Raw genomic sequence first — 72,089 nt, 5'->3', positions numbered from 1 at the left:
GCAATGGGAAACCAGGTCTCCAGAACTGTTTGCACCGGGAGCCTGGTGGGCTGCTGTCTGTGGGGTCGCAGAGAGTCTGACATGACTGAAGCGACTTAGCAGCAGCAGCAGCCACACTGTGGAAGAAGACCCTTAATCTTTGTCCCTTGGGAGAAGACACCGTCCTCTCCACCTCAGCTAAAGCTATGCCAGGAGCCACCCATGTGTTGTACTGCTCCTCTCTTATCCTCCCGAGGGACAGGAAGAAGCAGCCTGAGTCAGCAGAGGTCGTGGAGCAGGGAACTCCACACCTGCTGTCCATCTTCCTAAAATGGAAAGGAAGAGAGAGGGTAACTAACCTGAACAGGGTAAGGGAGCTCAGAGGTTTCTCAGTGTCAGCACTGGGAGAAAGTAAAGGCTAAAATGGGACTGACTGTACAGAGGGCACAGAACTCTCTTTGGAGGTAAACAGTGTGATGGCAATTGATGTTACTGAAAGTTTTGAATATTGCCTTCCTAAACTGTTTGGATAGCTTCCAAAACTATTCACGTTTATTTTATCTTCCCAACAAGCCCCGTGAGGTCACAGGGCGAGTGTTTTATTCCAATAAGAGAATCTTGTGTAGTTATACAGGTAGGAAGTGGTGAGAGGCCAGGAATCACTCAAACCTTGACTGCAAATCTTGTGCAGTTTTTACCCTGCTGCACAGTTCCACATATATGTATATTAACAAAGAAATATGAGTCATGGGGAGAAAAGCTTCTATCACTTTGTATGTCACACTTATTCCTATACTAATATTTATTAATCTCTATTCCTTAGCAGACACTGCAGCTATTCATTCAGTATTGAGCCTCCAGTATCCCCGACATTGCTTTAGATGCACAAGGTTTTAATTAATAAGAACAGGTTTGTTCTTGTGGAGCTTATATTCTAACAGAAGGCGGACAGACCAAAAATGATGATGATCATAAATAAATATGTTAGATGGTGACAAGAGTGCAAATAGAAAAAAATGGCACTGTAAATGGGTTTGAAGAGTGGCAAGTTAAATAGAATGGTCCAAGTAAGCCTCATTTTAAGAAGGTAACATTTGAACAGACTTGAGGGAAGTAAGAGGTGTAGTTACATAACTATCTGGGAAGCCTGTGGGACCTTAAAGTTCATTGTAGACTTTGGCTTTTATTCTGAGGAGAAATAGGGAGCTATTATGGGGCTTTGAACAGAGAAATGACATGGTCTGGTTTATGTGTGTGTTTTTTAAACTTATTTAACTTAAAAAATTAATATTTACTTGGTTGCACCAGGTCTTAGTTGTGGCACATGGGATATTTACTTGCAGCATGCAGGATCTAGTTCCCTGATCAGGGATTGAACCTGGGCCCTTGCACTGGGAGCACAGAATCTTAGCCACTGGACCACCAGGGAAGTTTCTAGTTTATGTTTTAAAGGGTTCTTAGCTCCTCAGTTGTGAGTAGACGATCATGGACAAGAGAAGCAGCAAGGAGAACAAGAGGTCTATTGCAGTAGTGATAGTGGTTCATGCTGGGGTGGGAGTGGTCGGGAATGTGAAAAGAGCTGATATAATTTAGAGGCAGAGCCAATAGAATCTCCTGGTAAAGTTATTGTGAGGTGTGAGAGTGAAAGAGAAATCAAAGACACTTCTAAAATTTTTGGCTTGATGAAAGAATAGAGTTACCATCAATTGAAGTCAAGAAGAATAACACTCAACTTCAGAGCACACTATCCATATGGAGAGTCCAATGTCAGGAGCACAGCTGGTAATAAGGCAGGCCATCAATTGGAATTCCATCATCTGGAATAGCTCAACTGGAATTCCATCACCTCCACTAGTTTTGTTCGTAGTGATGCTTCCTAAGGCCCACTTGACTTCACATTCCAGGATGTCTGGCTCTAGGTGAGTGATCACACCATCGTGATTATCTTGGTCATGAAGATTTTTTTAAAAATTTTATTTATTTATGAAGTTTTTTTGTACAGTTCTTCTGTGTATTCTTGCCACCTTGGACACTCTGTGGCCATGGCCATTGTTCCTTGAATTCTGCAACATGGCAACTCTGCCAGTGCAGTGGTATTTTGGGGGAGAAGAAGCATTTTAGTTTGGGATGTGTTAAGACTGAGACATGCAGAAGGCAGTTGAATGTAATAGTTGAATATTCATTGTACCGGTCATTGTACCAGCACAGTGTGGAGGGGCAGGAGATATGGTGATGAACAAAGACAGACCCTGAACTCATGGAGCTTCCATTTTAATAGTGGAGACACAGAATAACTACAACGACAACAACAAAAAAATATAAAATTACAACTGTGACAGTTTTTAAGAAGATGCAGAAGAAAGAGCTTTCTTGGTAGGTGGAACTGGATGTGCAGAGGTTATAGGAACTGAGGAAATGTGGTGAGCATAGGGGTTGAAAGAAGGCTAACTCGACCAGGGAGCATGAGGAAGGTCACAGAAGAGACAAGGCTGAAAGGCCAGTGGAAGTGAGACAAAGTCTCTTAAGCTATGTTAAGAACTTTGCCTTCTGATTCATTCAGTTCAGTTCATTTGCTCAGTCATGTCCGACTCTTTGCAATCCCATGGACGCCAGGCCTCCCTGTCCATCACTAACTCCTGGAGTTTACTCAAACTCATGTCCATGGTGTCGGTGATGCCATCCAACCATCTCATCCTCTGTCCTCCCCTTCTCCTCCCGCCTTCAATCTTTCCCAGCATCAGGGTCTTTTCAAATGAGTCAGTTCTTCCCATCAGGTGGCCAAAGTACTGGAGTTTCAGCTTCTGCATTAGTCCTTCCAATGAATATTCAGGAATGATTTCCCTTAGGATGGACTGGTTGGATCTCCTTGCAGTCCAAGGGACTCTCAAGAGTTTCTCCAACACCACAGTCAAAAGCATCAGTTCTTCAGTGCTCAGCTTTCTTTATAGTCCAACTCTCACATCCATACATGACTACTGGAAAAACCATAGCTTTGACTAGATAGACCTTTGTTGGCAAAGTAATGTCTCTGCTTTTTAATATGCTGTTGAGGTTGGTCATAACTTTCCTTCCAAAGAGCAAGCGTCTTTTAATTTCATGGCTGCAGTCACCATCTGCAGTGATTTAGGAGCCCCCCAAAATAAAGTCTGACACTGTTTTCACTGTTTCCCTATCTACTTGCCATGAAGTGATGGAACCGGATGCCATGATCTTAGTTTTCTGAATGTTGAGTTTTAAGTCATCTTTTCACTCTCTTTCACTTTCATCAAGAGGCTCTTCAGTTCTTCTTCACTTTCTGCGATAAGGGTGGTGTCATCTGCATATCTAAGGTTATTGACATTTCTCCTGGCAATCTTGATTCCAGCCTGTGCTTCATCCAGCCTGGCATTTCACATGATGTACTGTGCATATAAGTTAAATAAGCAGCATGACAACATACAACCTTGATGTACTCCTTTGCCTATTTAGAACCAGTCTGTTGTTCCATATCTAGTTCTAACTGTTGCTTCTTGACCTGCATACAGATTTTACAGGAGGCAGGTCAGGTGATCTGGTATTCCCATCTCTTGAAGAGTTTTCCGCAGTTTACTGTGATCCACAGAGTCAAAGGCCTTGGGTAGTCAATAAAGCAAAAGTAGATGTTTTTCTGATTCACTACTATTTATTTATTATTTTTAGGATTTATTGAGGTATAATGTACAAACAGAACAATTCATTTTTTAGGCATACCATTCTATGAATTTTCACTACAATCAAGTTACGGGCAATTTCCATCACTTTCATCAGAAAGTCATCTTATGGCCCTTTACAGTCAGTTCTCTGCCTCCAGTCCCAGGCACCACGGGTCAGATTTTCATTTCTACAGAATGTCATATTAATGGACCTGTGCAGCTTGTAGCCTTTTAAATATAGCTTCTTTCACTTGGCATTGTGCTTTTGAGAGTCATCTATGTTGTGTGTATCAGTAGTATTTTTTAAATTGATGATTAGTGTTCTATTGTATGGATGTTTGTTTATACACTCACTAGTTAATGGACATTTGCATTTTTTCTAGTTTTTGACTAGTATCAAAATAGCTATTACAAACATTAGTGTACAGGTTTTTGTGTGAACATGCATATTCATTTCTCTTGGGTCAATACCTAGATGGAACTGCTGAGTCTTAGGGTTTTACCTTCACAAGAAGCTGCCAAACTGTTTTCCTAAGTGGCTGTAACATTTTGCATTTCTATCAACAATATATTAGAGTTCTTATTGTCTCATATCTTTGCCAGCACTTGCTATTGTATTTTTTATTTGAGCCTTTCTAATAGACGTGTTCCTGGAGAAGGAAATGGCAACCTACTCCAGTATTCTTCCCTGGAGAATCCCATGGACAGAGGAACCTGCCAGGCTACAGCCCATGGGGTCACAAAGAGTCAGACACAACTGAGTGACTAACAACAACAGCAATAGATGTGTAGTGGGATCTCATTGTAGTTAATTTTTTTGTGATGCTGATGTTAATTTTTTTTTAATTGAAGTATAGTTGATTTGCAATGTTGTATTAGTTTCTGGTATCCAGCAAAGTAATTCAGTTATACATATATATACACATATATCTATTTTCTTTTTCACATTCTTCTCCATTATGTTAATACAGGATATTGAATATTGTTCTTTGTGCTATACAATAGGACCCTGTTGTTTATCCATTCTATATATAATAGTTTGCATTTGCTAGACTCAAGTTCCTAATGCAACCCTCCCCGACCCTCTGTTCACTATAGTTTTAATGTGCCTCTCCCTCATACTTAATGGTGCTGAGCATATTTTCATGGATTTATTTGTGTATCCAAGTCTTTGGCCATCTGAGAATTGGGTTGTTATAGAATTGTTGAAAGTTTTCTGTACATTCTGATTACTAGTCTTTTTATCAGATATATCGTATCTGATATATGTCTTGAGAAATAGTAACATATATGTGTGATATATATGGGTGTCAGTGTCTTGTATTTTTATTCTCTTTAATAACTTTTTTTTTTCCATAGCATGCATGACCTGGTTTCTCATGTCTCTTCCCTTTTTTCTCTATTATGCTCACTTTCTCAACCCAACTTTTGGGCATAATGTAAATAAGAACTTGGGCTAACTCACTGCTCAACCTTTCTTCTTCCCTACCCTCCTTACCACAATTAAAGAAGAGTCTAAATTGCTTCTGAGTAGCTTCTGGATTCGATAATCGTTCATTCACAGGAACATTATTTTTATATATTAGATCACTGAGCTTCCTATGCAAATATGAGAATTAACTCTCCCTAAACATTAAAATTCAAAGTTAATGTTTATGGTTTGGGTCTGGAAGACAGACCTAGATGGGTACATGTTTAGATTATTAAGGGGAAAAAAAAGCATACTTCACTTTTTCCTGGCCTGATTTATTTAACAAATAATCCAAAGTTAAAACTGAAAGACAAAAGTGTGCCCCCTGTAGTTCAATCAGCCATTTCCTTCTCATTAAAAACACACCCATGGGGATGTCCCTGATGGTTCAGTGACTAAGGGTCAATCCCAGGGTTTGATCCCTGGTTGGGGAACTAAGATCCCATAGGTCTCAACATGAATTTGCATGCTGCAACTAAGATGCAGCACAGTGAAATAAATAAAAATATATATTAAAAGGCACAACCGACCCTTATTGCTTTATTCTTTGTGCCAGGCATGGAGCTAGGCATTGGGGACAACGATATGGATAAGACTCACATCCTACCTTGAGGAACTCAGATCATGCGGGAGGTAGACCCTTTGACTGATACAGTTATAATACAGTTTGTTAAGTGCTCTGGTGGAGGCATAGGCCAGGCTCATTGAGAACCTGGTAAGTGTTCAGTTAATCACTCAGTCGCTCAGTTGTGTCCAACTCTGTGACCCCATGGACTGCAGCATGCCAGGCCTCCCTGTCCATCACCAACTCCCAGAGTTTACTCAAACTCATGTCCATTGAGTCACTGATGCCATCTAACCATCTCATCCTCTGTCCTCCCCTTCTCCTCTTGCCGTCAATCTTTCCCAGCATCAGGGTCTTTTCAAATGAGTCAGCTCTTCGCATCAGGTGGGCAGAGTACTGGAGTTTCAGCTTCAGCATCAGTCCTTCCAATGAACATTCAGGGCTGATCTCCTTTAGAATGGACTGGTTGGGTCTCCTTGCAGTCCAAGGGACTCTCAAGAGTTTCTCCAACACCACAGTTCAAAAGATCAATTCTTTGGCGCTCAGCTTTCTTTATAGCCCAACTCTCACATCCATACATGACCACTGGAAAAATGATAGCCTTGACTAGATGACCTTTGTTGGCAAAGTAATGTCTCTGCTTTTAATATGCTGTCTAGATTGGTCATAACTTTCCTTCCAAGGAGTAAGCATCTTTTTATTTCATGGCTGCAGTCACCATCTGCAGTGATTTAGGAGCCCCAAAAATAAAGTCTGACACTGTTTCCACTGTTTCCCCATCTACTTGCCATGAAGTGATGGGACCCGATGCCATGATCTTAGTTTTCTGAATGTTGAGTTTTAAGTCAACTTTTCACTCTCCTCTTTCACTTTCATCAAGAGCCTCTTTAGTTCTTCACTTTCTGCCATAAGTATGGTGTCATCTGCATATCTAAGTTTATTGACATTTCTCCTGGCAATCTTGATTCCAGCCTGTGCTTCATCCAGCCTGGCATTTCACATGATGTACTGTGCATATAATTTAAATAAGCAGCATGACAACATACAAACTTGATGTACTCCTTTGCCTATTTAGAACCAGTCTGTTGTTCCATGTCTAGTTCTAACTGTTGTTTCTTGACCTGCATACGGATTTCTCAAGAGGCAGGTCAGGTGGTCTGGTATTCCCATCTCTTTCAGAATTTTCCACAGTTTATTGTGATCCACACAATCAAAGGCTTTGGCATAGTCAATAAAGCAGAATTAGATGTTTTTCTGGAACTCTCTGGGAGAAGGCAATGGCACCCCACTCCAGTACTCTTGCCTGGAAAATCCCATGGACGGAGGAGCCTGGTGGGCTGCAGTCCATGGGGTCGCTAAGAGTCGGACACGACTGAGCGACTTCACTTTCACTTTTCATTTTCATAGATTGGAGAAGGAAATGGCAACCCACTCCAGTGTTATTGCCTGGAGAATCCCAGGGACGGGGGAGCCCGGTGGGCTGCCGTCTATGGGGTCGCACAGAGTCGGACACGACTGAAGCGACTTAGCAGCAGTAGCAGCAGCTGGAACTCTCTTGCTTTTTTCTGATGATCCAACGGTTGTTGGCAATTTAATCTCTGGTTCCTCTGCCTTTTCTAAAACCAGCTTGAACATCTGGAAGTTCTCGGTTCACGTACTATTGAAGCCTGGCTTGGAGGATTTTGAGCATTACTTTACTAGCGTGTGAGATGAGTGCAGTTGTGTGGTAGTTTGAGCATTCTTTGGCATTGCCTTTCTTTCAGATTGGAATGAAAACTGACCTTTTCCAGTCCTGTGGCCACTGCTGAGTTTTCCAAATTTGCTGGCATAATCAGTGAAGCACTTTCACAGCATCATCTTTTAGGACTTGAAATAGCTCAATTGGAATTCCATCACTTCCACTAACTTTGTTTGTAGGGATGCTTCTTAAGGCCTGATAAGTGTAGGCTCTGCTTTAAGTGCTTTACATCTGTTAACCATTTAATCCTATTATAATTCTTTGAGTTTGGTACAATAATTCTTCCCTTTTACAGATGAGGAACCAGATAGGAAGGCTATGGTTACACAGGTAGAAAGTGATGGAAGTATGTGTAAAATAGTACGGAATCACAGCGAAGGAAGGAGTACCTCTGCCTCAGGTATGTGGAAAAAACCTAGCTGGGTGTGCAAACGATGATGAACTTTGAAAGAAAAGGAGGAATGTTTTCCGGCACTTCTTCAAGGCAGAAACACTAAGTGCTAAAGTACAGAACTTGTGAAGGAGTTTGGGGATTTATACGTATATACATATACATGCATGCTCAGTTGTGTCCGACTCTTTTGCAACCCCATGGACTGTAGTCCTCCAGCCTCCTCTGTCCTTGGAATTTTTCAGGCAAGAACACTGGAGGGGGTTGCCATTTCCTTCTCCAGGGGATCTTCTTGAACAAGGGATTGAACCTGTGTGTCTTGTATCTCCTGCATTCGCAGGCAGATTCTTTACCACTTGTGGCACCTGGAAAGAGAGGGGCTGCTACTTTTGGGTTGCAGGAGGCAGGGACCATCTTCATCTCTCATTTTTGTGCACAGTTGGGGATGGTAAGAAATCATAGACTCGGAGGGACTGGCAGGAACCTTAGATCTTTTGTTCCCTTTCACTTCTACAGACATGGAGACAGAGGTTCAGAGAACTCCAGGACTGAGAACACCACTCTTCCCCCCTGCTCCTACCCTCCTTTTTTCCCCTTGCTGTACTAATGCTAGGAAATCTGAGGACTGAATGATTAGGTGTAAAAGTAGGGGTGGGGGGTGGTTGTTCCAGGGCATTGGATCTTCATCACCTCCCTGGTGGTTATCTGCCCAGACTGGTCCCTGCTTCCTTTCCCATCTCTGAGGAAGACATCTGCTAGCCCTGGCCCCAAGACCCAAGGCCACTGAGCTTGCTGTTTCCCACTTTTTCCTGGGCCGACTGGTCACCTGCTGACCTGCTGGTTAGTAGCTGTGCAGACAGATCTGTCTGACCTTAAGGGATGTACTGGCTCCACCCGCAGGACCATGGGTCTTGGTGACCCACTCTCTCCCCTGGCCCTTTGAACTCATCCTCAGACCACTGGGAAGGACAAGTTCATTATTTGGGGTGGGATGAAATAGTTTCTGTGTCTTTGCTTTAGTCTTTACCTGTTTCCTCTTCTAAATGCAAAGCAACAGAAAAATTCTTGCCTCATATGCACAACTTGGGTTTGACATTGAAGGTGCTATCTTGGGGAAAAAGCTGTAGCTCTTCTTACATTCCTTATTCTTCTGTGATTCACTCATGAGATTAGTAAGGTTATGTTATCAGAATTTATTGATAGAAATGAAGTTGATGATATAATAAAAGAGAAGAAAGCCAGCACAAAATTACAGGGAGTACTATTTTTCTATGCATTTCAAATATTGAAAAAAGTTTGGAAAGAATAGGTGAAAACGTTCAAAGTAATTGTATCAACTTAGAGTATGTTGTTGATCTCTTTTTTTCTTTTCTGTATTTTCTAAATTTTCTACTATGTGCGTGTATTATTCATAAACGCAGAAAAACAAGAAATATTTTGGGCGGGGAGCGGGCCGGTAGTCGCTAATAAAAGGCAAAGCAGAAGGCTCAAACACACACCTGGTGATAGTCTTTCTTAGAACTCGGGTGAGTAATCCATTCTCTGATTGTCCTTGTCAGTCCAAGATTTCGTTATTTTGCAGCGTTAGTTGTTTATATGTAGTTCCTTGAGGGAGGTGGGTGGATGAGGAAGCAGATTTCCATGCCAGTAAAACAGGCATGCGGCTTTTTTTCTTCGTCCCTTTGTCTCCCGGCGGCCGTGTTCCCAGCCTTTTGTTGTTTTCTGCGAGGACTTTGACTCAGAATTTAAAGAAAAACAAGTGCCGGCCCTCCGCGCGCCCTCTGGTGTCCCAGTGAAGTATAGCCAGACAGTAACCTGGGAAGATCACGGCCATTTCACGCGGCGCTCTCCCTAAAGACGGTGCGGCACACGAGATGTGTGGGATCTCAGAGGAAGGACTCGTACGCCAACAAGCTTGGCAGGCTTAGTCTTTGAAACCATAGGTGTGGAAAGTGATTTTTGAAAAACAAAGTCGGCATGTAAGTCGGTATTTAAAAAAAAAACCGATAACGTAAATTCTCAAAGCATTCCGTACAGGTGTTTGGGGTCTAAAACGAAGAAAGTCCCATTTTGTTCTGTTGTGTTAGATGCTCAGTCGTGTCCGACTTTTTGCGACCCCATGGACTGTAGCCCACCAGGCTTCTCTGTCCATGGGATTCTCCAGGCAAGAATGCTGCAGTGGATAGCCATTTCCTTCTCCAGGTGGTCTTCCCAACCCAGGGATCGAATACTGGTCTCCCGCGTTAAGAAAGTCACATTTTGTCTACAATTAAAACATAAAAATAAAACATAAATTCAGTACTTTGAATTGAGTGCAAATAAATTCAGTGAAAGGGGTCTGAATACCTGGGTCTGAATACTGCTGATAATGATTTCTGCCACTTTAATCTTTGTCAGTGTAATGTGAAAGTTGATATTGAAGGTTCTTTTTGTCTATAATTTAGTTCTTTGTGTGGCATTTTCATCAAATTACATGTTTTTTTTCAAAGTGTATTTCCACTAAAATTCGACCAACCAAAAAAAAAGCCACCAAAAATCAACCAACCGATCAAGATAGACAATATTTTTAAGTGTGTAAGTATCCAGTGGTCATGTGTGGATGTGAGAGTTGGACTGTGAAGAAGGCTGAGCGCTGAAGAATTGATGCTTTTGAACTGTGGTGTTGGAGAAGACTCTTGAGAGTCCCTTGGACTGCAAGGAGATCCAAGCAGTCCATTCTGAAGGAGATCAGCCCTGGGATTTCTTTGGAAGGACTGATGCTAAAGCTGAAACTCCAGTACTTTGGCCACCTCATGCGAAGAGTTGACTCATTGGAAAAGACTCTGATGCTGGGAGGGATTGGGGGCAGGAGGAGAAGGGGACGACAGAGGATGAGATGGCTGGATGGCATCACTGACTCGATGGATGCGAGTCTGAGTGAACTTCAGGAGTTGGTGATGTACAGGGAGGCCTGGCATGCTGTGATTCATGGGGTCGCAAAGAGTTGGACACGACTGAGCAACTGAACTGAACTGAAGGATTGATAAGTTTGTATGTGTGTGTGCTGAGTCGCTCAGTCATATCTGACTCTCTGTGACACCATATACTGTAGCTCACCAGGCTCCTCTGTCCATGGGAATTTTCCAGGCAAGAATACAGAGAGTAGTTCGCCACTTCCTACTTGAGAGGATCTTCCTGACCCAGAGGTTGAACCTGAGTCCTCCCTCATTTTGGCCCTTCCTGAATTCTTCCAGATTAGTTTTGCTTCAAGACATATTATGAGCTGGCGTCTCCTCCCTGCTTTTGGCCCTGAATTCTCCCCCTTAGTTTTCAGCAGCAGCACCCTATTTCTTATTGGGACCTACCATTGTGAGACAACTCAAGCAAGAGGTTATTACCAAGCCTGGCCAAGACAGGTGGCTTTGGTCAACATTTAATGTAACATTTTCATGATCGTCACCGCATGGTTGCAGCTCTGGGCATTATGGCCACTTTCAGGGTTGGAGCCTGAGAAGAGGCAACTCCAGCAAACTCCCCTTTTGAAATTTTCCCTTAAGAAAGCCTCTCCAGAAGCACTCTGGCCATTGTTTCCCAGTGTTTCTCATCCCTGTTGGGTTACATTCTGGAAAACTATCTGGCAAAAATGGTTAGTGATTACAGTATTAATTTTTTTTTAAACTTTAAATTTTGTATTTGAGTGTAGCTGATTAAAAATGTGATATGAAATAAGGTGGACCGCAAAGGGACTCAGCCATACATATGCGATATTGGTTTTTAGTATTCTAGTGTTCTGAGCTGTTTTTACTAACTGAAATCTGTTAGTTTATTACTGCTTTTCCTTAATTTAGCAGTATGTTTTATTTAATCTGTTTTATGTCTGGAGATTTATGCTTGGAAAATTACATACTGCATTGAAACTTCAAATCACACAAAGGTGCATATGTTTTGAAAGCCTTGTGACTAAATCCTTTATTTCAAGCTCTTTCAAGGCATCTCTTTACTGACTTAATTCCAGTTTTCCTCATAATTGAAGAGGTTAAGTGTCTTTTCATTCGTACTTTCTCCAGAACTAGTTTGGATCCTACTTTTCTTACAGAGTTTCCTGGTGGAGTTAGTTTAGAACAGCAACTGAGATGATGGTGAACCCTCATTATCTCACAATTACTAATAGTGACCATATTTCCCAGTTTGCTTGGAACTATCCTTGTTTGTTCCCATTTGTCCCAGTACATTTTATTAATAGTGTGTCATTTGCTTCCAAAAATGTCTTGATTTGGGTGAAAAATTATATGGTTCTCTATTACTTGAAATATACATCAAAATGCCTCAGCTGCCATTCTTCTCCAGAATTTCAGTCAGTAGGTGCAGGGTTATCATGAAGGCTGAAGTTTGGTCGACTTCATTCAATATTGTATCCCCAGAACAGTGCCTAATACAGAGTAAGCGCTTAGTAATTATGAATGAATCAACATATAAACTTAGTGCTTGGAGCTTGGCCCATTGCCACCTGAGCACCTAGACTCTGTTAGCAAGGAACATGGAGGAATGATTTTGGGGTGTAAACTCATGGTGCCTGCCAAAACATGCATTTTAGATTTTGATAGATATTGTCAAATTGTTCTCTACAGGGATTGAGCCAGTTTACACTCCCACCAGCAATATGTGAGAGCATCTGTTTCTCTAACCTCCATCCTCATGGTGGTATCAAAATCTGTATCTGCCAATCTGGTAGTTTTAATTTATATTTCCCTTATTATGGAGAAGGTTGGGTTTATTTTCATATATTTAAAACCCATTTGGAATTTCTTTCCTGGGAAGTGTCTGTTCATATCCTTTGCCCATTTTCAACTGCATTAGTGATCTTTTTTCTTATCGATTTGTAGGAAGGCAAATGGTTGTCCCCAGTTCTTCATGTCTTTTGAGTTTGTTTTTGGCATTTCTGTTTTCTTGGGCAGAATTTAAAAAAATGTATTTTAGACTTAGCTTGTCTTTTATAGCTTCTGTGTTTTATGTCACCGTCACCAAGGCTTTCCCTACTTCCAGATTGGAAAATAATGCTCCTGTATGTTCATCTTGTACTTTAGGGTTTTCATTTTTTTTTTTCTGATGTGTAAATCTCGATCCACCTGAAATTTATTTTGATGTGAAATTTGAGGTATTCCAAAAGAGTTCCCAGATCCAGTTTCAGTGTGTGTGTGTATGTAGAGACTTCCCACATCAACAAGCAATTCTTGGATGCCAGCTGGGTGTCTGAGAATTCAACTCAATTCTGACACTATCTACCTGCAGATGGAACCAGATTCCAGGGGTAAAGGGCTCAGGCCCACAAGGTGCAAGCCCAAGTTGTTACCTGTGCTTCTGACCAACCTGTTATAAATTGGAGGGTCCTGTGACTCCCTCCTCAGGTTTAATTAATTTGCTAGAGTGGCTTACAGAACTCAGGAAAATCTATTTACTTACTAGATTACCAGTTTAGTATGAGGAATATTGGAGAAGGCAATGGCACCCCCACTCCAGTACTCTTGCCTGGAAAATCCCATGGACAGAGGAGCTGGGTGGGTTGCAGTCCATGGGGTCACGAAGATCGGACACGGCTGAAGCGACTTAGCAGCAGCAGCATGAGGAATATTAAATGATACAAATCAACAGCCAGATGAAGAGATCAGTAGGGCTAGGTATGGGGAAAGGGCCTGTAGCTTCTATGCCCTCTCCAGGGGTGCCTCTCTCCATAATCTCCACCTGTTCATCAACTCTGAAGCTCTTTGGACCCTGGCTTTCTGTATTTTTCTGGAGCTGATTAAATCATTGACTATTGTTGATTGATTCAGTCTCCAGCCAGTAGCTCTTCCCTGGAGGTTGAGAGGTGGGACTGAAAGCTCCAACCCTTTAATCACATGGTTGGATTTCCTGACAACCAGCCCCCATTCTTGGGTGGAATCCAGAAACCACCTTCCCTGACCCCTTTTCCAGAACTGAGGACAAGAGATCAAATATCCCACTGCTCTTACTGCTCAGGAAATTCCAAGGGTTTGGGAAGCTGAGAGCCAGGAATTGTGGATGAAGACCAAATGTATTTGGGAAGTATATTTGAGAAAAGTATAAATCATATATGAGAAATGTATAAATATATATGAGTGTATAAATATGAGAAATGTACAAATCATAACATCACAGGTATGAATCCAATCTAATCCTGTTTATTGAATATTCTACCTTTTTCTCAAAAATGGAAACTCTGAAGTGTTCCTGGATTTTAGGGTTTCCATTTCCTAAAGGAATTGGTGCTTTTAAACTGTGGTGCTGGAGTCCCTTGAAAGTCCCTTCGACAGAAAGAGATCAAACCATTCAATCCTAAAGGAAATCAACCCTGAATGTTCACTGGAAAGACTCATGCTGAACCTGCCAGTACTTTGGCCACCTGATGCAAAGAGCCGACTCATTGGAAAAGACCCTGATGCTGGGAAAGATTGAGGGCAGGAGCAGAAGGGGATGACAGAGGATGAGATGATTGGATGGCATCACTGACTCAATGGACATGAGTTTGAGTAAACTCCGGGAGATAGTGGAGGACAGGGAAGCCTGGTGTGCTGCAGGCCATGGGGTTGCAATGAGTCAGACATGAGTGAGTGACTGAACAACAACAACAATTTCCTACAGCCAATACTTTTAACATTTTAGTAAATTTTAGGAAAAGGCATTTAAGGGCAAAGCAGTCAGGATGAAAATTTAATCTTTAACTTCATGTCTTTACACCTGTTCATTTTATAATAATGCTACTTTTGTTAAGCACTTATGTAGCAAGTATAATATACACAGAAGGTTGTATAAAACATGCATGGAGAGTTTAAAGAATAATGACAAAATGATAACTTGCATTACCTGGGTTAAGAAATGAAACATTGCAGTGACTTGAAATTCCCTGTGTGTGTTCTTTGATCGTATTTTCCATCCTTCTCCTCAGCGGATAATCATTAGTCTGATTTTTGGGGGTTAATTTCCCATTGATTTGCTTTATATGTTTACCGCCTGTATGTATCATTAGGTAATATATTGTTCAGATTTTTGACAGCTGAGTGGCAAGTGCAGTCATTGTGGCAGGGTCTCAGAAGATAAACTGAACAGATCTCCAGGTCAAGTTTGGTTTCAGCAACTGAGAGAACCCAAGCGCGCCTTCTGGAAAGCCAGGGGTCAGATCAAGAGTGAGTTCTGGGAACCATAGGATATGCCACAGTTGGATCATCTGATGGAGTTTTAAGTAGTTTAGGTCAGGTAACAGACATCTGCAGGAACATAATCAGGCGATGGACATCTTCTCTCTCTCATACTTTCCTACCTGTATGGCTCCTCTTCTGCTCTCTAGAGCAATGGTCCCCAACCTTTTTTGGTACTCATGACCAGTTTTGTAGGGGGGCGGGTATGGTTTCGTGACGATTTAAACACATTACATTTATTGTGCACTTTATTTCTGTTGTTGATACAGTGTGGTACATAATGAAATAATTACACAACTCATCATAATAAAGGATCAGTGGGAGCCGCTGATCTGACAGGAGGTGGAGCTCAGGTGGTAATGCTAGTGATAGGGAGCGGCCGTAAATACAGATGATGCTTAGCCCACCCTGCAGCCTGGTTCCTAACAGGCCACAGGCTGGTAGCAGTCCATGGCTGGGGGGTTGGGGACCCCTGCTCTAGAGGATATCAAAACTGACCCCTTCTGTAAGGTGAAGGGAATCTCCTCAGCTCATCCAAACATCAGACCATGGTTGGTATGTTCATCTTCTACTGCCATGTAACAAATCCCCATAAATATAACAGCCTGAAACAGCACACATTTATCAACTCATGGTTTCCACAGGCCAGGAACTCAGCATGTTTTAGCTGGCTCCTCTGCGCAGGATATGGTAAGGCTGAAATCGAGGTGTGGATTGACTGTATCCTTATCTGGAGGCTTGGTTGGGGAAAGCTCTGTCTCCACACACCCTCAGATTGTTCAGTTCAGTTCAGTTCAGTCACTCAGTCGTGTCCGACTCTTTGCGACCCCATGAATCGCAGCACACCAGGCCTCCCTGTCCATCACCAACTCCCAGAGTTCACTCAAACTCATGTCCATCGAGTCGGTGATGCCATCCATCCATCTCATCCTCTGTCGTCCCCTTCTCCTCCTGCTCCCAATCCCTCCCAGCATCAGATTGTTAGCAGAATTCATTTCCTTGCAGCCGTAGAACTAAAATCCCCATTGGCTTGCTGGCTGTCACTGGGGACTGCTCTCAGCTCTTAGAAGTGGCCCTCAGGTTCTTCACCAGTTGGGATTAAAGCCATGGCTTGCAGATGGAGTCCTGTGAAGCACTGCTTCCAGTGGCTTCTCCCCTGATCTTCATACCCTAAACTCTGGTTGTATAAACCTCTGATTCCCTCTATTAAAATGTTTCTATTTGTGTACCTTAGAGTAGCTTCTGTTTTCTTGCCCAAACTCTGATACAGTTGTTTTGCAAGTAATAAGGAAAGAGGGCTGTCAAGTAGACAATCAACATTGTCGGCCATGTTTCTGATATAAGCACACCACATATACCATTGAAGACTTGATTAGTTGACAGGGAGAAGGCAAATCAGATTAAAAGTGTTTTGAATGTCTCAAAATTATGTAACATCATTTAAGGTGCAGTAATCAATCCATCAGTAAAACAGGGGTAGAAGATAAGGATTATATTTTATAAGAATGAAATATCTGACCAGAATCAGCAAAAGTTTCAGAGTTTGGCTTTAGGAATAAAGTTAAGACAATGGAGTAAGAGTTTGATTAAGTTCACAGCTGGAATCAGGTACATCACATTAATATTAATAGCAAAAAAGTCAAGAAAGAAAATACTTCCAAAGGGGAAAATAGGACATTTGAAGTTTTGGGGGGAATTTCTACTTTTGAAAGAAATGGTTCTCAGTTGGTGAAAAAGTCAGTAGACCTCTCTACATAGCTGAGGAGGGTAGCTAGTCCTGCTGCCTTTGATGAATTATTTGAAGACTCATCCACTTAGAAAAAAGCTGTGTGCATTTAAAATAAATCATTAATGATAAAATTGATTGGAGCTTGTGAAAAACCAAACAAACAGGTATGGTAGTTCCTTTTGAAATATTTGTTCTGAAGTTCTGAAGGAATTGTGTCAAGTTGGGTTTTTAGTCCCATGTAACTGAACTTACTCTAGCCAGTTTCAGTAGGAACATAACTTATTAAAGTCTGATTCATAGCTCAGAGAAACTCTGAGGGGGTCAGAGTCAGACTTGGTAGCCTCACAAAGGTCAAAGTCAAAGTGAAGTCACTCAGTTGTGTTCGAGTCTTTGCGGCACCATGGACAGCAGCCTCCCAGGCTCCTCCATCCATGGGATTCTCCAGGCAAGAGTACTGGAGTGGGTTGCCATTTTCTTCTCCAGGGGATCTTCCTGACTCAGGGATTGAACCCGGGTCTCCCTAATTGCAGGCAGACGCTTTACCCTCTAAGCCACCAGTGGTAGCCTCACAGCTGGAAAGAAAAGATTACACCGAAGACTGCTTCACAGCATCAGCCACTGAAAACCCTGCTGGAGCACCCGCACTGGGACATCTGCAGCCTTCACGCTGGGCACCTCCCCCTCTCCCAGAATAATCCTGTACACTACCTGTTGTCTCCTATTGTTCTGCAAGTTGAATTTACATATGGGTGTATCTGATTAGCAAAGCCTATGTCACACGTCGGCAAGCCTAGCTGCAAGAGAGGGCCAAGAAAGTGAGTTTCTGATTTCTACCTTTGAGAGTGGTGCTTATAAGGTGGATAAAAAGCCAAACCTGCAAAGAATGTAAAATAGATGCTGGGCTGCCCTGAAGAGGGCATATGCCAAGTGGAAAGAGGACAGACAGGGCTAAGAGCCGTGGACTTTGGAATCAGATGGACCTTAGTCCATTGCCTTCTCCATAAGTTAGCATATGCCCTCTTAAAAATCAAAGTAGAAGAACAGCTCAGAGAAGGCAATGGCACCCCACTCCAGTCCTCTTGCCTGGAAAATCCCATGGATGGAGAGCCTGGTGGGCTGCAGTACATGGGGTCGCTAAGAGTCGGACACGACTGAGCGACTGCACTTTCACTTTTCACTTTCATGCATTGGAGAAGGAGATGGCAACCCACTCCAGTGTTCTTGCCTGGAGAATCCCAGGGACGGGGGAGCCTGGTGTGCTGCCGTCTGTGGGGTCACACAGAGTCGGACACGACTGAAGCAACTTAGCAGCAGCAGCAGCAGAACAGCTAAATGCATATTGGTGTTGACAGTGTTAACGTTTGGTGTTTCTTGGTGGAGGGAGTCTTTTATCTGTGTATATGCTAACAAACAGGTTTGACAAAAAACTGTCTGAGAAAAGGATATTAATTTATCTAAACATCTCAGTGAAATAAAAGAGGAGTGGATGCATTGTGAGAGTACACCATCACAAAAAGGAACTAGGGGTGAGGCAGTGGAATCCTCTCCATAACCAAATTTCACTGAAATCCTCCCTCTATTATTTGGAGAGTGGTAAAAACATGGTTTTACTATGCTCTGTAAGATTTTCTGCATCTGCTACACAGCCAACTCTCTCAGGGGACTTCCCTGGTGGCTCAGACAGTAAAAGCATCTGCCTACAATTCGGGAGACCTGGGTTCGATCCCTTGGTTGGGAAGATCACCTGGAGAAGGAAATTACCCACTCCAGATCCCATGGATAGAGGAGCCCAGCAGGCTACAGCCCATGGGATTGCAAAGAGTCAGACACAACTGAGTGACTTCACTTTCACTAAGTCTCTTAGAGGATAGTGGGCAGAGTGCATTGTTTTGGGGCCAAAAGTTTGGCATGTAAATCTCTGCCATGTATTAACTGAGTAACTGTTTTGAGCCTCAGATTTGTCATTTGTAAATGGAAATGAAGTAGGCTTCTTGTGGATTAAATGAAAGGTTTAAGTGTGTTTGGTGCTTTACTAGTGTCTGACATGTAATGTGCATTAGCCGCACATGATGAAGCTATACACTGACAAAGGGGAAAGGCAGCAGAAAGAATTTTAAAGCATTAAATTGGGACTCGGCTTTCACTGTACTGCTTTAGCTGTTTATAAAGAATTTGTTTTGTTAATTAGTTTTAGGCTGGTAACATTAGGTTTTCCCTGTGTCTTAGTTAGTTTGGGCTGCTATAACAGAGTACCATAGACTGGGTGGCTTATAAACAATATAAATTTAATTCTCAGAGTTCTGGAGGCTAGGAAGTCCAAGATCAAGATTGTGGCAGATCCGGTGTCTGGTGAGAACGCTCTTCCTGGTGCATAGATGGCTGTGGTCTACATGGTGGAAGGGGCAAGGGAGCTCTCTGTGGTCTTATCTTTTTTTTTTTTTTTTTGCTGCATTACAAGACATGCAGGGTCTTGGTTAGGGTTAAGACATCTTAATTCTCCACCTGGGGGTTGAACCCATGCCCTCTGCAGTGGAAGCACAGAGTCATAACCACTGGACCACCAGGGAAAACCCTGGGGTTTCTTTTATAAAAGCACTACCCTCATCATCTAATCACCTCCCAAAGTGCCCACCTCCTCATTCTATTACATTGGGGGTTAGGATTTAACATATGAATTCTGGGGGGAACATAATCATTTTGTCCGTAGCCCCCCGGATACTGTTGGATCTGCGGCCTGGTTTTCTATTGCTGCAGAACAAACCCTTGTAAACTTAGTGGTAGAAAATAAAAATCTTATGCTCCCAGATTCTGTGGATCAGGAATCCAGTGGGACTGTAGAGATCGCTTGCCTCGGCTCTACAGTGTCTGGGGCTTCGGGTGGGAAGACTTGAATAGCTAAGGATGACTCAATCGGTGAGCGGCTGGAGAGTTTTTACTTACACGTCTGGTGCCTGACCTGGACTTAATTGAGGCTGTCACCTGGAGCACCTACACTTGGCCTCCGCATGAGATGTAGGCTTGTTGCGGCAGAGTGAATGGGTGCCAAGACAGAGCATCCAGATGGTGAACACACATGCCAGGGGGAAGCTGTGTGGCTTTTCTTTTCTTCAAGTTTTATTATTTGTTTATTTATTTTTTGTCTGTAGTGGGTCTTCCTTGCTGCATGTGGGCTTTCTCTAGTTGCAGCAAGTGGGGGCTATTTTTCACTGCAATGAGAAACCTGCACACGTCAGTGCCTTCTCCCATTGCAGAGCACAGGCTCGAGGGCGCTCGGACTTCAGCTTGCTGCACACAGCCTCAGTAGCTGTGGCTCCAGGGCTCCAGAGTGCAGGCTCAGCAGTTGTGGTGTGCGGGCTTAGTTGCTCTGTGGCTTGCGGAATCTTCCCAGAACAGGGTTCAAACTATGTCTCTTGCATTGCTAGGTAGATTCTTAACCACTGGACCACCAGGGAAGCCCTGCATGGTTTTTCTGATGTAGTCTCAGAAGTCACAAAACAGTCATTTTTGCCGTATCCTATTGGTATAAATGAGTCACTAAGGCAGTCAGTTCAGTCACTCAGTCGTGTCTGACTCTTTGTGACCCCATGGACTGCAGCACGCCAGGCTTCCCTGTCCATCACCAACTCCCGGAGCTTCCTCAAACTCGTGTCCGTTGAGTCGGTGATGCCATCCAACAATCTCATCCTCTCGTCCCCTTATCCTCCTGCCTTCAATCTTTCCCAGCATCAGTCTTTTCCAATGAGTCAATTCTTCCCATCAGGTGGCCAAAGTATTGAAGTTTCTGCTTCAGCATCAGTCCTTCCAGTGAATATTCAGGACTGATTTCCTTTAGGACTGACTGGTTTGATCTAATTGCAGTCCAAGGGACTCTCAAGAGTCTTCTCCAACACCACAGTTCAAAAGCATCAGTTCTTAACGCTCAGCTTTTTTTATAGTCCAACTCTCACATCCATACATGACTACTGGAAAAACCATAGCTTTGACTAGATGGACCTTTTTCAGCAAGCCTAAGGGCTTTTTGTCAGTAAGGCTATCCCAGGATCAAGAGGAGGGGGAATTAGCCTCGAATTCTTGATTGTAGAGTGGCTGGCTCACATTGCAGAAGAGCTTATGGGATGGGAGATGTTATTGAGGCCCCTTTGGAAAATGTTATCTCCCAGAGATTGAGTACATTTCGACCTGGCATGAAAATCTGGTCCCTGTAAATATGTTCCAGGAGTTATTAAACAAGAAAAGCAGATTATAAAACAGCATGTACAATACAGTTCTATTTTTGTTTAGAATATGCAAAACTCAATATATGTGTGTGTGAATACATGCATGTGTCTGTAGTGGGTATCATATACCAAGGCCACAGAAATTGAGTGTGCTAGAAATATGACTTAATTATTTTCTAAAACTCAATTTTTGACTATTAACTCCATATGCCCACCCCCAGAGTCCATCTCTGCCCATTCTGCCTGATACAGAAAATGGTTCTTAGTTGCTTCCAGATGAACCCAATTGACTTTAGTGGTTTCTCAGTCACTTCAGCATTAAAGTTCTTTCAGACTGAGAATTGTTTCCTCTTTGTATTCCTCTTGCCACCCCTGGAGTTGATGGTAACCCTTGGGGAGTGTTAAAAGAAGAACTGAGACATGTTAAACATTTTTAAGAGTTTATTTGAGCAAAAACTGATTCGAATGGGCAGTGCCAAACAGAAAGTGGTTAGGAGTTCTCTGTGGACAGGAGCCAGGGGATAGATGTACAGAGAAGGTGCAGAAGCAAAGGAAGGAAGTTATTTGATTACAGCTTAAAGCCCAGATGGCTGTTTGTGATTGCTTGTCCATAGCATTCCGATTTTGTAACCACGAGGCATTTACAGGCTAAGATTTTAGTTTGCTTACATTGGCCACCAGGACTTCAGAGCCACATCAGTCTAATGGCCTCTTTAATTGATTTAACAGGAGTTTGTGTAAATGCCACTTTACCAGCAACAGGAAGGGGGTGCCTACTTTTTCATCTTGCCCACAACATCCTGCATCAGATGTTTCTCTGCCCACCTATCAGCCTGAAGACTCTGGCTTGGTTCCACTTGGTTTCCTAATGCTGGATCTCTCTGGAGATGGGGCCTTATCTTCAACACGCACCCAAAGCAGCGAGTCTCTTCCTTCCACATATCCTTCCACTGTGGTGGTCTCTGGTCTGGGCTGAAAGATGGTCTTTTCTTCTGGGCTGTTCTTTTCCTCTCTCAGCTTATTTCCAGGCACCATTCAGGCCCTGGTGAGATTTTGGATGCTCTTGCTTGACAGCCTGTGAGCCATGGAGATACAGGGTGCCGACTGAGCTCCTTTAATACATGGACATGTCCCTCTTTCCCTTCTCCTCTCTGATTGCTGCTCCTCTGTACCTCACCAGCTTGTAGTTAACTTACGTATCTTCTCTGTTCTGGGTTCCCCAAATTTTAAATGTTTTTTAAAAATTGCCACCCATTCTAAATTCTACCCTAAGGATTCTTATATCTTTCAGGAATGCTTTTGGTTGCAAGAAACAGAGAACCTGACTTACCGCAACTTAAATCAATAAGGCTTTATTTTTCTTACAAGCAAGAGTTGTGTGATGACTCCATGAAGTCTGTGTTCCAGGGCAGCATTGTCCAACAGAAATAGAGTGAGAGCTGCATATGTAATTTTAAAATTTCTAGTATTTCTAGTAGTAACATTAAAAAGAGCAAAAGAAACAGGTTGAAATTGACTTTAATAATATAATTTAATCCACATATCCTCAAGCTTTCATTTCACTATGCAATCAGTATAAAAATCACTAAGGAGTCAGTTTTAGGTTTTGGGGGTGTTAATTCTTCAAATTTCACTGTGTATTTTACAATTATAGCACATGTTTATGTGAACTCCTGCATTTCAATTCTTTAATAGCCTCATGTAACAAGTGGCTATTTATTGGATGGTGTACATCTTGGGCTTTTATCTTTTTGTTTGATAACCTAGCTTAGCCTGTTAGCTTGTTGCTTCATGGTTACAAAGTGGCTGCTGCATGCTAGGTATGAAGTCTGCACTTAAGGAAGGAAGAAGGAGAAGATGAAGTCTATATCACAGAAGTAAAACATTTCCTAGAAATCGCTAGCAGACTTTTGCTTATATCTGATTGGCTAGTACTATGTCACCTGGGCATGCTTTACTGCAAAGAAGTTTGGGAAAATGGCACCCAGACAGAATTGGGCTTCTGAGAGTAAGAAAGAGGGTGGATATCAGGGCACAGTCAGCAGAGTCTGTTGCAGGGCCCAGTTGCTCCCAGCCACCCCACACACTCTGCGCTTGAGCATCTCGCTTCCTCTCCTGTTGTTGTTCAGTCACTCAGTTATGTCCAACTCTTTGCAAACCCATGGACTACAGCACGCCAGGCTTCCCTGTCCTTCACCATCTCCCGGAGCTTGTTCAAACTCGTGTCCATTGAGTCGCTGATGCCATCCAACCATCTCATCCTCTGTCGTCCCCTTCTCTTCCTGCCTTCAATCTTTCCCAGTGTCAGGATCTTTACTAATGAGTCAGCTCTTCACATCAGATGGCCAAAATATTGGAGCTTCAGCTTCAGTATCAGTCCTTCCAATGAATATTCAGGGTTGATTTCCTTTAGGATTGACTGGTTTGATCTCTTTGTAGTCCAAGGGACTCAAGAGTCTTCTCCAACACCACAATTTGAAAGCATCAGTTCTTTGGCACTCCACCTTCTTTATGGTCCATCTCTCATATGCATACATGACTACTGGAAAAACCATAGCTTTGGCTAGATGGACCTTTGTTGGCAAAGTAATGTCACTGCTTTTTAATATGCTGTCTAGGTTGTTTATAGCTTTTCTTCCAAGGAGCAAGTGTCTTTTAATTTCATGGCTGCAGTCACCATCTGCAGTGATTTTGGAGCCCAAGAAAATAAAGTCTTTCACCATTTGCATTGTTTCCCCATTTATTTCCCATGAAGTGATGGGACTGGATGCCATGATCTTTGGTTTTTGAATATTGAGTTTTAAGCCAGCTTTTTCACACTCCTCTTTCATCTTCATCAAGAGGCTCTTTAGTTCCTCTTTGCTTTCTGCCACAAGGGCGGTATCATCTGCATATTGATTCCAGCTTGTGCTTGATGAAGCCCAGCATTTCTAATGATGTACTTTGCATAAAAGTTAAATAAGCAGGCTGACAACATACAGCCTTGAAGTACTCCTTTTCCAATTTGGAACCAATCTGTTGTTCCATGTCTGGGTCATTGCTTCTTGACCTGTACACAGGTTTCTCAGGAGGCAGATAAGGTGGTCTGGTATTCCCATCTCCTTAAATATTTTCCACAGTTTGTTGTGATCCACACGGTCAAAGGCTTTAGCATAGTCAGTGAAGCAGAAGTAGATGTTTTTGTGGAATTCTCTTGTATTTTTCTGTGATCAAACTGTTAAAGCCTAGCTTGGAGGATTTTGAGCATGACCTTGCTGGCATGTGAAATGAGTGCATTTGTGTGGTAGTTTGAACATTTTTTATTTAGCATTGCCCTTCTTTGGGACTGCCCTTCTTTCAGTCCTGTGGCCACTACTGAGTTTTCCAAATTTGCTAGCATATTGAGTGTAGCACTTTAATAGCATCATCTTTTAGGATTTGAAATAACTCAGCTGGAATTCCATGACTTCCACTTTGTTCGTAGTGATGCTTCCTAAGACCCACTTGACTTCACACTCCAGGATATCTGGCTCTAGGTGAGTGATCATACCACTGTGGTTATCCGGACCATTAAGATCTTTTTTGTATAGTTCTTCTGTATATTCTTGCTACCTCTTCTTAATATTTTCTGTTTCTGTTAGGTCCATACATTTTCTGTCCTTTATCATGCCCATCTTTGCATGACATGTTCCCTTGGTATCTCTAATTTTCTTGAAGAGATCTCTAGTCTTTCCCATTCTATTGTTTTCCTCTAGTTCTTTGTATTGTTCACTTAGGAAGACTTTCTTATGTCTCCTTGCTATTCTTTGGAATTCTGCATTCAGATGGGCATATCTTTCCTTTTCTCCTTTGCCTTTAGCTTCCTTCTTTTTTCAGCCTTTTGTAAGGCCTCCTCAGACAACCATTTTGCCTTTTTGCATTTCTTTTTCTTAGGGATCATTTTGATCACTGCCTCCTGTACAATGTCACGAACCTCTGTCCATAGTTCTTCAGGCACTCTATCAGATCTAATCTCTTGAATCTATTTATCACTTCCACTGTATAATCATAAGGGCTTTGATTTGGGTCATACCTGAATGACCTAGTGGTTTTCCCTACTCTCTTCAATTTAAGTCTGAATTCCCTCGCCCGGCCCCTGCCCATTTCCCAACTCCAAGGTCCTTCCCCAGGTAGGGAGTAGGAGGGAGAGTGGGGGAGTGCCCAGGAAATACTTTTCTCAGCTGTTAACATATCCTTTCCAATCCTTTGTTTTACACTGCAATGTGGCTTTGGTCTTTAAAAATTTTGGTATGTTCTTTTTAGTACCTCTCTTAAAAATCTCTAAAGTAATGGGTGCCCACCCATCTAGCTGGGAGCAGGAGCAACAAACACAGTCTTCGAAAGCAAAGCAGTTAATATTTTATATATCATCCTGCTATATATGCTTAGGAAAGAGAATGATGTACATTTGGATGATGAGAAAATCTTGGGTTTTTTTTTCTAGTTCTTTAAAATTTTTTTTATTAATTTTAATTGCCTTATAGTTGCTTTACAATATATGTTAGCTTCTGCTGCATAGCAAAATGAATCAGCCATACATATACATATATCTCTTCTCCTTTGGACTTGCCTCCCATTCAGGTCACCACAGCTCATTAAGTAGAGTTCCCTGTGCTATATGGTAGGGCATCACTAGGTCATCATTATCCACTTTATACATAGCAGCAGTAGTGTAAATATGTCCATCCCAATCTCCCAATTCCTCCCACCCTACCTGTTTCCCTGTTGATATTCCATTTCTTTTGGTTTGTATTTCTAAGCTTTATACTCTGAAGGAGTAAAATGTACTTATATGATTAAAATTTCTGATCCATGTAATTCAGGTGTAGCAAATCACAATTTTAAATCAAATAATCAATCCTAGGATGTAACTGCGGAGAAGGCAATGGCGCCCCACTCCAGTACTCTTGCCTGGAAAATCCCATGGACGGAGGAGCCTGGAAGGCTGCAGTCGATGGAGTTGCACAGAGTTGGACACGACTGAAGTGACTTAGCAGCAGCAGCAGGATGAACTGCAATTAGTGTGATACAATAGCACTGAATCAAACATTGGTATATATTGCCAATAGGATATTGAGGGTGTGTATTTAAAAAGAGTAGAGTTATAACTCGCTTCAGAGGCTAATGAAATCACTGGAGGAAGAGTAAATGGTGGTTTGGTTTCAGAGGCAGCCCCTGGTTTAGGTTAGCTTTTAGGTTGGTGGATTTTTAACTTGCCTACTCCTGAGTCACTTGTAGGTGGGACAGATCCTAGATGCTTGGCCTGGAGCATTTGGTTTGCCCTTGGCTAGAAGTTTAGATCCTAGCCCAGATTACAGTTCTGGTTCAGGCCCACAGAGGCCCCGAGGGAGTAGAGATGGCAGTGCTGTTTTTCTTGGCAGCCTCATGGCAATTTCTTCAGCCCAGAGCAAGTTCTTGCTGCCAGGCTGACATGACTGTCCAACATCATCTATGAAGAAGAGCTTGGCACTCCTGGACAACCCAGCACAGAGGAAAATGGAAGTTCCCTTGGAGATGCCAGGCTCCTTGAGGATAAATGAGATTTTTTAGGAGAGCACTGGGAAAGGAGAATGTGTGGTTTTGATTTTGTGTTTTAAACCAAGTTTTAAAACTTGTAAAGTGTAAATAAAAGAAGAGTCAGAGGAAGCTCCCAGGTTGCTGAAATCAGTACAATACCAGGATTAAGTCATGGAAGTCATCCAGAAGGGAACCTTTTAGAGAGGAAAAACAGATATGTTTTTCTTAAGTAACCTGTTGATTTAAGTGAAGTGAAAGTCACTCAGTCATGTCTGACTCTTTGAGAACCCAAGGACTATACAGTCCATGGAATTCTCCAGGCCAGTACACTGGAGTGTGTAGCCTTTCCCTTCTCCAGAGGATCTTCCCAACCCAGGAATCAAACCCAGGTCTCCCAGATTGCAGGCAGATTCTTTACCAGCTGAGCCACCAGGAAAGCCCACCCACCCACACGCACACAGGTACACACACACATATACACATATGAACATAAACATACATATACATATGAACATATGTATATGCAGATACATATATATGTATATGTATGTATACATACATACTATACACTTTTTTGTAGGATCTTAAGACCTATGTGTCAAAACAAAACCTAAGTAGCATTTTGATTTCCAAAGGTTTATATTCATTGATTGTTTTTGAAGTTTCAACAGTGAGCAGGATAGAAACATATTTATTATCATAAATACCATTTGCAAGAAAAATTGATTGCAAGAAATTATATTGCTCTAATTTCCTTACTGTTTGCTAATATTTTCCTCCATCTCAAATCCTTGAAAATGTGGAAACACAATCCAATTTTTATTGTCTTAATATTAAAGAAATAGTGTTCTAAATAAATCTGCTGAATTTATACAGAGTTCTCAAGTTTTGATAGGACAGTATATAAAAAGGTCCAAGAGTAAAATAAATCCAGTAGTTTTTGCACTTGTGCATGTCTTAAGTGTGCAGCATTATGGAAACGTAGAATTTAGTGAGACAAGTGTCCAGTGTCATGTTTATTCTGTAGGACCTAAAGGGGAAATTTCACTGCAGTTCTTTGTACTGTTAACTGCAAAAGAGCCTCACTGTTTCCTCGCAGGGAACAGACTATCTTTTTTACATTGTGTTGTAGCAGTGGGGTAGCTCTTTTTTTTTAATTAAAATTTTTTTCTATTGAGGTATAGTTGACATATATTATCATTATATTAGTTTCAGATGTGTAACAAAATGATTTGATATTTGTATATATCGTGAAATAATCACCACAATAAGTTGTTAACATCTGTTACATAGTTAAAAAAATTATTTTCTCTTGTGATGAGACCCTTTAAGATCTACTCTTAGCAACTTTAAAGTATGCAATTCAGGGTTATTAACTGTAGTCACCATGCTGTACATTACATCCCTGGGACTTAATTGTTTTATAACTAGAAGTATGTACCTTTTGACCCCCTTCACTCAGTTCTTCCACCCTCCACCCCCTTCCTCTGACAACCACCAATCTGTTCTCTGTATCTGTGAGCCTGGTTATTTGCTGCTGTTGTTTATAGATTCCCCACATAAGAGAGAGTCTTCCCTTGTGGCTCAGCTGGTAAAGAATCCGTCTGCAATGTGGGAGACCTGGGTTTGATCCCTGGGTTGGGAAGATCCCCTGGAGAAGGGAAAGGCTACACACTCCAGTATTCTGGCCTGGAGAATTCCATGGACTGTGTAGTCCACAGGGTATCAAAGAGTTGGACACAACTGAGCAACTTTCACTTTCATGTAAGAAAGATCATACAGTTCTTTGTCTTTCTTTATCTGACTTATTTCACTTAACATATGCCCTAAAGGACCATCTATGTTTTTGCAAATGGCAGGAGTTCTTCTTTTTTTTAATGGCTGAATAAAATTACATTGCGTATATGTACATACCACACCTTTTTAAAAACTGAGTATAGATGATTCAGGGGGGTGAAACATTTTTTAGCTTTGCTAAAAGAGACTGTACAAGCACAGCTCTGAGAGAGTAGCTATAAGTCCACCCTTTTAAAACCAGTATGTTTTTACCCACTCAGGGGCAGGGCTGAGAGAGTATAGAAAACCATCCCCGTAGTTTTGTGCAGAATCTAGCTTGTGGCTCCTGCTAGTTAGCCCTTGTGAACTGGTTCATACCTTTTAGGTCTTAAGCAACAGAAAGCTGAACTCAAACTCATCTAACCTGTTAGATGGTTTATTGGCTTCAGTTCGGTTCAGTTCAGTCGCTCAGTCGTGTCCGACTCTTTGCAACCCCATGAATCACAGCACGCCAGGCCTCCCTGTCCATCACTAACTCCTGGAGTTCACTCAAACTCATGTCCATCGAGTTGGTGATGCCATCCAGCCATCTCATCCTCTGTTGTCCCCTTCTCCTCCTGCCCCCAATCCCTCCCAGCATCAGGGTCTTTTCCAATGAGTCAGCTCTTCACATGAGATGGCCAAAGTATTGGAGTTTCAGCTTCAGCATCAGTCCTTCCAATGAACACCCAGGACTGATCTCCTTCAGAATGGACTGGTTGGATCTCCTTGCAGTCCAGGGGACTCTTAAGAATCTTCTCCAATACCACAGTTCAAAAGCATCAATTCTTTGGCACTCAGCTTTGTTCACAGTCCAACTCTCACATCCATACATGACCACTGGGAAAACCATAGCCTTGACTAGACGGACCTTTGTTGGCAAAGTAATATCTCTGCTTTTCTATGGCATTGCAAAGTTGAGGTATAATGGCCTTCAGGGTTAGTTTGATCTGGGAGCTCAGTTATGTCACTTGGGACTTAGTTCACTTTTCAAGTTCACCTTTCAAGTGCCAGCTTTATCCAAAGTTTTCCTGCCCATATAGTTGCAAGATGACTGTCAGTAGTTCCTGGACCTATGTACTTTTGTGTCAGAGAAAGATAGACTTTCTCCTCCAAATATCAAATAAAATGCTGGGCTTCATTCTGATTAAACCACTTTGGGTCATGTCAGTAATTGCTGTGACCAGAGAAGTGCTACATGATGATAGACCACTGAGGTAAAAGGTGACTGGCTCAGGCTAATTAGGTCTGGAGCTGAAGGGGTATCAGTTCCCCCATCACTAAGCATAGAGGAGAAGGAGCTCCCCAAAGGAAACTCTGAGTACTTTTAGAAAGGGGAAGTTTTAGGTGGTCAACTCAACAATTGCCCACTGCACTTTGCTTCTTTATCCTCTGCTAGCCACACCACATGGCATGCAGAATTTCCTTGACTGGGGATCAAACCTGTGCCCCGGGGCAGTGGAAACTCGAGTCCTAACCATGAGACCACCAGGGAAGTCCCATAGTCATGATTTCTTAACGACTCTTCTTGCAGTTGGAAGTTCTTGAACTTGATTAATAATCCTTCTGTTCTGTCCCATTCCCCACCAATTCTTCTCATTCTATATCATACACAAAGTCTGTTTTTAGAAGGATGGTTCTATAAGAAGGTGGAAATTTCCTTGGAACTCATTTTGTCCAACCCAAAGCAGTGAGGTCATGGTAAAAAGCCTCTTTTGCAGTGTTGGGATGGAGAAGGAAATGGCAACCCACTTCAGTATTCTTGCCTGGAAAATTTCATGGACAGAGGAGCCTGGCAGGCTCCAGTCCATGGGGCTGCAAAACAGCCACAGCAACAGTGCTGGGAACAAGGACCAGAAGAGTAATAACATCTGAAGGTGAGAACCACCTGTATTTATGGCATGCAGGATAACTCCAGCAATGGCCATGGAAAGCATGTGGTCAGCATAGACAAGGTACACAGTAAAAGCAAGTGGTGGGACTTGTGACCCTGGGTGTGCAGTCACAGGTCAAGTTTCTTGGATGATGGGAGGTCTGGAACTTCCAGTTCTAACATATTTCCTTGATCAAGGATGTGATGTGCTACCTACAAAGGACTTACTGGTCCCTGTAGCTGGTAGCACAAGGGAGAACTAAGGCCAGGGCAGAAGACTTCATTACCTGGAAGGCAAGAGAATAAGCGAATTGAGATGTTCCCATCTAGGTGGGAGGAAGAGGATATACCACTGAGGGCAGTGAGATTCGGTCATTCATGAAATATTTATCAAGTTCTGAGTCCATCCGAGGGGCTGTGCTGGCCTTGGAGATGTAATGATGAACTTGTGAGCTCTCCTGATTGCATGGAGAATTCAGTAATGGGAACATGCACTAGTCAAGTTTCTTTTGGCTCTGGGGAGCAGAAGTGACCCAGGCGTAAGATTGTTAGAATTCTGGAGTTTCTTAGAGGTTTCACAGAAGGAGCAGGGACTGTGGCAGCTTGGGGCACCTTACTGGCTAGAGTTACAGTCTTCTCTGAGAATGCTGTTGTTGGTGTGAAGGGGTTTCTGTGTCCGGATTCTGTAGGTCTCAGTGCCAAACTCCTAGAATCCGATTGGTCCATCTTGAGTGAATCAACTATGGTGCAGGGCCCAAGGTGATGAAATACAGACATGGTGGTCAGAGGCCTCCACTGTTGAGTGCAGTTTGCAGGGAAGAGCAGATGCTGTGAACCTGAAGGCACTCTCTGTGGACAGGGAATTAGATAAGCAACAGCAGTTACAGCCCACTGTCACCAGTGCTGTGCTAGAGAAAGCATAAAGTTGTGTCGGGGTGTATCAGTCAAGATTCTTTTGGAGGCAAGGTTTAGAAACCCAGCTGAAACCGACTTATGCAAAAAGGAGAACTTGCTGGAAGGCTCACATTGAGAAGGGTGAAGGGCAGGTGCTATCAGGGGTCTCTGGAATTAAGAACTTAAATATTACTATGTATTTTTTCCTTAATCTCTCAACCCTGCTTCTCTCTGTGTTGTCAACTTCTTTTCCTTAGAAATAAAAATTTGAAATTTGAAATATTGCCATTGGCAGCTCCTTAGTCCCATATACTTGGCCTCATCACCAGAGAATAAATCTTTTTGTCCAGTGGCAGCTACAGAAATCCTACAGAATGATCCTGATTGGCTTGACTTCAGGTATGAATCCATCCCTTAATCAATTAACTGTGTCTAGAGAGGTAGAGTAGTGTAAAAGCACATTCCACACTATAGCTTCATGATGGTTACATGACAAACCAAAATGATTAATACTCAGTGCTTTAGGTTAATAGTCATTAAGTCATGTCTGACTTTTGTGACCCCGTGAAAGCCTGCCAGGTTCCTCTGTCCATGGGATTTCCAGGCAAGAATACTGAAGTGGATTGCTATTTTCTCCTCCAGGGGATCTTCCTGACTCAGAGAACCCATGTCTCCTGTGTCTCCTGCACTGGCAGGTGAATTCTTTACCACTGCGCAATCTGGGAAGCCCAATATTCCCTGTATGAGTTATCTACTGCATACATTACCTCTAAACTAATAGTTTAAAACCACAATAAATATTTGTGATTTCACATAGTTTCTGTGGTTTGAAATTTGATGTTAGCTGCAGCTGAAATCATCTGAAAGCTTGACTGAGGCTGCAGGATTCACTTCCACGACAGCTCACTCCCATGGTGCTGAGTCCCTTTACATATGATTCTGTTCAAAGGCAGCTTGAGTGTCCTTATGACATAGTGGCTGGCTTTTCCCAGGATGAGCAATCCAAGAGGGTGCAAGGTGAAAGCCATAGTGTCTTTAATGGCCTAGCCTTAGAAGTCACACTATCTCATTTCTGCAGTATCATTTTCTGTGTATTGGTCAGCTCTATTAAATGTGGGAAGTGGCTGTACAGAGGTGTGATTCCTAGGAGGTGAGAATCAGAGGGGCCATCTTGGAGCTAGCTTAGGCTAACACTTTCCTTAAAACACCTCCTGAAGGCTTGGGATGTTAAAAGTTATTACGTGAGGAAGGGGATTTGCCGTCAAGTCAGTTTGAGAAAGGTTATGTTAAACTAAGTTAAACAGATGTCTTTCCTGGAGTGTTTCCATATACCTTTTAGTACCTTGATACCTGCTTTGAATTCCTGAAGAGGGGTAGAAGTCAACCACAATTTCTTTCTCATTCTTCAGCTTTTCCTCCAGTGGGCCCTTCTGCCCTCCCTCACCCCCAGTTCCTTCCCTCTAAAAGCATATCAGAATGCTGCCTGTCCCTTGTTAAAAAAGTGTGTTTCTGGCAAAGCAATACAGTTTGATTTGAAGTTGCTCATCCTCAACCCTTCAACACCTTCCTGTTCATTTGGGCAATGCACATCACGAGAATCTACGCATGATTAAAAAGTAAGGGGACACATTTTCTTATGAGGTGAGTGGACAGTTTGAGGAAATTCTGCAGAGAGTTTTATTGAAGTTCTCTTTTGGCAGTGGCACTGGGTAATACTGAGTCATATAGTGACAAACACTGAAGACCAGCAGTCATTTTTACATGTACGATTGGGTGGCTTCTTTAAGATATATTTGTGGGTCGATCCACAAAGTATGATCTTGTACGTTGAGGTTTTGCCAGCAAATACTGAACCTTTCATTTTGGGACCTTCTCCACCTCCTCTTGTCTAAGTGGGTTGTTTTTTGGTTGTTGTTTCTTTTGCATAGGTTATTTGTTATGGCAACAATCCAATTTATTTAAAATGTTTTATCACATTTCTGGGGCTTCCTGGTTACACCATCTTGAATTATTTAACTCAGTGTAAACACTAAGGTAGTATGTATGTGAAAGCTCTGCACCATATGTGGTTATGGAAATGTGCTTGTTGACATGTTTCCAAGCATCTGCTCTTATGCATCTTTTATTATATTTTGCCTCAAACCCATACAACAATTGATCTCTACCACCTCATAATTTTTAATTTAATATAGTTTTCCCTCTTATGTTTTTAATATTTGGGAGCAAAAAAGCATCTACATTAAAGAGAAGAATAGTTAGGAAAAATGTCTTTCCTGAGATCTTTAATTTCCTTTGTCCAATGCGTAGTTTTTAGGGAGAACTGAAGTCTGCGCATTTAGAAGTGTCAGGTCTTCTGAATAGTATCTCAAATGGAAAAACCAGTTTATTCAACCTGTGATTCACATGGAAGTTCACATAAAGGCTGCTGAGAATAAAATTCCTCTTTCCATCCTTCTTCTCCAGACTGAAAATTTGGACTTACTCTGGGTTCCTGGTTACAGTGCTCTCAGGCATCCTGCCTTTTTGCACAGGATGGAATTTCACCATGTCCAGTGTTGACTAGTGGCTTCTTTTATATTGCAAATCTGCCTTAAGATCCTTTGGTCATCTCTATGGAGAGAAGATGTAATAAATCCCCGCATACAACCCCACAGAGACCTGTACATGTACAGCTGCTGATTTCTGAAAATAATGAATCATGTAATAAGCTAGTGTTCATCTACCTTCTTGAAATAGCACTTGAAACAATCTATTATTAACAATGTTTCCTGAGTTCTCAAAACCAGAGAATCAGCTCTAGCTAGAGGACACAACTCCCTGTTTTTTCTTTTTGGCTGCGAGCAAGGCATGTGGGATCTTCGTTCCCCAACCAGAGACTGAACCCACACCCCACTGTGTGAAGTCTTAACCACTAGACCACCAGGGAAGTCTCTAGGGGACAAACTTCTTGATTTACCAAAACATGCATTGGTTTAAATGAGTGAAGGAAGTGCAACCACCTAGACGATAAAGCTTGCTGCTTTTAAAAGTAGGGGAGGTGCCCAAGGACCTCCGAATACCTCCGAATATGTATATCAGTGTCTTCCTGGTGTGGTTTGCAACCCACTATCAGAATGCAAGATGATTTTTGGTGGTATATGGATAAACTTTCAAAAAAAACCTGTGGTCATTATTCACTTGTAGTGGGTTGAATTGTGTCCCTCTCAAAATTCCAGAGCCTCACCCAGAACTACACAATGTAACCTTAAGTGGTTGCAGGGTCTTTGCGGATGTAATTAGTTAAGGATCTTGAGATGAAATAATGTTAGACTTACAGTGGGCTTTGAATACAATGACTGGTGTCTTTATAAGAGAAAGGAGAGGGAAATTTGGACAGAGACATCAGAGAGAGGACAAGCTGGTGCAAATATGTAGATAGAGATTGGAATGATGTGTGTACAAGCCAAGCAACATCAGGAAGCTAGGAGAGGGGGTCTGGGGCTTCCCATGGGGCTCAGTGGTAAAAAATCTGCCTGCAATTCAGGAGACGGGAGTTCATTCCTGGGGTTGGGAAGATCCCCTGGAGAAGGAAATGGCAGCCCATTCCAGTACTCTTGCCTGGAAAATTCCATGGACAGAGGAGCCTAGCGGGCTGCAGTCCATGGGGTTGCAAAGAGTCGGACATGACTGAGCATAAATGCAGGAGAGGGGTGTGGAATAGTTTCTCCTCCTGGAGGAACCAACCCTGTTGACCCCTTTATTTTGAACTTCTGGCCTTGTAAATAGTAAGAGAATACATTTCTGTTGTTGTAACCCACCCAGTTTACAGTATTTTGTTATGGTAGCCCTAGGAAATGAATACATTTAAAAATTTATTATATAAAATATGCATGGTGTATAGAACTTGTTATTTCACAATAATTATTATTTAGACAGAAATTCCCTAATTAATTTAGGTAGCAAAAAAGTGCATTGCTTTAAAAAAATTAAGTAAATAATCCCATAGGAGGTAGGAAGATGTTGCAAAAGTGATGCGGGTGCCACATGGATGGAGGACCAGTTCGGGAAGCATTGCTCTTTGCAACCCACAGGCTCCTCCTTCCACCTGGAGTGGCACTATGGAAGATTTGAGTCAGCTCTTACCTCCACCCCTAATCAATGCTGTGATTTGGATAAGATACAAATAATGGCCATGACAAGCCCATCTTCCTCAGCAGTAAAACAGGGCCAGTAATAAATATCTCACAGAACTTATGTGGGATTTGTGAATTCCTTTTCCTTCAGTCTTGAAACACTGAAAGCTTAGTTATCTGAACCCACTTTTGCTGAGTGTGGGGGTGGGATCTCCTGGCAGCTGGGCTATGTACAAAAGAACGTTTTGTAATCAGTACCCTCAAATGTGAGTTGAGAGTGATAAATATACAGGGCTGAGCAATAAGAGAAGTGAGTTGTGGTAATGCAGTAGGAACTGATGCAAATGGCCCTTGATGAGTCATAGTTGAAGCCAACTGTCTATTATTTCTGGGCCTCATTATGCATTTTTTTGAGTTATGATAGCCTTTATTTCTTTCTCTTTGCAACCCTGTCATCTTGGGTTCATAAAAGTGAGTAAAAGAATTCTAGACATAGTCTGATATATCTTAAATATAGTAAAGTGCGTATTTGAGAAAGTTCAGAGAAATTTTATAAATTTGAAGTGGATTCCTGGAAATACTCAAAAATGGTTTCCTAAGCAGACTTGGTTGATATCAGCAAGGTGACCTGGAGTGTGAATAACACACCTTACATCTGTTATATCCTAGACAGTTGGTAGGCACTGTGTTTAATTCTGTCTTATTTAGGCAGCCCTGAAATCTCTGAGGTAGGTAATAAAATACTAAAGCTCTTATTTTAGAGGTGAGGAAACTGAGGCATGAAGAAGTTAAATAACTTGTCCCAGATCATCAAGCAAGACAGTCTGCTTTGAGAGAGCTTGCCCTCCAAACCCCTTTATTATTCTCTCTAAAGGCTTAAAAAATGTAGTAATACAGGAAAGGGGAGAATGCCTTTAAATGGTGCAAGAGAAATAACTTGGTCTTTGAAGTCAGAAAGATCTTATTGCAACCCTGGCTCTGCCATTTAGCAGTTATTTGACCTCAGGCAAGCTACTTGAGCTTGATGCAACTCAAGATTTTCCGTATGTAAAATGGATGCAATAATATATCCATCATAGCATTCTTGTGAGGCTTAAGCAAGATGTATTCAGTGCAATGTGAGATGCATGGAAAATAGCCTGCATTGTACCAAATATTTCTCCTGAGGTAACTTGCTTAATCTTTACAAACAACTCTTTGAAGTGGATGTTTTTATCACTCCTATTTTACAGATGAGAAAATTAAGATTTAAAGACATGAAGTAACTTTCCCAGTGTTACCTAGTCGGCACATGGCAGAGCTGGAATTCAAACGTAGGAAGTCTAACTCCACAGCACAAGCTCTCGTCTAATACTTTCACTATCTTCCTTTTCCATGGACTTAGGAGTTGGGGTTAAATACAAGCTTGAGAAGATTCTACAGGTGTAGCAACCAGTGAAAAAGGCTGTTCATATTTAGGGCACGTTCAGACAAAAATAGGGTCCAGTACAGATATTATCTGTGCTGTTCAGATTGTATCTGGAGTGATGTGTTGAAGTTTGGATGATTTTTTTTTTGATGATATATTTTTTTAACTAAGAAAGTGGACTTGGAGGAGGAAATGGCAACCCACTCCAGCATCCTTGCCTGGAGAATCCCATGGACAGAGGAGCCTGACAGACCACACTCCATTGGGTCACAAAGAATTGGACATGACTGAAGTATCAAGGCTGTATATTGTCACCATGCTTATTTAACTTATATGCAGAGTACGTCATGAGAAACGCTGGGCTGGATGAAGCACAAGCTGAAATCAAGATTGCCAGGAGAAATATCAATAACCTCAGATATGCAGATGACACTACCCTTATGGCAGAAAGTGAAGAAGAACTAAAAAGCCTCTTGATGAAAGTGAAAGAGGAGAATGAAAAAGTTGGCTTAAAGCTCAACATTCAGAAAACGAAGATCATGGCATCTGGTCCCATCACTTCATGGGAAATAGATGGGGAAACAGTGGAAATAGTGTCAGACTTTATTTTTCTGGACTCCAAAATCACTGCAGATGTGATTGCAGCCATGAAATTAAAAGACGCTTACTCCTTGGAAGGAAAGTTATGACTAATCTAGACAGCATATTAAAAAGCAGAGACATTACTTTGTCAACAAAGGTCCATCTAGTCAAGGCTATGGTTTTTTCAGTAGTCATGTATGGATGTGAGAGTTAGAGTATAAAGAAAGCTGAGTGCCAAAGAATTGATGCTTTTGAACTGTGGTGTTGGAGAAGGCTCTTGAGAGTCCTTTGGACTGCAAGTAGATCCAGCCAGTCCATCCTAAAGGAGATCAGTCCTGGATGTTCATTGGAAGGACTAATCTTGAACTGAAACTCCAATACTTTGGCCACCTGATGTGGAGAGCTGACCCATTTGAAAAGACTCTGATTCTGGGAAAGATTGAGGGCAGGAGAAGGGGACAACAGAGGATGAGATGGTTAGATGGCATCACTGATTCAATGGACATGAGTTTGGGTAAACTCTGGGAACTGGTGATGGACAGGGAGGCCTGGTGTGCTGCGATTCATGGGGTCACAAAGAGTTGGACACGACTGAGCAACTGAACTGAACTGAAGCTACTTAGTATGTGTGCATGCAACAAACTGGAAATGACTATGATAACAAGAGAGGTTGGAAGCAATCTCAAAAGAGGAACAGCTGAAAAGTTTTGATTTGATGAAGGCCTGCTTGCAAAGAGTTGGAGAGATAGATGTCTTTGGGAAAGGTTGATTGTCCAGCAAGTTGACAATACTTTGGTCTAATCAATATGGGTTCTGACTCTGTTTCCCAGATTTACAGGTCCAAGAATATCACTGTATCAGTTAATCAACATTCAGAGGTGATCATGTATGTGCTAATTGACCCATACTAACCAAACTTCTAATAGGCCAATATATATACCTGAACGCTAGTTACTTAAAATTAGGAACATAAGCACCAAACATATTTTATACGTATATTTGCTGATCAGAGCATCTTTTGTGTGTGTGTGTGTGTGTCGGGAGGGGCTTATATTCTTTTGTCAGAATGTATATAACACTGTGGTAAGCTAACTTGTCAGCTTTCAAGTAGGGTAAAATCACAGGCCTTTTACAGTTTCTAACTTAGAATGATGGTCAAAAATTGATATGTCATAAATTAAAAAAATATTGATATCTCATGGATTTTGCTGGTGGCCCAGTGGTTAAGACTTTGTGTTCGCAATCCAGGGGACCTGGTCAGAGAACTAAGTCCCACATACTGCAACTAAGAGTTTGCAGGCAGCACCTAAAAATACCTTATGCCACAACAAGACCTGGCTCAGCTAAATAAACAAATGTTTAAAAAATTGATTTCTCATTATTTTATTAATGATTTATTAACTTACTTTCATTAACTTTATATCTCATTATTTTATTAACTAAATTTAATCATATGTACAATAGTTCATATATGGTTTTGGATATTTGTATCTTGTCATCTGCAAGTTGTATTCTTATATTCTTAATTAATATATTAAGTTATTTTTAATTAGATGGTTGATTTTTTTAACAGTATAAGGGTTTTAAAAATTTGTTTGTAACATTAGGCAAAATTATTTAAAGTCAGTACATTATTTAAAGAATTTTACATGTGATTGCTTCCACTTTCCATCAAAGTCACTTTAGGTCCTCCAAAGCTTGAGTCAGGGTTTAATTCAAGACAGCCCTTTTCCCACCCTCAAAGTTTTGCTTTATTTCAATCTCTAAATGATGCCTGGTGCTGATCCTAGGATTGAGTACAGAGTTCCAAGAGTAGCATGAAGTTTTAGTGTCATTTCCATATTCCTGAATGGTGTGAACTTGGAAAAGACCTTTACCTTCTATGAAGATGTAAGTAATGGAAAATTGTCTGTGAGCCTCAAAGAATCATAAATAAATAATGCACATACATGCTTTCATTACTTTAACTTAAAACAGATAAGTGTAATAGCTCACAGATATTTGTATGTAAGACCAAGGTCTTTGGATGTTGAATACCATGTAATCATTCTCCAATAAATAATCTGTAATTGATCATTTTTAACTTTTAGTTTTAGTGTCTTCAAAAGGGATGATAATTTAAAAAGAAACTTAGGAAGCAATTTTAAGAAGATATCTCTTTTTAAAATAATCTATGCTTAATCCACAGTTGTCCTGTCAGTCAGCCCATAATTCTTTTAGTTGGACTTGTTTTATCTCCACTTGAATATGCACACACTGATAATATCAAACATTTCCCCACCTAGGATCTTTGGGACCTAATTCTTCAAGTAATTTACTTTAGGGTGATTTGTAGGGTCAGTGTAGATGGACTTGCCTAGGTTTTCAATTTCAGACACCCTTTAAACTTAATGAGTTCAAGTCATAAACACTTCAAAGCTATTACACCCAAGAATATTACAGACTGTGGGATATGCTAATACCTAAGGTAGACAGATTAACTACTAGGTCTCTCATACTTTTAATGGTTCTTATAGTTCTTTCCAGAGATCTAACAAATAGTTCTGTGAATGAAGCAAAACCATCTAGTGAACTCCATGAGGCATTTCCAACAATGTGAGCATGCGAGTCTATAAGAAAAACCCCATAGGGATAGATGTCAACTCTTGGGTTGTTTTTTTACTGATCTGTAGATTCTTTGTATGAATATATATGTATTTAAAATATTTGTCTGTATTTAGATAACTCAAATAAACTGAGATACATATATATTTAAAGTAAAATAAAGTATAAAATTTTATTATATCAGTTGCAAATGTATTTTGTCATAATTCACTTGCTTTTCGACTTTGTTTATATGTCTTCTGCCATACACATAATGTATGTTGAGTTTTATGTTTTGTCAAGATAGCTTTCTCTTGGGCAATTCCCTGGTAATCCAGTAGTTCAGACTCTGGCCAGTGTTCAATTGCTGGTCAGGGAACTAAGGTCCCACAAGCCCTGTGGCCAAAAAAAAGATTGCTTTCTCTCCCCAAGGTATAAATATATTTTCCCATATTTTCTTTTATCCTTTAAAAAATTTACATCTTAAATACATGTGGAATTTATGTTTTTTTATGTATGATGTGAGAAAGGCTCTGTGTCCTAACACCAGTTTTTAAATAATATGCCAGTACCTTTTCTGATTTCTAAATGCCTCATTTATCATATACCAAGATCATTGACTGTTTTTCACAGTACCACATTATTTCAATTACTGTGGCTTTATAATATACATTTTGATACCTGCTGAAGTTAGCCCTGTTTCTTGTTCTAGAAAAAACCCTTGGCTTTTTTGGCTCATCTCATAAACTTTAAAACTAGCATGCCAATTCTGTAAACTGTGTGCTCAGTCATGTCTGACTCTTTGCAACCCCAGGCTCCTCTGTCCATGGATTATCACAGCAAGAATACTGGAGTGGGTTACCATTTCCTCCTCCAGGGGATCTTTCTGACCCAGGGATCGAAACTGCGTCTCCTGTGGCTCTGGCATTAACAGGCAGATTCTTTACCTCTGAGCCACCTGGGAAGCCCAGTTCTATAAAATACCCCAAAATTGCATCATATTTTAAATTTAACTTGGGGAGCATTAATATCTGGATAATATTAAACCTTTTAATCAGGAATATCTTTTATGGCTTTCATTAAAATTATATGGTTATCTTCAATAAATTTCATAATTTTAAGTTTTTCCTAATTAATTCAGAGATTCATTGAAACTGAATTTGGTTTTCTTCTCTATTACGTTTTCAAATTCGTATTATAGAAAAGCTGTAGATTTTTATGTGTTGATCTTGTTTCTGTCTCTAGAAATATTTAATTAGTCCATACAGATATTATGTGATTGCCTTGAATTTTCCTGGTATCTATCTACCATGCCAATATTCATATTTATTTTTTTCTGCCCTATTTGTGTTGACTAGTAACTCCAGGACAAAATTATTGACCGTAGGTATCATTATATATTGTTCCTGACTTTTATGAAGATATGGTTTAATTTTTTTTTCAGAATGACATTTGAAAATTAGCAAAATGTTAGTAATTGTTGAAGATGAGTGATAGATACATGGAGCTCATTAATCTGTTTTCCCTATATTTGTATATGTTTGGAAACTTTTATAATAAAGAGTTAAAAGAGTTAAATAAATAAAAGAGAACAAAATGTTTTCGATTTTTGGTAGGAACTACTTTCCAAATTAAGGAAGGATCTTTTTTCCTTATCTTATTGTAAATTTTTATTTGAGTATGTTAGTCTCTCAGTAGTGTCTGACTCTTTGAGACCCCATGGACTGTAGCCCACCAGGCTCCTCCATCCATGAAATTCTCCAGGCAAGAATACTGGAGTGGGTAGCCATTCCCTTCTCCAGGGGATCTTCCCGATCCAGTGATAGAACCTGGGTCTTATGCATCACAGGCAGATTCTTTACCATCTAAGATGGGAATAGAATTAAATGTGTCTTCAAAAATTTTTTTGAAAAGAAAACTGTGACAGGGTCCACCCATTTAGAAACACCAAGGGAAAAAGCAGGAGAATCTCAATATAAAAAAATTGAGAACTCATTCATCAGACATTTAGATTGGCTTCTCTCTTTTCATCAAGTGACAGTTTTCATGAGATAAGTATCTATGGTACTTAGCACATTGCTGAAAACACAGAAGGGACTAAATAAATAATGTTTCTTTGTTAGAGGGTTTTTGTGGGGAAGAAACATAGGATGTGGAAGCTGTATTGCATTACCTAGACTGCCCCCTCCAGGTCTGAAGGACATCCTCCCACCACCCTGAGCTGTTGGGATCATAGTTGGCTGACGCTCTCCAGCTGCCAGTCGTTTTCCAGGAATTGCTTGTGACTAAAGAGAACCACTTTGTTCAAGCTTCCACCCTCTCCTCAGGAGCCTCTCTGTCCGCTGACTAGCCTGAGTGCAGCTGTAACATCCCAGCACTCGTCCTACTCAGGACAGACTGGAAGGGCTGTCCCAGGTCCAGGGCGCCCTGTCAGCTGGTTGAGGCTGTAGGGTTGCCAGATAAAATAAATACAGCATGTCTAGGTAAATCTGAATTTTAGATAAACACTAAATAATTTTTAAAAATCAGTGTGTCCCACATATTGCATGGAACATATTGCTGCTAAAATTCTTTTTGCTATTTCTCTGAAATTTGAGTTTAACTGTGCACCCTGCATGCTCATTTACTAAATCTGGCAGCCCCGAGAGACATCACAGCCTAACTTCATCTCCTATTTTCCCTCTTCTCTTCCTCATTCCCCAGCCACCTTCCTGCATGCTGACCTCGGTCTCAAAGTCTGCAATAATGAGTAATGAGTAACGAGTCTACAATAGAAAGTTAAAACACCTTTCTTTGTCCTGCCCGAATTTTAGGACTAGTTGAGAGATTGGCACATGGTTTCAAAAGATCCTCTTAGACTGATTATTGCAGAGCTGAGAGGCTAATGGGTTCATTCATATGTCATTCCCAGTTGCATTTACTCAGAGTCTGCCCACTAAGCCTATTTCAATTTCCTGTTTACCAATTAGGTAAGTCATTTCTCCTCGCCTGGGGAGGTGTGAGTAACAGGGTGGGCAAGAAGCCAGGATAGTTTCTCCTGCAATAGTCCCTCTCCATGAAAACATGAAGCCAGGGAAAGAGGTCTCCTACCACAGTGTTTTGTATAAGATAAAAGCAGCCGTGTTTGAATGGTCAGCGCAAAGGAGTACAGAGGACCCGCAGAGTACATTGTGAGAAACACTGGGCTGGAAGAAGCACAAGCTGGAATCAAGATTGCTGGGACAAATATCAATAACCTCAGATATGCAGATGACACCACCCTTATGGCAGAAAGTGAAGAGGAAGTAAAAAGCCTCTTGATGAAAGTGAAAGAGGAGAGTGAAAAAGTTGGCTTAAAGCTCAACATTCAGAAAACGAAGATCATGGCATCTGGTCCCATCACTTCATGGGAAATAGATGGGGAAACAGTGGAAACAGTGTCAGACTTTATTTTTGGGGTTCCAAAATCACTGCAGATGGTGATTGCAGCCATGAAATTAAAAGATGCTTACTGCTTGGAAGGAAAGTTATGACCAACCTAGATAACATATTAAAAAGCAGAGACATTACTTTGCCAACAAAGGTCCATCTAGCCAAGACTATGGTTTTTCCAGTGGTCATGTATGAATGTGAGAGTTGGACTGTGAAGAAAGCTGAGCATGGAAGAATTGATTCTTTAAACTGTGGTGTTGGAGAAGACTCTTGAGAGTCCCTTGGACTGCAAGGAGATCCAACCGGTCCAATCTAAAGGCGATCAGTCCTAGGTGTTCTTTGGAAGGAATGATGCTAAAGCTGAAACTCCAATCCTTTGGCCACCTCATGCGAAGAGTTGACTCATTGGAAAAGACTCTGACGCTGGGAGGGGTTGGGGGCAGGAGGAGAAGGGGACGACCAAGGATGAGATGGCTGGATGGCATCATCGACTCGATGGATGCGAGTTTGAGTGAACTCCGAGAGTTGGTGATGGACAGGGAGGCCTGGCGTGCTGGGATTCATGGGGTCACAAAGAGTTGGACACGACTGAGCGACTGAACTGAACTGAGCTGAATGCAAAACAGGCTGGGGCCTTCCAAAAATATGACTTCTGTCTCCTTTACCTCCTGTGTCTCTTCTCCTCCCCTAAGTGAAGGGTTTCCTCAGGACATGCTTATTCCTTTTCTCTGTGTGATCTGCTTTGTAGAGCTTTTATGGGCATGACCTTCAGATCAGCTTTTGCCTTGGCCTCTCTCCTGAGCTCCAGTTCTCTCAATATATTCCCAGGGGTTCTGTCCTCTATACCTCCATTTTCTGAAAGTACTCTAAATGTGGTATGTCCCTGCTTCAGGCACATTCTTTCGCTTTGGTGTGAACAAATTCTCATCCAAGCTGCCAAGCAATGAGGAGCATGTCAGAGGAGGATGTGGGAAACTGGGGAAAGGAAGCATCAAGGTTTCAAGAAGAACAGGGACTGGAGAATGGGACAAGACACAACAGTCTTTGTTTTCAATTCTTAAAGTATCTATTTCTTAAGTGCTGACTGTGTGCAGGTGAGGAAGGAATCCCAATGCCCTGTGAAGGGACCTCAGCTACAACCGTTGGTAGATTTCTACTTAAGCACTTCACTATTACAGAGAAGGCAATGGCAACCACTCCAGTACTCTTGCCTGGAAAATCCCATGGATGGAGGAGCCTGGTAGGCTGCAGCCCATGGGGTCACTAAGAGTCAGACATGACTGAGCGACTTCACTTTCACTTTTCACTTTCATGTATTGGACAAGGAAATGGCAACCCACTCCAGTGTTCTTGCCTGGAGAATCCCAGGGACAGGGGAGCCTGGTGGGCTGCTGTCTATGGAGTCACACAGAGTCGGACACGACTGAAGGGACTTAGCAGTAGCAGCAGCTTCACTATTAATGGGGCTCACTTTTTTTTTTTTTACTGTTCCCAGAGGCATGTGGGATCTTAGTTCTCCAACCGGAGATGGAATCCAAGCCCCCTGCAGTGGGAGCATGAAGTCTTAACCACTGAACCCCAGGGAAGTCCCTAATGGGACTCACATTCTGCATATTTTGCTTCCTTTTGACTTAATTGCTGGATTAGGTTTTCCCTCTTAACAGCTTTTGCCTCTTCATTTTCTTTATGCTTTATGGTTCTTTTCAAGTTCATGTCCCTTCTTAGTACCCTTTCAGGGTCACCTACATTAACAGCCTTAGTTTTGTGTGTGTGGTCTTCTTGGACTCCCTGAGCCAATCATCTGATCAGCTGTGCTCAGGGTTTTGAGCCAGCACAGCTCATAGGTCCTTGGCCAATCTACTGCTGTCATTTAGCTGTTGTCATGTCCGACTCTTGTGACCTCATGGCCTATAGCCCGCCAGGCTCCTCTGTCCATGGGTTTTCCCAGGCAAGAATACTGGAGTGGGTTGCCGTTTCTGGCTAGTCCACCATATGCATCAAATGACTGGTGATTCTAATTGTTTAAGGCAGTGATTTTCTTTCTTTCTTTCTTTTTTTTTAGGTTGAAATTTTTTTTAAATTAAAATTTTATTTTTACTTTATTTTACTTTACAATACTGTATTGGTTTTGCCATACATTGACATGAATCCACCACGGGTGTGCATACGTTCCCAAACATGAACCCCCCTCCCACCTCCCTCCCCATAACATCTCTCTGGGTCATCCCCCTGCACCAGCCCCAAGCATGCTGTATCCTGCATCGGACATAGACTGGCGATTCGATTCTTACATGATAGTATACATGTTTCAATGTAAGGCAGTGATTTTCAAGCTGTGCTCTTAAGAGCACTCAGAGGCTCCATAGGAGATGAGGGGCATGCTGAATGGATGGACTTCCTAACTTCCCTTTTTCTTCTTTCACTAAAATGATTCCAATTTTATTTGTCTTATATTTCCAGGCTCTAAGATTATATTTGAAAGACGTGTCCTGCTTGAAGCTTTTCTAAGTGTGTCTGTTCTGGTTTTAGTCACATCTTTTCCTCTTCCAAGTTTCAAACTATTTGAGAAGTAGGCGCAGTAGTTAGATGGAGAGTTTTAAAACGACAACCCTGTATGCAAGATGGCAGAAGAGACAGAGATGTAAAGAACAGACTTTTGGACTTCGTGGGACAAGGTGAGGGTGGGATGATTTGAGAAAGTAGTATTGAAACATGTATATTACTGTATGTAAAATAGATGACCAATACAAGTTTGATGCATGAAGCAGGACAGTGAAAGCTGGTGCTCTGGAACAACCCAGAAGGATAGGGTGTGGAGGAAGGTTGGAGAGGGGTTCAGGATAGGGGGACACATGTGCACCCGTGGCTGATTCATGTTGATGTCTGGCAAACCTCCATAATATTGTAAAGTATTTAGCCTCCGATTAAAATAAATGAATAAATTAAAAAAATCAGCTTTATTATGAGTAACACTCAACTGGGGATTGCAGTCTGGATCCATGGCAACAACTAGGTATCCTAATATTGTTTCTCTAAGCCTTGACTTAGGACTGCTCATCCAAAGGGGTAATTGCTGGGAGCCAGCGTAGGGAATCCTGCCCGTGGCAAATGTCATGAGGAAAGGGGCCTGACAGAACGCAAAGGCGAGATCAGGCCTTGAGGAACCCCCCTCCCTGGGCTTTCTTGAGCATCTACCCCCAAAACCAGAGTCTACCTGCCTTACTGCATTATGCTTTCCACCTATTCTTCTGACATTACAGGGGGGATATCCCTGACCATCTTTCTCTGGAAAAAGTTAACTTAGAGCTCCAGTTAACAGTCTCCTGCATATAAAAAGGGTGTTTCAGCTCAAACCCCTCTGATGGCTCTCTAACTTGCCTTACCCGGACTTTTACAACTACGCATGTGATTGTTTACAACCCCCCAACTGTGAGAGGCACGGGAAGCCTAAAACATAGAGCCTTTCAAAGAGTTAAAAAGTTATTAGAGTAGTGCTGATGTAAGATTTCACTGTTGAGCCAATACTTGTTGCTAAGTTCCCATATCTCTTACCCACTGTGCACCTGGGAGTACACTTGTTAACATAATTAGAATGTAAGAAAAAACAAATGTAGTCTTGAAACTAAACACATCAGACATTTGAGCTAATTTGTTCTTTCTTTGTTATGACTTACTGCACCTTTGCTTCATGAAAATGTAACTTTGTTTGATACTTCCTGAGGCTGACATAGATTAGAAATGTAAAGAAAAACACTTCAAGGGAAAATAAGTTTTCTGGTTGAGCAGCCTTTATCAAAAGAGGGTCTTAAAATGTTCACAGGCCTCCAAGGCCAGAAGATAATGTACACATCATTTGTGGGAAAGATATAAAAGTCCTTTTGAAAATAAAGCTATTGGGCCTCACTCAATGAAGCAGCTTGGTCTCCCCGTGTCAATCATTCTCTTTCTCTCCCTCTCACTCTCTTTTTCAGGCTGACCCCTTGGAGCATAGAGGCTCCCCGTGTTCACTTATCTGCCCGGGTTTCTAAGACCTGAATGGGAAGATGTTCTGTGTCCTCACTCTCTCGGGAGACCGGGAGGGCACCTGTGGCCTCCGTGAACAGGGCAAACTTCTTGTCTCTAAGTTTTATTGGTTCTCTATGTAAACCAAGGAATATCAGCCTTTTTCTCTCGTCTATTTTCTTATCTACAACATTCTTTCCTAATCTCTCTTTCCTAATTAAATAGTTCTTTCCTAAGACGCCGACTCTGTCTCCCCTTCGAATTCCCTGGATCCACTGGGGCTGGACCTCGACAGGTAATGATCTTCCCTGAGAATCCCTGGCTTTTTCTTCTTTATTAATTCTTAAAGTTTCCATGCCCAATGTGATGATTTCCCTTGGCAGAGAAGATGGTCAATTTCTTCTCCTTATTTCTTGAAACCACACTCTTCATACTAACCCCAACTCCTCTGAGTATCCTCCTGTGACCGCAGGTGGGAGCTGTAGCTTTTGTTACCTGAAAGCTCTAGAATGGTACAGAGGAGGAGCATGAATTAAACTATCTTAGGTTTTATCTTAAACTAACTTTATCTTTAATTATCTTAGGTGCATTCTTGGCTGAAAATAAGTCCCTATTCTATTTCTCATTTCAGTTTATGCTCAGTTGCTAGTTGATAGAGTATATCAGAAATCAGGCAGTAAGCCCAGATTACAACATAAAATCCTTCAAGTAATATAGTGTCAGAAATATAAAAAATCCCCCACATTGAAAGTCCAAGAACTAAATTCTTTCCTTTATATAAATTTAAGTGCAAAGAAGTTATAGCTCTTACCGACTTATTCTGCTTAATCTCAGAAGGGTTACACTCAGACTCTGGATAGAAACTTTGCCATTGGCAGCTCTGGCTTCTTCTTTTGGAATAGTACCATTTTCTGTGAGAATCATCAGCATGGTGAACTCAAGATTTTCTGCTTTGCACTTTCATCATGCATGCTGGATTTCACTTTTCTGCTATCTTTGAAATTAGCCCTAATATTTGACTCACATTGACCAATGGAATGTGAGTTGAAACAATGTGTTACTTCCTGGTGGAAAATTTATGAGCCAGTGAGCACTTCGCTTAGTCCTTCTGCCCCAGCGCTTGTGGAAATTTTGGCTTGAGGTGGAACATCCAGTGGATGGGGTCCCTGATTTACTGTGATTAGTAGAATTCCCTAGCAATAGACATGTAGTGTAGATGGAGAATCTTGACAGATACAGTATCATCCTGATTGATACGCCCTTCTCAGGAATACAGAGATTGAATTAATCCAACCAACCCACTCCAGTATTCTTGCCTGGAGAATTCCATGGACTGAGGAGCCTGGTGGGCTGCAGTCCAGGGGGTCACAAAGAGTCGGACATGAATGAGTGACTTTACTTACTTAACTTACTTACAGTCATTCAAAAGGCCCACTTTTTAAGGAGTCTAAAACCTGAATAGGTCACATATAAATACAGTTATCAAGCAAAAAATTTAAAAAATAGTCACATCCTTTGCCTCTTGAATAATTGTTACAAGCAAGGTGATCTTCCCAAAACCCTTACCTTGGTGTGTTCCTGACCAGACTTTCAGGGGTATTTGAAGGAAAGAGAGACAGTGGAAACACATGATGCAAAGAGAAAGTCCCATGAATCTCAACCTTACCCAGGTATCAGTCAGTCTGTGCCAATTGCTTGGAGACCACGATGACCAAATAGAAACTCAGGAGAATCTTCCTTCAGAGATCAATTATGGAATAACTATGGCATCAGGCCCTGTGTTTACTGTATTTTGGAGGAAGTTCCTCAACACATAGTGCTTCCTGTCTCAGAGAACAGCTTTTATAAAATTTAGAAATTTGCCGAAGTGCCATGCCCAGACAATTATTTGAGATGCCCTTCTTTCCTCTTCAGCCTATTCAAAGCTTCCTTACTCCCAACTGCCTTTTGAAGCCTGCTTCTCTGCCACACACACCAGTGTAGAACTAAATGTGAGCCCTATAAGGAATTGCTTCTGATTTGTTCCTATGAGAGGCATTTCTAGTCCTTTACTACACTGGCTGTTACCATGGTCTGTTTTGCAATTGTCTAAACTAGAGGGTAGGCTGTTTATAGCCTGGGGGCAGAATCCAATCCACTATATATATATATATATATATATATATATGCATATATATATATATATATGTATGTATATATATATATGGACTGTAGCCTACCAGGACTCCTCTGTCCTTGGGATTTCCCAGGCAAGACTGCTGGAGTGGGTTGCCATTTCCTTCTCCAGGGGATCTTCCCAACCCAGGGATTGAACTCATGTCTCCTGCATTGTCAGGTGAATTCTTTACCGTTGAGCCACCAGAGAAGCGCAGACTTACATTTACATTTATATAAAACATATCACTAGCTTATCACATTTATTGAAAAATATAATGATTTTTACATTTTAAATGGTTGAAAAATCAAAAGGATAGTAGTTTGTGACATAAAAATAATATGAAACCAAGCTTGACATCCATATGTCAAGTCTTATTGCAATACAGCTATACCCATTCATTCCTGCATTGGGTGTGGCTTCTTCCACATCCTAAACCTAGTTGAATAGTGGCAACAGATTGTATAGCCTACAAAGACTAACATACTTATTAAAGCTGGTCCTTTACAGGAAAGGTTTGCTGACTTCTAGCCTAAGCATATAAATTTTGTTCCGATCCCTGACTTGAAACTGTTGTTACTGTCTCTGATGTGTTCCTAGGAGCCTGGTGAAAATCAACACTTTTACAGTGGGTTCTGTCTTGGACTTCGCCTTTCTTTTTTTCCTGGGCTTGACTAACTTCTGAAACTTTAGAGGAATAAGCACTGCCTTCACTACAGCTTTGCCTGAAATAATGGGATATGACCTGCTGGTCCACTTTCCTCCATGGTTCCGTAATCTTTCCAGGAAGGCTCAGCTAAGTTTAGAAAACAAAACACAACAAAAACCTAACATTTTTTTTCTTTCTTTCAGTTTAAATTTCATAGAACACCTTTATATTCTGGTTCATGCTGGTTTTTGGAAGCTTGGAGATTTGGGGGTTAGAGTTGAAGGGTAAATGACCTGAAGACTGAAAACTCAGACCTTTGATCTGGCTGGCCCTTCCTTTCTGATTTTATATGTGGTTCAGCAAAACTGTGTGAATTGTCCTGATTCAGGGTTCTGATTCCATTATAAACCAAAGATAAGTAGATATTTGGCATAGGGGCGCTAGACAAGCACTGGGAATAATCTGTGGGTGTGCAAACCTCCATCCTCACCAGAGGTCCTGTGACATGGCGGGAGGCTCATGGCAGGTGGAAAAGTTTGCTTTTTCACAATAGAACTTGAGTTCTTCCTCTGGAAAATGGCAGGTGCCTCTCTTTTTCCCCTAAAGAGTCTTATGTTGTGATATCCTAAAACAAAGTCCTCTTCAAGCAAACAGAACGTATTTCCAGTGCACCTTTTGTCTCCCAGCATGCCTTGAAACTGTCAAGAGGAGCTACTCCACGTTCAATATCCAGAAGGGCTGCAGTGAAGAGATACCTCACACCCAAGGTAAGAGAAACCCAAGTAAGATGGTAGGTGTTGTGAGAGGGCATCAGAGGGCAGACACACTGAAACCATACTCACAGAAAACTAGCCAATCTAATCACACTAGGACCACAGCGTTGTCTAACTCAATGAAAATAAGCCATGCCCTGTGGGGCCACCCAAGATGGGCGGGTCATGGTGGAGAGGTCTGACAGAATGTGATCCACTGGAGAAGGGAATGGCAAACCACTTCAGTATTCTTGCCTTGAGAACCCCATGAACAGATTAAAAAGGCAAAAATGATAGGATACTGAAAGAGGAACTCCCAGGTCGGTAGGTGCCCAATATGCTACTGGAGATCAGTGGAGAAATAGCTCCAGAAAGAATGAAGGGATGGAGCCAAAGCAAAAACAATACCCAGTTGTGGATGTGACTGGTGATAGAAGCAAGGTTCGATGCTGTAAAGAGCAATATTGCATAGGAACCTGGAATGTTAGGTACATGAATCAAGGCAAATTGGAAGTGGTCAAACAGGAGATGGCAAGAGTGAATGTCGACATTCTAGGAATCAGCGAACTAAAATGGACTGGAATGGGTGAATTTAACTTCGATGACCCTTATATCTACTAATGTGGGCAGGAATCCCTTAGAAGAAATGGAGTAGCCATCATGGTCAACAAAAGAGTCCGAAATGCAGTACTTGGATGCAATCTCAAAAACGACAGAATGATCTCTGTTCATTTCTGAGGCAAACTATTCAATATCACAGTAATCCAAGTCTATGCCCCAACCAGTAACGCTGAAGAAGCTGAAGTTGAATGGTTCTATGAAGACCTACAAGACCTTTTAGAACTAACACCCTCAAAAGATGTCCTTTTCATTTTAGGGGACTGGAATGCAAAAGTAGGAAGTCAAGAAACACCTGGAGTAACAGGCAAATTTGGCCTTGGAGTACAGAATGAAGCAGGGCAAAGGCTAACAGTTTTGCCAAGAGAACGCATTGGTCATAGCAAACACCCTCTTCCAACAACACAAGAGAAGACTCTACACATGGACATCACCAGATGGTCAGCACTGAAATCAGATTGATTATATTCTTTGTAGCCAAAAACGGAGAAGCTTTATACAGTCAGCAAAAATAAGACCAGGAGCTGACTGTGGCTCAGATCATGAACTCCTTATTGCCAAATTCAGACTTCAGTTGAAGAAAGTAGGGAAAACCACTAGACCACTCAGGTATGACCTAAATCAAATCCCTTATGATTATACAGTGGAAGTGAGAAATAGATTTAAGGGACTAGATCTGATAGATAGAGTGCCTGATGAACTATGGACGGAGGTTCGCGACATTGCATAGGAGACAGGGATCAAGACCATCCCCATGGAAAAGAAATGCAAAAAAAGGAAAATGGCTGTCTGGGGAGGCCTTACAAATAGCTGTGAAAAGAAGAGAAGTGAAAAGCAAAGGAGAAAAGGAAAGATATAAGCATCTGAATGCAGACTTCCAAAGAATAGCAAGGAGAGATAAGAAAGCCTTCTTCAGCAATCAATGCAAAGAAATAGTGGAAAACAACAGAATGGGAAAGACTAGAGATCTCTTCAAGAAAATTAGAGACACCAAGGGAACATTTCATGCAAAGACGGGCTCGATAAAGGACAGAAATTATATGGACCTAACAGAAGCAGAAGATATTAAGAAGAGGTGGCAAGAATACACAGAAGAACTATACAAAAAAGATCTTCATGACCAAGATAATCACGATGGTGTGATCACTCACCTAGAGCCAGACATCCTGGAATGTGAAGTCAAGTAGGCCTTAGAAAGCATCACTACAAACAAAGCTAGTGGAGGTGATGGAACTCCAGTTGAGATATTTCAGGTCCTGAAAGATGCTGTGACAGTGCTGCACTCAATATGCCAGCAAATTTGGAAAACTCAGCAGTGGCCACAGGACTGGAAAAGATCAGTTTTCATTCCAATCAAAAAGAAAGGCAATGCCAAAGAATGCTCAAACTACTGCACAATTCCACTCATCTCACACACTAGTAAAGTAATGCTCAAAATTCTCCAAGCCAGGCTTCAATAGTACATGAACCGAGAACTTCCAAATGTTCAAGCTGGTTTTAGAAAAGGCAGAGGAACCAGAGATCAAATTGCCAACATCCACTGGATCATGGAAAAAGCAAGAGAGTTCCAGAAAAACATCTATTTCTGCTTTATTGAGTATGCCAAAGCTTTTGACTGTGTGGATCACAATAAACTGTGGACAATTCTGAAAGAGATGGAAATACCAGACCACCTGACCTGCCTCTTGAGAAACCTGTATGCAGGTCAGGAAGCAACAGTTAGAACTAGACATGGAACAACAGACTGGTTCCAAATAGGAAAGCTAGTCTGTAAAGGCTGTATATTGTCACCCTGCTTATTTAAATTCTATGCAGAGTATATAATGAGAAACGCTGGACTGGAAGAAGCACAAGCTGGAATCAAGATTGCCAGGAGAAATATCAATAACCTCAGATATGCAGATGACACCACCCTTATGGCAGAAAGTGAAGAGGAACTAAAAAGCCTCTTGATGAAAGTGAAAGAGGAGAGTGAAAAAGTTGGCTTAAGGCTCAACATTCAGAAAATGAAGATCATGGCATCTGGTCCCATCACTTCGTGGGAAATAAACGGGGAAACAGTGGAGACTGTCAGACTTTATGTTTTTGGGCTCCAAAAATCACTGCAGATGGTGACTGCAGCCATGAAATTAAAAGATGCTTACTCCTTGGAAGGAAAGTTATGACCAACACAGACAGCATATTAAAAAGCAGAGACATTACTTTGCCAACAAAGGTCGTCTAGTCAAGGCTATGGTTTTTCCAGTAGTCATGTATGGGTGTGACATGGACTGTGAAGAAGGCTGAGCGCTGAAGAATTGATGCTTTTGAACTGTGGTGTTGGAGAAGACTCTTGAGAGTCCCATGGACTGCAAGGAGATCCAACCAGTCCATTCTAAAGGAGATCAGTCCTGGGTGTTCTTTGAAAGGAATGATGCTAAAGCTGAAACTCCAATACTTTGGCCACCTCATGCGAAGAGTTGACTCATTGTAAAAGTCTCCGATGCTGGGAGGGATTAGGGGCAGGAGGAGAAGGGGACGATAGAGGATGAGATGGCTGGATGGCATCACCGTCTCGATGGACGTGAATTTGAGTGAACTCTGGGAGTTGGTGATGGACAGAGAGGCCTGATGTGCTGTAAAGAGTTGGACACGACTGAGCGACTGAACTTAACTGAGGAAAGCAAGTCGAACACCTTTACAGTTCCTCAGGCGTCATCTAGTGTCCCCACTGAAAACTAACCTTCTTAATTCGTCCCATTCCTTCTCTTCATAAACAGGGCTGATTCCTAAGGATCTGAGTGTCTTTTTACTTTTTATTTTCTTATTTCTTTACTCCCGCTTCCACCCACCAGACATCTCTTTCCCTAACATACTCCATTAGAGTTTGATCCCTGGGAGGGGAAGATCCCTGGAAGAGAGCATTCTTGCCTGGAGAATCCCATGGACAGAGGAGCCTGGCAAGCTGTGATCAATAGGGTCACAAAGGGTTGGACAGTACTTAGCAGAATAGACTTAGCACCCATGCACAGACTACTTCAAAATCTAATTCAAAATGTTTTGTGTTCTCATATTTTAGTACTCCTTTTTGGTATTAAATATTTAAAGAGACTTGTAATGATATTTTTGTTTAATGCTGCTGAGTCTCCCAAGGATATTACCTCTCCTGACTGGTTGAATACATTGCATTGGGATAAAGATGGTTTAGTTTTAAATGATGCAGTTTCCTGGAGGAATTCTAAGCTAATTTTAGACCATGATTTACAAAACAAACCATTATTTAGTACTTTTGATCCACTTTGGTTTAAAACCAACACCTTTTAAAGCAGCCACATATATTACCAGACCAATTTAAAAGCTTCTTACTCTGTGCCCTGTTCTTTGGGCTTAGTTCTTAGGTCAGAATGTCAATTACACTCTAAAAAGTGGTTATTGATTGTCCAAGTAAAGTGTTAATGATTCAGGAAAATATCTTTCCTTTTCAAGATGGCTTCCTCTTCATATTTAGAAGTAAAATACAGACAGGCTATTTCAGGGTGATAATATCCTGGAGCAAGATGAAATTATTTGACAGATAATTAAAAAATGAAGCTTCTTATTTGGAACAGGAAACTCTGAGTTGGCTGATTTGGGAAGTTGAAATCCAAGGACAAATTAATAAATAGCATGTTTTGAAATGTCTTTCTATGGGGCATTTATAATGTAAACTGAGGATTACTTAATGATTTACTTGAATTGCCAGTGGCACAGAAAAGGGCAAAAAGAGAAGAAAGAAGAAAGGAAAGTTCTTTATTACAGGTATCAGAGTAGCACACTGATTAAGAAAGAAATTTACTATACAAAAATGATTACGGTAACATCAATGGAACTTTAAATAAAAGAAAAAAAATTCACTTACATTTCTGCTACTCCCAAATCAATCTGGTCTCCTTTTTTTTTTTTTTTTTAAGGATTCTTTTGTTCCGTTAATTAGGTGGAACATTGTTTGTTTGCCATTTTCAAACTATAAGGCAGAGAGCCCAGGGTTGTTTTGTTTTGCTTTAGCATTGTAATGATGCTAATCTTTGTGCAAGTTTAGGAAAAACTTTTGCATTGTTTTCCTAGAATAAATCCATGGAAATAAGATTTCTGAATCAAAGGACATTACCATTTTAATAGTTCTATATTATGTTAACTCTAAAATTTATCATATCATTTTATTTTATGCAAGCACACTGCCTCATCTGGATATTCTAATTTGAAATCAAGTTGATATAAAATGGTGCTGTGTGCTAAGTCGTTTCAGTTGTGTTCAACTCTTTGTGACTCTGGACTGTAGCCCACCAGTCTCCTCTGTCCATGGGATTCTCCAGGCAAAAATACTGGAGTGAGTTGCCATGCCCTCCTCCAGGGGATCTTCCCAACCCAGAGATGGAACCTGTGTCTCTTAAGTCTCCTGCCTTGGCAGGCAGGTTTTTACCACTAGTGTCACCTGGAAAGCCCATAAAATGGTGCTTTGTTGTTATTTCAATGCTTATTTCTATCAATATTAGATGAATTGAACATTTCCCCATATTTGTGTCTACTAATTATAATTTCTATTTTGGGATGCAAACTCTTTGATTATATTATATATTTATTTGTGTCCTGGGAGCCTTAATAGTGTTCTTACCAGAGTTTCACAAGTGCATTTTAATATAGGTATTAACCCTTTGCTTAATTACTATGAATATTATTTTGTCCATTGTATTGCTTTCCAGTTTTTTTGGTTTATCATGTTTTGAATTTTGAATGATAAAATAATTGGTCCTATCTTTTGTAGTTTCTTCTGTTGCTTCAAAACTTAGAAAATTATGTTAAACTCAAGATCAAATTTCATGAGGTCCTAGTGCATAGGGGGAATTTAATGGTAGCAGGAGCTGAGTAAGGAAATCAAGACAGATAGAGGTAAAGTTATACAATTGTTAGAGTGTGCATATGAAACATTTTCCCATAGAGAAATTGTATTGTCCCTACTGAGAAGTATTAATACTATCAGCATGACTGATACCTATGATGCCCAACTGTGCAATAAGAATGAAGAAGGGAGCGTATCACTTTTTGAGAAATTTAGCCTCAAGAAGGTAGCCAACTGGTTTATCCACATTCAGGATAATTTTGTTTTTTGTTTTGGTTGCTTGAGCTGAATGGCTGTAAATAGAAGTCTGTAATTTTGTTTTAGTTTGGATTGCTTCAGATGAATGGCTGTAAATAGAAGTCTAACTAACAGCATAGCTTCAGGAAAGAATGAAATCTCACAATGATACAACTGTTGCTAAATAATTTCCTGCTTGTCCATAGAGTGGCCAGTTTCAGAAGGATCAGGGAGATCTCATCTTACACCATGTTATACCAAAGATGGAGGGGTTAAGAAATCACACTTCCTCATTGCCATATGCCTGTACTTACAATAAGCAAAGATTATCTGGGATATCCTCAATTCAGGTACTCTGTTTTGTTAATCTACAGTGCAGCCTACTTGCCAGATCACAGGTCCCAGCTTCTGTTCAAAACAGCAGAGTCAACAGGAATTTGGCAACAAATTCTGAGCTGTTCTCACCTGAACTCCTCTCTTCTAACCAATTTTGCTGATTTTCATGGACTGAACAACACACTTTTATGTTCAATTCTCAGTCTCAGAAAGTCTAATGGTTCTTTATTATACATTGCAATAAGCCCAAACTTCTTTTTTCCATCTTTAAATACTCTGCCCCACGTAGGTAACCTTATTATTCCTGTTTCCTGGGCACTCCTCTTTTGCTCTAGTCAAGTACCTCTGATCTCTTTTCCTTGCAGTTGACCTGTTTGTTTCCACCTGTTATGCTGTTGTTTTCTTTTTGTCAATCTGTTCCATCAGCTAAAATAGAATATAATAGACTGGGTGGCTTATAAACAACAAAAATTTATTTGCCACCATTCTGGAGGCTGGTGAGTCCAAGGTCAAGGCAGATTTGGTGTCTGGGGAGAGCTTGCTTCCTGATTCATATACGTCTTCACATGGTGGAAGGGTAAGGAGTATTTCTGGGGTCACTTTATAAGGGTACTAATCCCATTCTTGAGAGCTCCACCCTCATGGCCTAATCGCCTCCCAAAGGCCCCACCTCCACACTTCACACTGGGATTAGGTTTCAACATATTAATTTTGAGGGGATCACAAACATTTAGTCTATAGCTCTTTCTTTGCCTAATGCTTTCCTCCTGGAATACTTTCCCTCCTTTCCTCGCTTAAAACCAAACTCACTCGTCAAACCCTAACTCAAGTCTGACATTAAACAAAGCAAAGCACAGTACAGAACTCATGCTCCTTGAGAAGTTTAAATGCCATTGCACAGATAAATGTCTGGACAGAATCATATTCATTAATGGCTGCTCTAGCCTCTCAGAGATGGATTGAAGTTCTCTTTATGTGTCTACTGGTCTTTGTTGAGCAAGTGCACATCTCTTGGGCAGTATTCAGGTTCTTAAAGGATACCAGAGAGGCACCCCTCCTCCTCCCAATACTGCCTGAAAATTCGATCAGTATATTGGATGTACTGGCTTTGAGTAGTTATGTAGAGTTGGACCACAGAGCACCAAGAATTGATGCCTTTGACTGTGGTGCTAGAGAAGACTCTTGAGAGTCCCTTGGATTGCATGGAGATCAAGCCAGCCCATCCCAAAGGAAATCAACCCTGAATATTCATTGGAAGGACTGTTGTTGAAGCTGAAGCTCCAATACTTTGGCCACCTGATGGGAAGAGCTAACTCATTTGAAAAGACCCTGATGCTGGGGATAGGTTGTAGGCAGGAGGAGAAGAGGAGGACAGAGGATAAGATGGTTGGATGGCATCAGTGGATTCAATGGATATAGGTTTGAGCAAACTCTGGAAGAGAGTGAAGGATAGGGAAGCCTGGCATCCTGCAGTCCATAGGGGAGCATTTCAGACACCACTGAGTGACTGAACAACAACAAAAACAATTGATTTTGGGTATTATGCCAGTGGGAAACCACTTTACTTCTTCTTACCACTGCCTTCAAGTCAAACCTTTACATAAACTCCAAACTCCTGATGGTGTCTCAGGTTTTTGTTTCTCTGGATGTGGGGGATTAGAGCAATTTCAGTTATTAAAAATTCCAGCCCAATCTAAATCAAGATTTTAATCACATGTCTAATGAAAAGATTCTCCTTCCATGTGTTCCCAGAGACTTGATGTGGGAATGGGGGAGACAAAGTCTGCCTTTGTTTTCTTCCTCTTTCCACCTTTTGCACCTGCCTTCTAGATGCAGGGTTAGGGGTGAGGAGGGGCTAAAAGTTGAGGGACTTAAAAAAAAAAACTTAATTAGTCTAGTCTGCAAAAAACCCTCTGCATAGTCAATATGCAAATACTGACCATTTTTCAAACAAGGTGCTTTTGTTGGTTCTTTGGGGACACCCTGTTGGAGCCCTCTGACTCTGAAACATTTCTGAGAGGTACTTTCTTGCTACTCTCTTGTGACATGTCCTCAGTCCTCCTCCAGCAGTTCATACTGAGTAACCTCTTTTTGACAGAGTGTGGTCCACTGGAGAAGGGAATGGCAAACGACTTCATTATTCCTGCCTTGAGTACCCCATGAGTGATATGAAAAGGCAAAATGATAGGACACTGAAAGATGAACTCCCCAGGTTGGTAGGTGCCCAATATGCTACTGGAGATCAGTGAAGAAATAACTCCAGAAAGAATGAAGAGATGGAGCCAAAGCAAAAACAATATCCAGTTGTGGATGTGACTGGTGATGGAAGCAAGGTCCAATGCTGTAAACAGCAATATTGCATAGGAACCTGGAATGTTAAGTCCACGAATCAAGGCAAATTGGAAGTGGTCAAACAGGAGATGGCAAGAGTGAACATCAACATTTTAAGAATCAGCAAACTAAAATGGACTGGATTGGATTAATTCAACTCAGATGACCATTATATCCACTACTGTGGGCAAGAATCCCTTAGAAGAAATGGAGTAGCTGTCATAGTTAACAAAAGAGTCTGAAATGCAGTATTTGGATGCAATCTCAAAAACGACAGGATGATCTCTGCTCATTTCCAAGGCAAACCATTCAATATCACAGTAATCCAAGTCTATGCTTTGGCCAGTAATGCTGAAGAAGCTGAAGTTGAATGGTTCTATGAAGACCTACAAGACCTCCTAGAGCTAACACCCAAAAAAGATGTCCTTTTCATTTTAGGGGACTGGAATGCTAAAGTAGGAAGTCAAGAAACACCTGGAGTAACAGGTAAATTTGGCCTTGGAGTACAGAATGAAGCAAGGCAAATGCTAATCGAGTTTTGCCAAGAGAATGCAATGGTCATAGCAAACACCCTCTTCCAACAACACAAGAGAAGACTCTACACATGGACATCACCAGATGGTTAACACAAATCAGATTGATTATATTCTTTGCAGTCAAAGATGGAGAAGCTCTATACAGTTAGCAAAAACAAGACCGGGAGCTGACTGTGGCTCAGATCTTGAACTCTTATTGCCAAATTCAGACTTCAATTGAAGAAAGTAGGGAAAACCACTAGACCATTCAGGTATGACCTAAATCAAATCCCTTATGATTATGCAGTGGAAGAGAGAAATAGATTTAAGGGACTACATCTGATAGACAGAGTGCCTGATGAACTATGGACGGAGGTTCTCGACATTGTACAGGAGACAGGGATCAAGACCATCTCCAAGAAGAAGAAATGCAAAAAAGCAAAATGGCTGTCTGAGGAGGCTTTACAAATAGCTGTGAAAAGAAGAGACATGAAAAGCAAAGGAGAAAAGGAAAGAGAAAAGCATCTGAATGCAGAGTTCCAAAGAATAGCAAGGAGAGATAAGAAAGCCTCTCTCAGCAATCAGTGCAAAGAAACAGAGGAAAACAACAGAATGGGAAAGACTAGAGATCTCTAGAAGAAAATTAGAGATACCAAGGGAATATTTCATGCAAAGTTGGGCACAATAAAGGACAGAAATGGTATGGACCTAACAGAAGCAGAAGATATTCAGAAGATGTGGCAAGAATACACAAAAGAACTGTACAAAAAAGATCTTCACGACCCAGATAATCATGATGGTGTGATCACTGACCTAGAGCCAGACATCCTGGAATGTGAAGTCAAGTGGGCCTTAGGAAGCATCACTACGAATAAAGCTAGCGGAGGTGATGGAATTCTGGTGGAGCTTTTTCAAATCCTAAAAGATGATGCTGTGAAAGTGCTGCACTCAATATGCCAGTAAATTTGGAAAACTCAGCAGTGGCCACAGGACTGGAAAAGATCAGTTTTCATTCCAATCCCAAAGAAGGGCAATGCCAAAGAATGCTCAAACTACCATACAATTGAACTCATCTCACACACTAGCAAAGTAATGCTCAAAATCCTCCAAGGCAGTCTTCAACAGTATGTAAATCGTGAATTTCCAGATGTTCAAGCTGGTTTTAGAAAAGGCAGAGGAACCAGCAATCAAATTGCCAACATCTGCCAGATCACTGAAAAAGCAAAAGAGTTCCAAAAAAACATCTATTTCTACTTCATTGAGTATGCCAAAGCTTTTGACTGTGTGGATCACAATAAACTGTGGACAATTCTGAAAGAGATGGGAATACCAGACCTCCTGATCTGCCTCTTGAGAAATCTGTATGCAGGTCAGGAAGCAACAGTTAGAACTGGACATGGAACAACAGACTGGTTGTAAATTGGGAAAGGAGTATGTCAAGGCTGTATATTGTCACCCTTCTTATTTTTTTTTAATTTAATTTTATTTTTTTAGTTTTTTATTTTTTAAATTTTAAAATCTTTAATTCTTACATGTGTTCCCAAACATGAACCCCCCTCCCACCTCCCTCCCCATAACATCTCTCTGGGTCATCCCCATGCACCAGCCCCAAGCATGCTGCATCCTGCGTCAGACATAGACTGGCGATTCAATTCTTACATGATAGTATACATGTTAGAATGTCATTCTCCCAAATCACACCCTTCTTATTTAACTTATATGCAGAGTACATCATGAGAAATGATGGGCTGGATGAAGCACAAGCTGGAATCAAGATTGCCGGGAGAACTATCAATAATTTCAGATATGCAGATGACACCACCCTAATGGCAGAAAGTGAAGAAGAACTAAAGAGCCTCTTGATGAAAGTGAAAGAGGAGAGTGAAAAAGTTGGCTTAAAGCTCAACATTCAGAAAACGAAGATCATGGCATCTGGTCCCATCACTTCATGGCAAATAGATGGGGAAACGGTAGAAACAGTGGCTGCCTTTATTTTGGGGGGGCTCCAAAATCACTGCAGATGGTGACTGCAGCCATGAAATTAAAAGACACTTGCTCTTTGGAAGAAAAGCTATGATCAACCTAGATAGCATATTCAAAAGCAGAGACATTACTTTGCCAACAAAAGTCCATCTAGTCAAGGTTGTGGTTTTTCCCTTGGTCAGGTATGGATATGAGAGTTGGACTATGAAGAAAGCTGAGAGCCGAAGAATTGATGCTTTTGAACTGTGGTGTTGGAGAAGACTCTTGAGAGTCCCTTGCACTCCGAGGAGATCCAACCAGTCCATCCTAAAGGAGATCAGTCCTGGGTGTTCATTGGAAGGACTGATGTTGAAGCTGAAACTCCAATACTTTGGCCACCCAATGAGAAGAGCTGACTCATTTGAAAAGACCCTGATGCTGGAAAAGATTGAAGGCAGGAGGAGAAGGGTACAACAGAGGACCAGATGGTTGGATGGCATCACTGACTCAATGGATATGAGCTTAGGTAAACTCTGGGAGTTGGTGATGGACAGAGAGGCCTGGCGGGCTGCAGCCTATGGGGTCACAGAGTCGGGCAATACTCAGTGACTGAACTGAGCTGAACTGAACTGAACCTCTTTCTGCTGAGGCCATCTGGACCCTGGTGGGCAGAGTTCTTGGATGGGGTCTCCTTAAAGAGGCTCTAGCCTGGCTCTCCTCTGCAACATGCATTTAGCTCACAGGTTACCCCTCTGGATCCTAAAAATACAACTGCAGCCGTGCTCTCCTTCTTGGACTTTATGAGGTGAGAATCAAGCACAAGTCTCTGTGTTCCCCAGACTCCAGGGAACACGGATCAAATTCTCTGGGGTAGGCAGAAAATTGCCCCATACAGTTGTACATGCCTTAAACCCAGCAACCTGTGAGTATGTTACCTCACATGACAAAGTGGACTTTGCAGATGTAATTGAGGTTAGGGACTTTGAGATGGAGAGGGTATTCTGGTAGATCACCCAGGTGGATCCCAGTGGATTGTCCTGGTGGACGTTTCAGTGTCAGAGGTCTCCAACAGGGTGTCCCCAAGGACCAACAAAAGTACCCTGTTTGATAAATCGTCAGTATTTGGGTATTGACTCTGCAAAGGTGTCTTGGTGTGCCCAGTACATTATTTTAGCACCCTTACTCCCTCAGTCACAGTGCAGAGGCAGGAAAAGTCCCACTTAACATTTCTGGACAAGTTTTGTAAATCTTTGTCCCTTGTTCGCTGTTTCAGTACAGGTGCATATAAACCATCTCTAAGCATTTCCATTACTCACTAGCTGCCTGAATTCCTTTGCTGGACTTGGTCTCCTTAATAGAAATTCTGTTACTGAGTGTCCTCATGCCTTTTGATAAACACGTTCCTTGTGCTGGGGCCTGTACATTTTTGCTTATGTTTCTGGTCTGAAATAAATTTATGCAACCAAGTCAGCTCCTTCATGCTCTCATTCTATTTTATGTAAATTGGCAGAGATGTCTTAGGTCTATGGCTTCTAGAACATAAATGGAACTTCAAGTTTGGGTGAGCTGAAGAGAATCTAAAGATGAGATCTTTGATTTGCTTCTTTCCTACCACTCCTGAATTTTGAATCATCTCTTCTCACTCTCAAGGGGCTTCCCAGGTAGAGCACTGGTAAAGAATCCATCTGCCAGTGCAGGAGATACAAGAGATGTGGATTCGATCCCTCGGTTGGGAAGATCTCTTGGAGAAGGGAATGGCAAGCCACTGCAGTATTCTTGCTTGGAAAAGCCCATGGACAGAGGAGCCTGGTGAGCTACAGTCCATGGGGTCACAAAGAATTGGACACAACTGAGCAACTAAGTACTTTTCACTGTCACCCACGATATGCAAGTGCGGGATCCAGGGGTGTTGTCCTACTTCCTGTGTCAGTTTATTCCATTATGAAGATTTTTTTTGAGCTCCTTGAAGGCAAGGGCCAAATCTTATTATCATGGCAACATCAGGCCAGCTCAGAGCCTGGAACAAAGCAGGAACTCAGCAAATGAATGAGTGAATGAACAAATATCATCAGGCCCCAAACTGGCTTCCATAACATCTTCCTTGGGACGATTCAGAAGGGTTTAAATCCCTTCTCTGCACACTGGCCTTTAACTATATGAAGCTATTTTGTGCTAAGTAATTAAGTCTTTTCATGTGATATGTTTTCAGTCCCCCACAGGATATTCCTGCACATCGATTATAACCTTTTCTACTTTAATTGTATGATAGCCTCCTCAGGAATGTTCAGTTTTCTGAAATGAATTCAGTAGGAGGGTGGGCCGGAAGTGATTGTGTAACTCTTGCAAAAGGCTGTGGTTTGAATCTTTCCAAAAGTCTTATCTCAGCAGCCCAGACGCAGGACTGTGCCAATAGTCACAGCTTCTCTGTTATCATTGTATAGTCTGCAGATAGCTCTGGTGAGGGCCAAGGGCTTATATGGAAGGCGTCACGGTGTGTTTTAAGTGTGACAGGATATCAAATGGAACTTTTCATGGTGTCTTGATATTTCATCTGAAGCTTCAAAGTTGAGAACAAAAATGATAAGTATCCCTAGGTTTCTGAATGGGGTGCTAGCTAGCACTAGAAGTATCCATGCAGAAATTGTGAAAAGACAGCAAAAAGTTGACTGTGTATCAACTTTCCATCACACACCTCCAGCTGATGCAGGAGAAAGGGTTTGATTAAAGACTCTCTGGGGGTAGTGGACACTATTGTGGCATTTCCCTTTCTCTTCTTATGGGGAGACCTTTGAGAGAATTGGGGGCTCAAGTGGTACCCTGGGATTGGACTAGAGCAAATGAGAGAATTCATGGGGAAATGGATATGTGTCTTGTGAAATTTAGGCATATGAATAAATGGGACCTGGGGCTTACCTCCTGCCTTATGAATCTGGAATGTGGGAGGCTGGTCAGAACACGACCGATCTCTAAATGAGTGAAGAAGGCTGTAGTGAGCCTGTCTGCACTGCCGGAATTTCCAGCGGTGATGACACGTGTGTTCTAGGAGTTACAAAGGAAGATAATTGACCTTGAACCAGGAGGTCTGCTGATGGTGTGAAGGGACCCAGCAATAAGCTGCCCTATGGTATATTTCTGAGCAGGAGTTGAGCTGTTTGCAAGAAGCTTCTGGGAGAAGTGGGAGAATGCATCAGGGTTAAATGGGGCTTTCTAGCCAGGCCATCCCTACTGTGAGCCTTTGAAAGCCCCACAAATGACCCCACTGGAGAGAGCCAACAAGTGGGCTCCTACCTCAAGACCAGGGTCTACTGTGTTGTAACAGTCCCAACCATGAAAGAAACTCTCCTTTTCCTCTGATCCCTGTGCCATATGCTTTGACCCTGGAGAAGCCAGAAGCAGCGGGAGGGGGAGAGTGAAGGAGAGTGAAAGAGAGTGAAGGAGATGGGGGAAGGACTGGCAGTACTTCCTTTCCATGCTCTAGGCCTGCCAATCCGGGAGACGCGGGAGAGCCGGGTTCAACTCCTGGGTCAGGAAGGTCCCCTGGAGGAGGAAATGGAAGTCCACTTCAGTATTTTTGCCTGGAAAATCCCACGGACAGAGGAACCTAGTGGGCTACAGTCCACGGGGTCACAAAGAGTTGGACATGACTTAGCGACTGAACAACAGCAATAACAAGAAGGTTGCAGTCACCATGTCTCTGGTTGCAGTGGGGCTCCGGGGATGGTGTTAGGGGACTCTGATTTGTGTATGTGACTGAAGTTTTAAACAGGACTTTTAAAATGAGTTGTGGGTTTTTTTTGGCTGCAGTAAGCAGCTTGTGGGATCTTAGTTCGCAGACCTGGGATCGAACCCATGCCCCCTGCAGTGCAAGCGCAGAGTCCTAGACACTGGGAATTCTCTAATGAGTTTTAATTCTTGAAAGTAGCTTTACAAATCTGTCGGGGTAGGCTTGAGATATTTCCTAGAGGTGAGGAAGGGTAATTTGTCACAGCATGCTGAGAAGGAGTGATTAGAGAAAAATAAACTTATTAATATTATCTGGTGAACACCAGTGAGGTTAGCCCGTTTGAAAAACTGATTAAGTAAACAAGGGATAGGTGGAAACAGACAATTCTCTTGAACTTTGGGCATGAAAACTGGTCAAGGTAATAACATTTTCAATGCAAATGTGGATTAGTAAGTTTCCAATTGAAAATCATGGTACTGGGCTAGAAGTTCCCAGTACATGTTCTTCAAAGTAGAACAGACAATATACTTTCAAAAACTACAACACACATGTTTAGTGTATTGGCAGATCTAGGAGAACTTTCATTTACTAAACAGCCAGTGGAAATGGATTGAGAAACACATGTGGCCTCAGATAGAGGAAGTATTTTTGTCTAAAAATAATAAGAGGTACAAACTATGATGTACCGAATAAGCTACAATAATATATTGTATAACATGAGGAGTACAGACAATATTTTATAATAATTATAAATGGAATATAACCTTTAAAATTGTGGATCTCTATACTCTATATCTGTAATTATATAATACTGTATATCAACTATATTTCAGTGTAAAAAATTAAAAAAAATTCTCAAAGCACTTTTTATCAGTCTTCTACTATCTATACCCTGGTTCAAATGCAGGGTATGTTTTGACCTTACCTGTATAGTGTAGGTGTGGCTAGAGGAGGGACCTGGAGCATGCTTCTCCTCACTGTTCCAATGGGTGTCTCTCTTTCCACAAACTCTCACAGCCTGCAGTTTCCAGAGATGAATGGCAGGAAGTACGAAGTGATGGGGGTTGGTGCATTTCACCTTGAGGTGAGCCCTAGTACGAATTAAAGCTAGAACAGGGACTTCCTTGATGGTCCTGTGGCTAAAACTCCGAGCTCCCAGTGCAGAGGACCTGGGTCAATCCATCCTTGGTCAGGAAATGAGACCCTGCACACTGCAACTAAAAATCCCACATGCCTCAATATAGATGGAGGGTCCTGTGTGCTGCAACTAAGACCTGGAGCAGCCAAATAAATGGATAAATAAATATTTTTTTTGAAAAGCTAGAGCACTTTACATCTGTTCAGAGAATGAGAGAACCAACAACAGAGATGCAATGGCACTAGATACATTTCTGCTTGATCCTGGGAACTGGGCCAAGGAATTGTCAACAGCTTTTCCCCCAACATGGATTACAGAGTGGAATTATACTAGCGCTTAAGTGATGCAAAGGAGAGAAGCAGTCCCTAACATTCAGGAATGAGTCCCTGGTGTCATTATAAGCTGGCGTGTGCTTACAGTTACATCTTGATGTGCTCTGGTTGGACATAAGAAGTTTCACGGGACATCAACATTAGACAAGGCCATTTGATGACCAGGATGCTTCAAAACCAACACGAGAGCACTCAGTAATCATGTCTGAACGCAGACAATACAAGAACATTGTTCGAGTCACAAAATACCAAGCAGCCTCTGCCAGCTAAAATGAGTGACAGCTGCTTCCTTGCCATTATAACTTCTGCCTTGCTCCATTCTGCCCTCCTATAAATAAAACTTATTGAGACGCCCAGTTATAAAATTGCCCTTGCTTTATGACAGTGCCTAATCTGCCAAATCACCCAATCAAAGCCCAGATCCTAAAATAAGTTCTTTCTACATCCTCTCACTGAACTGCCCCATAGTTCCCCATGGCATAATGCTCTCCAACTCAATTGGTAATACATCAGACTTGTTCAGTGTGATACTGACTGGCCTTTGGTTTGAGGACAATGGACAGAGAATGGGATAATAGGTACTTGGCAAAAACCAATTAAGGGTTAATTCCTCTTCTTTCAAAGATAAACAAGCAATAAAATGAAACATGTCATGAGGTCTAGGGGAAAAACTGCTGCTGATATAGAGAAAAGAACAGTGTCCCCGGACTTGGTTGGGGGCCCTAGCTATACATTTCTATAGCTTCCAGTTTTATACTATTCATCATAGAATTCTGAGGAAACTAATATTTACTAGTGTGCTTGTTGCTCAGTTGTGTCCGATTCTTTGTGACCCCATGGACTGTAGCCTGCCAGGCTCCTCTGTCCGTGGAATTCTCCAGGCATGAATACTGGAGTGGGTAGCCATTCCCTTCTCCAGATGATCTTCTTGTCCCAGGGATCGAACTCGGGTCTACTGCATGGCCGGCAGATTCTTTACTGTCTGAGCCACCAGGGAAGCCAAAATCAGTAGGAAATTGGAAATCCTAATTAAGGAGCCAAACTATTACTGTAGAAAATGGAAGTGGTAACATCGAGAGGAAACCTGAGAGGTTTTCCTAGACCAAAGAAAAGAATAATGGGAAAGCACATAGTAGACATAAAGCAATTCAATCCAATAAGGATTTGTGTTCATTATGAAAAAACAAGAGTGATTTTAATGGAAGCAGTGCTAATTAGGCAAATTGGCTTTCTCAAAATGCATTCCAGCCCTCTAATAGCATGCAGAGCCAAGTCTCACTCTTCCTAGAATTGCTGCTATATTATTGCTTCCCTGATGGTACAGTGGTAAAGACTCTGCCTGCCAATGCAGGAGATGCAAGAGACGCGGGTTCAATCACTGGTTTGGGAAGATCCCTGGAGGAGAGCATGGCAACCCACTCCAGTATTCTCTCCTGGAGAATTCCATGGGCAAAGGAGCCTTGTGGCTATAGTCCACAGGGTCACAAAGAGTCAGACACGACTGAGCAACTGAGCATGTACGCACACGTGGGAGAGTAGCAGGCAGGGCTGTTGTGGGGCATCTAGTTTGCTGGTGCTGATTGTGGCAGAGGCAACTCTAGAGACAGCTTTTCAGTTTGGCAATCAGCTTCCTGATGGGGGCAGAGGTGGCTGAGTTCTGGAGCCAGCAGGTGTTGCAATGGCTTTTGTCTTGGCAGGCAGCCTCCTGACTCTGGACTCCCTGACTAGGGCTGGAGCAGCGGCTTTATTGGTAGCCCAGTTCTCAGATGTGCCTCTTGGAGTCAATCACGGAAGGCCAGTCTAGAGCAGCACCAGCCTATAGAGGTGTAACAACACACTTGCATCATTTAAACTTTTCTAGTGTGTATGTGTGCTCAGTGTGTTTGACTCTTTGTGACCCCATGGACTGTAGCCCACCAGGCTCCTCTGTCCATGGGATTATCCCAGTAGGAATACTGGAGTGGGCTGCCATTTCTTGCTCCAGGGAATCCTCCTGACCCAGGGATTGAACCCTTGTCTCCTGCATTGGCAGGTGGATTCTTTACCACTGTGCCACCTGGGAAGCCTAAATTTTTCTAGTAGCTGTGGTTAAAGAAGTACAAAGAAATCAGTTCAGTTCAGCCGCTCAGTTGTGTCCGACTCTTTGTGACCCCATGAATTGCAGCACGCCAGTCCTCCCTGTCCATCACCACCTCCCAGACTTCACTCAAACTCACGTCCATCGAGTTGGTGATGCCATCCAGCCATCTCATCCTCTGTCGTCCCCTTCTCCTCCTGCCCCCAATTCCTCCTAGCATCAGAGTCTTTTCCAATGAGTCAACTCTTCTCATGAGGTGGCCAAAGTACTGGAATTTCAGCTTTAGCATCATTCCTTCCAATGAACACCCAGGACTGATCCTGGGTGTTAGAATGGACTGGTTAGATTTCCTTGCAGTACAAAGAAATAGGTGGCATTAATTTTAGTAATATATTTTAATACAATATATCCCCAAATACTCTTATTTCCACATATCAATATATCACGTTTTCTTGTACTGATGCACACATAATCTCACTTAAGACTAGTCACATTCAAGCACTCAGTAGCTATATGTGGCTCCTATATTGCACAGTGAAGGTCTAGAGCCTGTTTTTTCCTTCCTGGAAAGTTAGTAGATAACTTAATACTCTATAATGAATCTCTCTCTGCTTAAACTTGTAGGTTGTGTTTTCCACAATTAAACACTGGCTGATATAGCAGCAATAACCAGATAAGCATGAAAAGGACTCAGTCTATACCAGTAAAATTCATGAAAAGAAGCCGTACTTAGACACCCTGGGACGAATTCTTTGAAATGGAAAGATAAAGACCCTCAGATGCATCCAGATAGTCCCCCTTGCTCCCTTGTAAATCTGTTGAAGAAAAATATACAGATTGGCCTTAGCCTTCCTTCCTGCAAAGATAAATGGCAGAAGGAAGTAGAATGATGACTATACATTTGGGGGATAGAAGATATAGCTTGAGAATTTTATGCTCAGCCAGGTTGTTTTTCAGGTGTAAGCATAGCAGGAGGATAGATGCTTAAAGGCTTATGAAATATACCATTCGTATAGCTCTCTTGAAAAAGGTATTTGCTGGTATTTTATTTTTCATATCAACCTTCTCCTTGTGACATTGATCACGGCATCTGTGATACTGCAAGTTTAGGAGGGCACAGCTCAGCCTCTCCACTTGGCTGCCAGGCAAGCTGTCTATGGGCTCGGTGACTGGATCTGTGACATTTCATTTTGTTTTTAAACAAATATAAAATTAAAAAAATTAAAACTGAGGTATAATTGACATACAACATTATGCCATTGACCCTTGAACAACTCAGGTGTTAGGGGTGATAAACTCCACACAATTGAAATTCTGAAAAATCTGTGTATAACTGCCAATTAGCCCTTGATATCTGAGATTCTTCTGCATCCTCCAAGTCCTTGTATCTAAGGTTCTGCATTGACAGAGGCAACTGGCAATCAGCCAGTTGTAGAGGGTGTAGTACTGTAACATTTACTATTGAAAAGAAATCCATTTACAGATGGACACATGCAGTTCAAATCCATGTTTTTCAAGGGTAAACTGTATTAGTTTCAAATGTTCAATGTAATGATTTTTAAAAATAATTTTTCAAAAGATTTATTTACTTATTTATTGGCTGTGCTGGGTCTCCATTGCTGCAGAGGCTTTTCTCTGGTTGTGGTATATGGGCTTCTCATTGTGGTGGCTTCTCTCTCTTGTTGTGAAGCACAGGCTCTAGGCATGTGGGCTTCGGTAGTTGCAGCTTCTGGGCTCTAGAGCACAGGTTCAACAGTTGTGACACACAGGCTTAGTTGCTCTGCAGCATATGGGATCTTCCTGGACTGGGGATCAAACCTGTGTCTCCTGCATTGGCAGGCAGATTCTTTACCCTGAGTCACCAGGGAAGCCCCCAACATAATGCTTTGATATGTGTATTTGTTTAAAAATGAGCACAATGTCTAGTTAACATAGCCATGGCTGTTATTTTCTTCCATATTTTATGCATTAATAAAGGATCAGAGGAGAGGACCTCAAGATATGTATTAGTGATATCATTCTGGCAAGAAGTTTCTTAAAGATGTGGTTTAGATGACCAAAACATATCTCAAAGTGAAAGTTACAGAATTAAAGTATTATACTATCTGAGTTTTAAAGAGTTGGTGGAGACTGCACACATGTATGCCAAAGTTTATTAAAGTCTGATTGACTAATTCTAGACACTTACAAAATGGAATGTGTTAGCATTCTTTAAAGTGAATATATGTAATTTGAATCCTAAAGTATCAGTTCAGTCACTTAGTCATGTCCAACTCTTTGTGATCCCATGGACTGCAGCACTCCAGGCTTCCCTGGCCATAACAAACTCTCAGAGTTTGCTCAAACACATGCCCATTGAGTCGGTGATGCCATCCAACCATCTCATCCTCTGTCCTCCCCTTCTCCTGCCTTCAATCTTTCCCAGCATCAAGGTCTTTCAAATGAGTCAGCTCTTTGCATCAGGTGGCCAAAGTATTGGAGTTTCAGCTTCAATATCAGTCCTTTCAATGACTATTCAGGACTGATTTCCTTTAGGATGGACTAGTTGGATCTCTTTGCAGTCCAAAGGACTCTCAAGAGTCTTCTCCATCACCACAGTTCAAAAGCATCAATTCTTCAGAGCTCAGCTTTTTTATAGTGCAACTCTCACATCCATACACGACTACTAGAAAAACCATAGCTTTGACTAGATAGACCTGTGTTAGCAAAGTAATGTCTCTGCTTTTAATATGTTGTCTAGGTTTGTCATAGCTTTTCTTCCAAGGAGCAAGCATTTTTAAATTTCCTGGCTGCAGTCACCATCTTCAGTGATTTTGGAGCCCCCCCAAATAAAGTTTCTTACTGTTTCCATAGTTTCCCCATCTATTTGCCATGAAGTGATGGATGCCATGATCTTAGTTTTCTGAAAGTTAAGTTTTAAGCCAACTTTTTCACTCTCCTCTTTCACTTTCATCAAGAGGCTCTTTAGCTCTTCCTTGCTTTCTGCCATAAGGATGGTGTCATTAGCATATCTGAGGTTATTAATATTTCTCCTAGCAATCTTGATTCCAGCTTGTGCTTCATCCAGCCTGGCATTTTGCATGATGTACTCAGTTCAGTTCAGTTCAGTCGCTCAGTCGTGTCTGACTCTTTGCGACCCCATGAATCACAGCACGCCAGGCCTCCCTTCCATCACCATCTCCCAGAGTTCACTCAGATTCACATTCATTGAGTCCGTGATGCCATCCAGCCATCTCATTCTC

The sequence above is a fragment of the Ovis canadensis genome, chromosome 3 (assembly GCF_042477335.2).
Source record: "Ovis canadensis isolate MfBH-ARS-UI-01 breed Bighorn chromosome 3, ARS-UI_OviCan_v2, whole genome shotgun sequence".
NCBI lineage: Eukaryota > Metazoa > Chordata > Mammalia > Artiodactyla > Bovidae > Ovis > Ovis canadensis.
The sequence above is the reverse complement of the archived record's forward strand: the minus strand, read 5'-3'. Positions refer to the sequence as shown.